The sequence below is a fragment of the Gopherus evgoodei genome, chromosome 4 (assembly GCF_007399415.2).
Source record: "Gopherus evgoodei ecotype Sinaloan lineage chromosome 4, rGopEvg1_v1.p, whole genome shotgun sequence".
NCBI lineage: Eukaryota > Metazoa > Chordata > Testudines > Testudinidae > Gopherus > Gopherus evgoodei.
The window spans coordinates 13,545,417-13,617,505 of NC_044325.1; the positions used below are offsets into that span (position 1 = coordinate 13,545,417).

The 72,089-nt window shown below is 44.7% G+C and overlaps 1 long non-coding RNA gene across 1 annotated transcript; it reads right to left on the minus strand.

Annotated features, from left to right (window-relative positions):
- Positions 1-5,934: 5,934 nt before the first annotated feature.
- On the minus strand, positions 5,935-24,866 carry LOC115651367. Its single transcript, XR_004000340.1, has 3 exons — positions 24,855-24,866; positions 6,714-6,718; positions 5,935-6,029 (listed from the first exon to the last, which is right to left on the minus strand). It is a non-coding gene; the product is annotated as an uncharacterized LOC115651367 (long non-coding RNA).
- Between the last annotated feature and the right edge of the window lie 47,223 nt (positions 24,867-72,089).

Below are 72,089 nucleotides of genomic sequence, written 5' to 3' on the forward strand. Positions count from 1 at the left end.
AAGCCTATCCACCTGCATGCCCCAGTCCTGTGGAAAAGTCTCTCCTTTTGCCTCATAGATATTATGAAGCACACAGAAGGAAGCAATAACCATATAACCTAGTAAGCAAACAGCGCCAGCGACCCTTTAAATGGCAAAGACACATTCAACCACCATTCTGCTCTTGCTGAGCCTGTTATTGAACTGATCCTTGCTGCTGTCCAGGTGTCCAGTGTATGTCTTCATGAGCCATGAGAGTAAGGGGTAGGTTGGGTCTCCCAGGATTACTGTTGACATTTCAATGTCACCAATAGTTGTTTGGTGTTCCAGAAAGAAAGTCCCTGCTTGCATCTTTCTGAATTGACCTGTGTTCTTAAAGATGCACGCGTCGTGAACCTTCCCTGACCATCCCAGGTTGATGTAGTAAAACGGCCTCGGTGATCCATCAGTGCTTGCAATGCCATTGAAAAGTATCCCTTTCTGTTTATGTACTCTTTAGCAAGGTGGTCTGATGCCAAGATAGGGCTATGCGTGTCATTTATCGCCCATTAGGGAACCCCATTGTGACAAAACCATCCAGTATTTCCTGCACATTGCCCAGAGTCACAACCCTTCTTAGCAAAAGACGATTAATGCCCTGCATACTTCGATCACAACAACCCACATAGCGGATTTACCAACTTCGAATTGATTCCCCACTGATCAGTAGCAGTCTGGAGTGTCGAGCTTTCACACAGCGATCACCACTCGCTTCTCCACTGTAAGAGCAGTGTTAGTGTTGCTGTGCTGCAGGGCTGGGGAGAGCTTTGCACACAGTTCCTGGAAAATGGCCTTGTGCATACAAAAGTTCTGCAGCCACTGATCACTGCATAACGATGCAATGCCACCAGTCGGTGCTTATTTCTTGGGACCAGAAATGGTGCCCCACCACGGTCAGCTGCTGCACGACGGCCAACAGCAATTGATAATTGTTTCATTCTTTGGCTTCCAGCAGGGCTACTTGAAGGACGTTGCCATTTTTCATTTGGCAGTTCCTCTCGCAGCTCTGGAAATACTGCATGATTAGACACATGGGGTTTGTAATGCTCACAACAATAGTGCGCAGTTGTGTGGGGTCCGTGCTTCTCGGGATATGGTGTACATGCGTCTATGCCAGCCTTTTGAAAAAAGGTGCAAAATATGATGGATTCCAATTGAAATCGGGGCGGGGGAGGGAGAAAACTGCATCATGGGACTTTGAAGCCATGTTCTCAGTCCCCTCCCGTGAGAATGTTTTGGTTCCATGAGGCATTTCTAGCCCTTCTCACAACCCCTTGTGGCAAGTTGCACTGTGGGATACCTACCCACATTGCACTGCTCTCTGCATCAGTGCAAGCACGGCTAGTGAGGACACGCTCCACCAACACAAGGAGTATGGTGTGGATACGCACTATCGACTTAATTACTGTGGCGGCTGGATGTCGACTTAACTGAAGTCGACTTACATTTGTAGTGTAGACAGGCCCATAGTGTTAGCAAACTGGGACACAAGTTTGTGGGATTATAAATTAAGATGTATCTTGAAAAAAACAGTCTTTTCAAAGCTACTAATGGATAAAGGTCAGCATTCCAGCCATCTATAGGTGGAGTAGCAAGGGACTGAAATTCCATTTGATTAAAGTAAACTTCCTTGCCCTAAGGAAAACAAGCAATAATTCTCTCTACTGGACCCAAAGTCTTTGTGATTAATACGTCTTTCCAGATGTATGAAAAATTGGTCCAGCAGGCACAAAACCCCCTTCAAAACACAGCCCCCCCCCACTTCCCTTTTGACACGCTATGTTTATTTGGCCTTCAAAGCATTTTTTCTCTTATTTCTCTAATTTTATTTTATTTAGATCATTCTCTGTCAGCACATTTTTCATTGCCTTCAACTGCTAATAAAACGGACGTCCTTAAAAATAAAAAAGTGATAAGCCAATAATAGCCATATATTACAGTATAAACGGAGCTGGTGTAGGATGCAAACACATATCTACAATGAGGTGGATGAATAGAATAGTAAATTGCTTGTCTGTTGTTAGTAATTGCTATTTTTACTAGCTTTTAATTTGTAGAGATGCTAAATCATTCAAGCACTTTCCCGGACCTGGTTCCTCTTTGTGTTGTTTCCTGGGCATCTACCATGGTTTATAGAAAGGTTTCTTCTCTGATGAATTCCTTTCTCTTCAGTCCAGTTAAATGCATTGGTACAGCTGCTTAAGGTCAACCAGATATTATGCATTTATCCTTAACAAAATGTAGTGGTAGCATAAGAATTGTTTTTAAGAATAAAGCTGCTGTTCTTCTGTCACCACTGAAATCAGAGTAAACTGTACATGCAAAACTACGTCAGCCTTGTTTTACTATGAAGTATATTATTATAAAGAAGCTCAACCTATTTTGTTTGCCAGTGAGTAGGTTAATGGGTAACTGCATCATGATCTACAAGTACCTACAGGGCAAGAGATTTCTGAGAGTTAGAAGGCTCTTTAATCTAGCAGAAAGTGTCATAACGAGACCCACTGGTTGGCAGCTGAAGCTAAACAAATTCAGTCGTTTTTAACAGTGTGGTTAATTAACCATTGGAACAACTGACCTAGGGAAGGGGTGGATGCGCCATCACTTGAAGTCTTTAAGTCAAAACAAGATGTCTTTCAAGAAGATAAACTCCAGCTGAACCAGAAGTTATGGGCTTGATGCAGAAATTACTGGGTGAAGTTCTATACGTCACACAGGAGGTTGCACTAGACGATCATAATGGTCTGTGAATCTATGACTATGGAATAAAGTTAGGGCAGATTAACTATAGCTTGATTAAAACTAGATTTGAATATTAGTTGCTATATAATGCACCTCTTTGGGCTGTATAAGTAAAAATAATACCACGGTTGTACCATACTATAAGTCAACTATCAATATGATCAATTTATATTATATTCTTTCACTCTTTGGAATATGGCGAATTATGATGGTCTTGTGATTAAAGCACTGGGCTGCATCTCAGGAGATATAGATGCGACCTCTGTGTGAGCTTGGACATGGTTCCTTTAAAACAGGGCTAATAATATTTCCCTACATTATAGGGCTGTTGGGAGAATAAATACCCTAATATATGTGAGGGGCTTGGATACCATGGTGATGGACCTCTTCCTGGGAAGACCCATAGGAAAAAATCCTGCTCCACCTTTCATGCACCAGAAGCTCCTGCAAGGCAACACGATCTCCTAAAAAATGTATTTTTCAGTGCATGTAACCTTGAGCAGTGCAGAAGTTGGACAGCCATTATTGAATCTGGCTCTAGTTTGTATAATCCCTAGAGAACAATTCAGTGATATTTCAGACCCTAACTAGGTGCTGTGAATGGCATGCGAAATGTACTTATTTCTTGCATTTAAAAATAACTCGTAGTCAGAACCATGTCCAAGAAAATCAGGATTTAAAAATAACTCTCCATTAATGAGAGCGGGTTTGTGCTTGCTGAGGTGTGGTAGATGAGATTTTTGTGCAGACCAGAACAAGCAAAGCTGGCATTCTGCAGTCAGTGGAGAAAGGGGGTTCCAAAGAGGATGGATCTAGACTGTACTCAGTGGTAGCAGATGACAGAACAGGGAGTAATGGTCTCAAATTGCAGTGAGGGAGGTTTAGGTTGGATATTAGGAAAAACTTTTTCACTAAGAGGGTGGTGAAGTACTGGAATGGGTTACCTAGGAAGGTGGTGGAATCTCCTTCCTTAGCGGTTTTTAAGGTCAGGCTTGACAAAGCCCTGGCTGGGATGATTTAGTTGCGGATTGGTCCTGCTTTGAGCAGGGGGCTGGACTAGATGACCTCCTGAGGTCTCTTCCAACCCCAATATTCTATGATTCTGTGATTAACATAATTTGGGGAGATATTATCCTCTCACTCTCTTTGGGGATTTGTGTGTGTAACTTCAGTTAACTCTATTGGAAATTACACCCACACCCACGCGATCAAATGGATAAGCAGAACACAAAAGGGATCTGTACAAAGTCCAGTTAAGCTTTCAGATCTTCCCATAGAACTGCTTACTGCCTAGGTGATCCATTCTTGCGTCATCAGAAGGGCTTTAACAAGGGATAATGAATCAAGGCATGGACACTGCAGATTAAAATAACTGTACTAGGCTGAGGAGCATAACTGTTCAATATTGAGCACAGATGACAGGCAGTAAAGTAGCAGCATGCATTGAGAGTCACTGTAATATATGGTGATATGCCCTGAATGACAGATGGCAGCACAAGGATGGTGGTCTATTAATTTTTCGACCGAATGTTCTTTCTCATCAACTTTTTTGGTGAGGCTGAAAACCAGCGAAGGCTTGAACTCTTCTGCCATGAGATTTATTGTTTATTGCTGCCTTGTAGTCTGTGGTGTTGTGATGAAAAGCTGCCAGTGCTGCATTCCTCCTGGTCTCCCTTTGTTTTTCTTTTGCTCGGTGGGAATTTATAACCATTTAAGAAAGAACAGCAGTAGTCTGCTCCTTCCATCTGAGATCATCATTCATCACCCTGCTTTCCCTCATCTTGTCCATGGAAGAATGGCCCCTCTCTAGTCTCAGGGCAAAGTTATTGACCTCATTTTACCTGTGGGGTTCGAGATTGCTGCTGTGCGAAGCAACCTGCAGGGAGTGCTCTAACTATTCTGTAGCTGGCTTTGCTAAGTGTTCATGGGTGAAATCCTGGCCCTATTGAAGTCAATGAGAGTTTCACCTCTGAAAATGCATGGGCCCGTTTCTGCTGAAGAGAACTCATTGGCAGCAGCAGCAGTAATATACCATTAACTATATTTTTATAATAAGGTTTCCTCATGATAAAACTTGTCACTGTCCACAATGGTTTTAAAACAGAAGCGAAGTCAAGGTGAGCGGGGCCAGGGTTCTTGGCTTTGCTCTGATTAGCTGCAAGCTGCCTTGGGAACAGGGCTTGGAAGAGGGGTTTTAGGCTGTAATGTTTATAACGAGAGCTGCCTGGGAATTTTTTGATTACTTGTTTTTTCATGAAAAATGCCGATTCATCAAAACCAAAACTATTCACAAAACAAGGTCGAGAGATCTCCCAACTCAAAAAAACGTCAAGAGAAAAACTTGTGTTTCCCACTGAGTCTGTCAGTATCACACAAGAACAAAATGCAGCCTGGTTCCATTTTAAACAAAAACCACAACTCATTTAGGCAGGGACTTTGTCTGCCTCTGTGTTTGTACAGCACCAAACACAAAGAGGCCTATCTGCTGAGAGGGTTGCCAACTTTCTAATTGCACAAAACTGAACACCCGTGCCCCACCCCCTGCCCCGCCCCTTCCCTGAGGACCCCCCCCTTCTGAGGTCCCACCCTCCACTCACTCAAGCCCCCCTCCCACTGTCACTCACTTTCACTGGGGCGGGGATTTTGAGTGTGGGAAGAGATGAGGGCTCTGGCTGAGTGCAGGGGATTGGAGTGCGGGAGGGGGTGCAGGCTCCTGGAGGGAGTTTGGGTGTGGGAGGGGGCTCAGGGCTGGGGTACGGGGTTGGGGTGCAGGAGGTGTGGGGTCTGGGAGGGGGTTCCAACCTGAGGCAGGGGACTCGGGATGCGGGCTCCAGCTGGGCGGCGCTTACCTCAGGCAGCTCTTGGTTGGTGTTGTGGAAGGGCTAAGGCAGGCTGCCTGCCAGCTCTGACTCCACGCTGCTCCTGGAAATGGCTGCCATGTTTGGCCCCTAGGCGGAGGCGCAGCCGGGTGGATCTGCATGGTGCATGCTGCCTGCGCCTGCAGGCACTGCCCGTACAGCTCTCATTGGCCAGGAACTGGAAGTAGGGGCAGCATGTGGAATTTCCTTGATCGCCCCTGCGCCTAGGGGCCTCAGGGACATGGCAGCTGCTTCCAGGAACTGCTTGGAGCCAGGGCAGGCCGGGAGTCTTAGCCCTGCTATGCCACTGACTGGACTTTTAATGGCCTGGTCAACGGTGCTGACCGGAGCCAACAAGGTCCCTTTTCGACTATGCATTCTGGTCTAAAACTGGATGCCTGGGAACCCTATCTGCTGACCAGGTGGTCTGAGTGCTACTAGAAAATAAATATTAATAACAATAATAAAAATGAGTGTGAAATTTGGCATGTGTAACCATTACCTGACACAGTTATCTCCTCAGGAATTCTTTAGATTTTTCTCATCAAAATATTGAATGTCAATAAGTCAGAGGGCTGGGGGATGGAGGGGGGGATTTCCACTTTATTCAGGAAGCAATTAGGATTTCAGGTTTTCAGCAATATCTTTGCTATGGAATTTCAAGCCCACAATGAAATCAGTCATGGGTCATAACATATGCTCTACTGCAAACCAAATATAATACAGGGCCTCATGAAATCCCAACCATAAAATTAATTCAAACTGGCTTGGATATGATCGCTCACATGAATTGAAAACTAGCTTAAAGGTCATAAATAAAAGGGAATATTCCAAATTGGTGAGTGGGAAGGATCTAGTGGGTTACTGCTGGTATCAGTGTTAGTCCTGGTCTCAGATACTATCTTCATAAAAGATCTAAAAGAGGGAGTAAGAAGCACATTAATTAAATTTACAGATGATTCTAAACTGGGAGGAATTGCAAATACCATTGGATACAGAAAAATGGTGTAGAAGGACCAAGAAAAATGGGCAGAAAATAACAATATGGCTCAATAAGGAAAAATGCAAACTAATTCCGCGGGGGGTGGAATTAACTGAGACTGAGAAACCTGGAAAGAAGTCATACTGCAAGAGACCTAGGGTAGAGCAAATTAGGTATACAGTTAATATGATATGGCAGCAAAATAGGTCAGTGCAGTGATGGGCTGTGTATGCAGATACCTAATGTCATGGAGTGTAGGAGTTACTATTCCACCTCTCTTCAGCTCTGGTATGATCACACCTGGATTGTGTTCCCTTCTGGGCATCTTCTCATTAGAAAGATATTGATAAGTGAGAAGAATGTTCAGAGAAGGGCACCTCTCACAAGGAGGTTGATGGGACTGGTTTATGTGGAAGGGTTAATAACCAAATAGATCTGTGTATAGCTTAGCTAAGCCACAGCTAAGGCAGAGGATGAAGAGAGGTAGGTTAAGAGCCAGCAGCTATTTGCAAGGTTTGGGGTGGGGAAATGGTACATCCAGAAATAAAATGTAAAAAAGAGAAACTTGGTGGAATAGCAGAAAAAAAAACAAAACTCAAAGCCTGATGACATCTGTGAAGAGTGTTGAATAGTTTCCCAGTGGAAGCACCATTGTTTGACATGTGGACTGGATGTAACACTAAAAAGTGTACCATTTGGAACTGCCTTGTGACGACTGTATTCATGCAGAGAAAAACCATATTGCCAATCCCAAACATTCAAAAATCATGGGATTATGTAAAGATAATGAGATTATGTAAAAATAATAGATTTGGTGTTCTTTTTATTTGCCTTCTGCTTTTTGAGCCTGTAGGGTGCACTGGGTTCATATTTTGAAGCTTTCTCCACAGCCAGAAGGGCTAGAAACTTATTTTTTCTTTAAGAAGCAAGGCTGAAAACATCACATTTTCACTTGACTCCAGGAGCTGGGGCTTTAAGGAAAACAATAATTATCATGAGACTCATGACAAAATCATGAGAGTTGGCAACAGGTAAGTTGGCAGCAGGTAATACCAGACACATCTGCTCTGAAGGGTGGTGCTGGACTGGTTCTCCTATCCTATCCATCTCTATCTAAGAAGCTAGTCCTGAGATTTTAGCATCATAATTACTGCTTTTCCACTGTGTTCCTCCAAAACACTCAATGGAGTTAAAAGGTGGGTCCCATATTGTTTAGGTAAATGTTAATATTTTCTTTCCCGCTGACCTTTTCCATATTCAGGTCTTAGTCAACAAGCCACTATGTTAAATTTCCACTCAAGGCATGATACCAGGATGAAATCAGCTCTCTATTCAAATTCCATTTGGAAACTTGACCATCTTCTCCATATTCAGATATCTGGCAGGTATTAAAATACAATCAATAAAAATGCTACCAACTGTGCAGTAGCTTTGCATTCCTTCTGATTCACCTAGTGATACAGATTTGTTGAGGCTATTGGAAACCAGTAAAATGAGCTGTGAATTGCAGGAAATATATCTGTGTTCTGGCTATGCTGCAGCTTAAGAAATCTCACTAAAACCTGATTATGGTTTTCCTATGTGTTTACTGTTGTCACATTTTAATTAACTTTTATGGCTCTGTCTGATGACTGCAGCTTTACCACCATTGCCTACTGAAATGTCACTCTACTAGCTTTGTTAGGAGTTGTCAATATTAATGGTGGTCTCACAGGGTTGTTAACATCTGAGAGAGTGATTGGAGTGAGATGGAGCTGTTTACAGGCAATGCTGATTGTCAAAGCCTATTGCACAAAACTACCTATTAGGGAAAAGTGAGAGCATGGTAGAAACAATTCCTCTGTTTGGAATGTGTCAACACAGGTCTCACACATTGGGAAATCCAACAGCTTTGGGAGCACATCTAACCCAGGAATGAACAGCGAGTCTAGTTCTTTTGTGACTTATTTTCAGAGGCAAATTAAAAATATATAAAATCTCTCTTTTGTCAAAGAGTTTGCAAAAAGTCCTTTTCAGCTGCTCAGTTGTTCAAGGTAATGGATGTCTCCTTATTGGGTATCTCTCAGAGCTTTCTGTTATCTAGCTACAAGCCAGAGTGCTTAATTGTGGAAGATTACATCTTTTCATCGCGGACACGAACCTGGAAGATTAATGAAATTCCTTTGGTAACGCATGATATCCCGTGTCATTAGGGAAGAAATGAAAAAGAAATATGAAACATTTAAGCATTTAAAAACTACCATTAGCACACAGACATAACTTGACCCAAAACAAAAACAGCTGCCCCAAAATAGTAAGTCAGAAATTCAGAAAATATCTGCATGGTCTTAGGTAGTAGGGTTGGCGCCGGCAAACTCTCCCCAAAGCATCTTTATGTTGGCTTGAAGCCATGTCACCTTGGGATGTGATCTCATCAGGTCTCCTAAGCTAAGCATACTCAGATGTACTCAGTATTTTGATAGGCAAAATGCAGGAAGGGTTGTCGATTTTCTTAGTGGGCATTTTTCTCCTAGTCAATAATTAAAAAATGCTGCTGCATGTTATTAAGGGGCCATGTTGTATTGGTGACTGCGTAAAACAAAGATCCATTGAACACTTGCTGTCATGAGGTCTTACGGAATTAGAGCCAATGGCTGGAAGTTGAAGCAAGACAAGGTTCGACTGGAAATAAGGGGTAAACTTTTAACTAAGGTTGTAGTGGATTCTCCATCATTGACCATTTTAAAATCAAGATGATTGTCTACTTTTTCAAGAGAGATGTTCTAGTTCAAAAGGAATTATTTTGGGGAAGCTCTCCGGCATGTTTCCTTCAGGGAGGCATGCTAAATGAGCACAATGGTCTCTGGGCCCTGGAATCTATGGTCTTGGCTACACTTTTTGTGCATTATAGCACAATAAATCCACCAAGATTGCTCTACCTCACTCCCCGTCCACACTGGCAAGGCATGTAGAGCGCTCTGACTCCGCGCCTGGAGTGCTCCTGGTACTCCACCTCCCCAAGAGGAATAACATTTATTGCGCTCTCGCTGGAGCATTGCAGCGCCAGTGTGGACACCTAATGTGCTCTGATTGGCCTCCGAAAGTGTCCCACAATGCCTGTTTCTAGCCACTCTGGTCATCACTTTTGAACTCTGCTGCCCTGTCCTCAGGTGACTAAGCATCAGACCCACACTTTAAATTCCCTGGGAATTTTGAAAATCCCCTTCCTGTTTGCTCAGCCAGACGTGGAGTGCTCTCAGCGCATCTTTCCACGTAGCCATGCCTCCATGCGGCAGGCAATCCCCGTATGGAGCAATGGCAAGGTGCTGGACCCCATCAGTGTTTGGGTGGAGGAAGCTGTGCAGTCCCAGCTGCGCTCCAGCTGTAGGAATTATGATACCTTTGGCACATATCAAGGGCTGTGATGGATGCGGTGCAGTGTCAGGTTAAAGTAAAGGAGTAGAATGCCTACCACAAAGCCACGAGGCAATCGGCCGCTCCGGTGCTGTCCCCGCGACATGCAAATTCTACAAAGAGCTGGATGCGATACTTGGAGGCGATCCCACCTCCACTGCAATGACCACCATGGACACTTTCGAGCCCAGCACAGCAAGGGGTGTGGGGGAAGAGAAGGAGGAGGAGGAGGAAAGTGCGAGCGATGGTGCTGAAGCAGGGGGAGTCATCCCAGAATCCCTAGATGCATGCAGCCAGGAGCTCTTCTTGAGCCAGGAGGAAGGCAGCCAGTCGTGGTGTGCAGTGCTTGGGGAAGGACAAACAACAGAGGAGGTTCCTGGTATGGGGTTTTCTTTGCGGGAAGGAAGTTTTTAGGTATGGGCTCTTTGGGCGAGGAGGAGGGACCATTGCTGCACACAGGCAAGCTGTGTATGGGCCAGGGCAGAAGCTGCATTGTAGAAGACTCTCCCTTGCTTCCCTGGTCACCCTCAGCAGCGAGATATCTTCTAGGACGAACTCCTGTGGAGAGCGTTGGGACAGTGTTCAGTGTAGGTGCCCCCCTGCAGCTGTTAGCTCTTCCCAAGGCACAGAAAACCAGAGGACAGTACAGCCATGAAACATTCAGTCCCCATGGACCCTGTGCTTAATCGCCATTTCTGGGGCTCCCGTGGGTTATGTGCGCTCGCTTTGGGAAAGGCAAAGTATGGTTTTTGTGATTGCCCTCCTTAAGAGCGGGGGAATCATTGCTCTGTCTGGTGTGTACAATGCTGCCTCTGTTAACTGTTGCATTTTGCCTGTTATCGGTGCAGCCTTGAGATCTCAGCCGTCATTCTTACCACCGGCCGACAGACTGAGAAGACTCAGGAAGAGGCCACGTAAAAGCAAAGAAGACATGCTGCATGAAGTCATGCAGCAGTCTGTAAACGAGAATAAAAAGGCACAGAAGTGGAGGGAGAGCGAAAGGAGGATCCGCCAGGAAAATGCAAAGCACCAGCAGCAAAGCACGGAACGGCTGATTAGCATAATGGAGCGCCAAGCGGACTCTATCCAGGCGCTCGTCGCCGTGCATGTGGAACAGTACTGCGCTCCCACCCCCGCAGCCCTTGTCCCAAAACTCTTCCCCTTGTGCCCCCATGTCCCCTCCAATCCACTTTCCCCAACATCCAGGTTTTTACCACCCCCAGCTGCCTCTACACCCGTAGCTTCACAACCCACCCATGAGAACTACGACCCTTATCCACTGCACTCAACCCCCCTCAGCATGCCTTACAGCTATCCTGAAGTGCAGCACTCAGTCCACAGCACTCCAGGCAGGATTCAAGAGTATGAAATCAGGACATACTCAAGCCTATGAGTGAACCCGTCCCCACCCTACCCCCTTGCCCTTTTGGTATTTCTGTGCTACTTTGTTGTTTTTTTCAATAAATGAATTTTCTTTTCAATAAATGGAGTTTTTTACTTTGAAAACATACTTTATTAGTGCATAAAACAAAATAGACCTTAGCCCAGGAAAGCAACAAGCACTGCAAGTCAGTGTACCAAACAGAGCCACTGCACTTAACTCCTGTGCAGAGCACCAGACATTACTGCTGGCTTTCAGCCTCAAATTGCTCCCTCAAGGCATCCCTAATCCTTGTAGCCCTGTGCTGGGCCTCTCTAGTAGCCCTGCTCTCTGACTGTGTAAATTCAGCCTCCAGGCGTTGAACCTCCGAGGCCTGAGTGAAGATTTCACCCTTCCCTTCACAAATATGGAGGGTACAGCACACGGATATAACCACAGGGATGCTGTCTTCGGCCAGGTCCAGCTTCCCATACAGAGAGTACCAGTGGCCCTTCAAATAGCCAAAAGCACACTCCACAGTCATTCCGCACCGGCTCAGCCTGTAGTTGAACCGTTCCTGGCTTCTTTCCAGGCTCCCTTTGTAGGGTTTTATGAGCCATGGTATTAAAAGGTAAGCAGGGTCTCCAAGGATTATAATGGGCATTTCAGCTTCCCCTATGGTGATCCTCTGGTCTGGGAAAAAAAGTCCCAGCTTGCAGCTTCTTGCACAGGCCAGTGTTCTGAAAGATGTCAGAGATGTCGACCGGTGCAGTGTTCTGAAAGATGCGTGCGTCATGCACTCTTCTGGGCCAGCCTGCGTTAATGTCAATGAAATGACCACGATGATCCACAAACGCCTGGAGAAATACCCCTTTCGCTTAAAGTACTCGGAGGCTAAGTGGGCTGGTGCCAGAATAGGAATATGCGTCCCATCTATTGCCCCTCTGCAGTTAGGGAAACCCATTTGTTCAAAGCCAGCCACAATGTCATGCACGTTACCCGGAGTCATGGTTCTTCTGAGCAGGATGTGATTAATGGCCCTGCAAACTTGTATCAACACAATTCCAACCGTTGACTTTCCCACTCCAAACTGGTTAGCAACCGATCGGTAGTTGTCTGGAGTTGCCAGCGTCCAGACTGCAATAGCCACCTGCTTCTCCACCGGCAGGGCAGCGCTCAATCTCGTGTCCTTGTGCTGCAGGGTAGGGGCGAGCTCAGCACACAGTCCCATGAAAGTGGCTTTTCTCATCCGAAAGTTCTGGAGCCGCTGCTCGTCATCCCAGACTTGCAGGATGATGTGATCCCACCACTCAGTGCCTGTTTCCAGAGCCCAAAAGCGGTGTTCCACGGTGGACAGCATGTCCATGAATGAGACAATTTCGTGTCATATCCGATACGTGACTCGATATCGTCAGATTCCTCACTGTCACTTTGGATCTTAAGCAGTAACTCGACTGCCAAATGAGACGCGCTGGCGAGACTCGTCAGCATGTTCCGCAGCAGTTCGGGCTCCGTTCCCGATGACTGAAAGGGAAGGCAAAGCGTGCACTGCACAGAAACCATGGAAAGATGGCACCAAATGTGGACGGAAACACAGGGATTGCTGGGATGCAAAGTGATGCATCACGGGGCGTTGGGACAGAAGCCAGAATGCCCCTCACGCCGCGCCCCCTTCCCAAAAGCCACAGCGCCAGAATGGGAAGAGGTGCTCTGTGGGATAGCTGCCCATAATGCACCGCTCCAAATGCCGCTTCTTGTGCTGTGAATGTGGCCACGCCAGTGCGCTTGCAGCTGTCAGTGTGGACAGACTGCAGCACTTTCCCTGGTGCACTCTCTGAAGGCTGGTTTAACCCAAAGTACTCTACATCTGCAAGCGTAGCCATGGCCTATGAATGGATGAACTACTTTTAAGAATGCGACTTTGGTAAATGCATTCTTGACTTCTTAAATTCCTCCTTCAGTTTCTTTTTCAAGATGCTGTTATTCTGCACTTTGTGTCTCAAATGTTATAAAGTGTTGCTGCGTGCTGATAAACAGTTGCCATGTTCCATGCCAGAGGTGGATGCACTACAGTGGAGGTGGAATTAGTGATGAGGTGGTCCCAGTTCATGCCACTAGGATCTCTGTACTTACACTACCATGTGCCCTTTTTGTATAGTATATGTACAGTATATATTTATAAATCTGACTTTATATTGCCCTCTCACAGGAAAAACACGGAAGGTGAAGACTTCTACAGAAAACGAAAACTGGAAAAATGCTACAAGGGAGGCAGTGTTACCTAGTAGACAGAGCACTTGACTGGGACTGAGGAGACCTGGGGTTCTATTCTTGGCTCTGCCATTGGGTGGCTTTGAGCAAATCATTGCCCCTCTCTGTGCCTCAGTTTTCCCATCTGCCAAATGGGAATAATGATGTTTACCTTCTTTGCTTTGAGCTCTACTGATAAAAAGTGTGATATACAAGCTAGGGTTTTATTATTATTATTACATGTGCCTGTTGTCATCAGGAGTGGCTGGGACCATGAGAGCAGAGGACTCTATTGGCATTCCTGCAGAGTCACAGCCTAGCCTAGGCCACAGCACTGCCCTCCTATACCCCATTACCTCTGGGTCAGCTTGGTCCTTTCCATCCTACCATTATTCACAAATAACCCAGGCTTGTGGCTTGCCCCATCCAGTGTATTTAGTAGCTGCTTCTGCGTTGCAAATTACGGTGACTCGCGACTTGTCTGAACGGTTATTCTCACCACTCTTTCATATGGCGCACTGCAGCACAGAGAAGCTAAGGTCACAAAGGAAGAGGCAGAAATTGAACCCCACTCTTCCAAGCCCTAATCCAGCACCTTAACCATAGGCCTATACTTCTACTTTGTGCTATATTTTAGGGAGACTATAAGGAACAAATGTCAGCAGCTGTGACTCCTTCCATTGTCCTAGTGACCACACTTTGTTTTCCAGGAGTTTATGGCTCTCTGGTGGCTATTCTATACCTCTGCTTTTAATGCTAGGCTGCAGTAGCGTCCCATCAGTGCATGTTTATGTGCAGGGGATTTCAGGGCTAATTCAGTGGTATTTTGTGATGTGCAAAATCTAGTAGAGGATGACCACACACTTTGTAAAGCACTTTGGGATGAGAAATGCAATGTATAAATGGAAGCTGATGCCTGTTACATAGAGAGGGGAAAAGAAAGAAATCTCTCTCTTCCTCTGGGGAGTTCTTCTCTGATTTATGATGATTATTTTACCCTCTGTGCTATTTTTGTAGCCAAAAGTGTAATCTCTAAAAGGCTAGGCAATGCTGAGACCCACTGAAAAATTCCTCATTAAAGTCGAAGACAAACACTAAGGAGGAAACATGGAACACTAACAGCTGCTGTTAAAGTCCAAATTCTACCAGCCCAACAGCTCCCGAGCTCAGAGACAGCTGGGCTGCTGCAAACTGCCCTACCAAAGAGGGCTGCCAGACAGTATGAAATTACTCTAACGTTGTCTCATTAGCCTTGTCTAATGTGCAACATTTGGGAGTTCAGTATTGATTACCGAGGCTTGGCATCCCATTGTGACAAACATGTAGATCAAAATTAATTCCTGACCTACCTTCTGGTAAGCAGTGGTGCCCGGCTGCTGAAGTAATATGTTGTTATAGTTGGCTGATTTAAAGATAGCTCAAGCTCGTTTGACCAATTTGCTTCCCTGCTTTCAGGCTTGGCCGTATGTACATGATTGTCATCTATTCCTCTGAAATGCTCGGCTGAGATGAATGAATAAAAAAAGCAGCCATCTTAGCAATCAAACGTTCCCATTTTCCTGTCTTGCTGCTCTCTCTAAATAGTGGAAGCTCAGTGCTAGGAAAAATAAACGTGGTGAGTGATCTGGTTCTCTGACTCCTGGATTACTGCTCTGCCTTAAAGCAGTCATAAAAATGGAAGAGAGTCGCAGTTTCATTTTTCAGACAGCAGTCGTTAATCATGTTTTGAAAGTCCTGCATGAGACTTTCAGAGGTGGGAAACCAAAGCGCCCTTCACTTCTTGACATACAACTACTGACATGGTACCCATCTGGTCCTACAGAAGGATGTCATGAGGCATGATCCGGTAATTAATGCTAACCTATGACGTTCTGGAGGCTGTGCCGTTTTTTGTTGAAGGTTTGTGCCTCCCCAGTTAGGGAGGCAGGGACCTGGCAGAGTTAAAATTGCATCCATTGCAAAAATGAATATGTATTTGTGCATATGAACGCCATGTCTATTTCTTTGTTAGCCAAAGAGAATTTGTGCACCACCAGTAGGAAAGGGGTTAATATACAATAGTATTACTATTAAGCCAGGAAAAGCTTGACCTCTGCTCATTCCTTGTGGCTAACTGAATGTTGGAGATTGTAAGAAGGATTGTGTGGGTGTGTTCCCAGTATTTAGTTTCCGAGAGATGGAAATATCATCTTCCTTGACTTTCAGAGGTTTTAGCAGAGCGATCCAGAGTACAGTATTCTTGGCATGGAGTCTCTCTGCACTCTGCAGCCTGAAAGCACTGAATGTTAACATACCTACATCAAAGCTGTGTGTGCCTCCGTCCATTGCTATGCTGCTGAGAGGGAGGCAGAGGTAGGCAGAAATTTGGGTATGAGGGCAGAAAGCCCGGTAGGACTGAAATTGCCCATCTCTCTCATCTCTTGATTAAAATGACCGTATTTGCAAACTTGAAAAAGGGGACACTTCTGTGGCATTTTAGGGTCAGACAAAAGATTAAAATGCTTCTTTAAAAATGAGTGCAGCTGTTGTTACTGTCAGCTTCTGAGTCTGTTATTTATGTATTAGTTATTACCCAGACCCCATTGCGCTAGGTGCCGTACAAATGCAGAACTAAAAGACAGTCCCTCCCCCTAAGAGTTTACAAACTGAGTATATGATGAGAGACCACGGATGGATACTGACAGACAGCTTGGGGTAGTACTAAAAAACAATAAGACAACATTGGCCAGCAAGATAAGCAGTGGTCTCAGCAAAAAAAAAGTTGTCCAGGTTTGTAGGCATCACTGCAAAGGAGGTTTTTAGGGAGGGATTTGAAGTAGGACAATGAGGTAGCTACGTGGATGTTTACAGGGTGCTCCTCCCAAGTGTGAGGGGTATCCCTGGATAAAGCACGAAGGGGGCTTTGGAGGCTAGCATCATTGGTAGAGAAGATGAAGGAGCTGACATCTTGTTAGTGAGTTATCTCTCTAGCTTGTCGCTCCAAAACCTTAGCCAAGACCTGGTGTGTCACTTATCTTGAACAGTTCCTGGTGGGTTGGGGTGTGGGAGACAGCACTGAATTAGGCAGTATTCTAGTGTTTGTCTAGGTTCTCCACATTAACATTTGGGAACTGTGATGGGGTGTCCACCCCACACAAGGCCCGAGCTTCTTAAAAAGGGCCAATTAACCTTATAGGAGGGCCAGGGCCTGATAAAGTCTCATTGAAGATGAAGCCTGGCAGGGCAGAGGCAGGCTGAGCTTGTATAAAGCCATCAGGGAGGCCTGGTCCACACTACACAGTTAAATCGATTTAAACAGCGTTAAATCGATTTAACTCTGTACCCGTCCACACTACAAGGCACTTTAAATCGATTTTAAGGGCTCTTAAAATCGATTTCTGTACTCCTCCCCAACGAGAGGAGTAACCCTAAAATCGATATTACTATATCGATTTAGGGTTAGTGTGGACGGAAATTGAAGTTATTGGTCTCATTCCTTTAATGTAGCTACCCAGAGGGCACCGCTCCGGAAATCGATGGTAGCCTAGGACCATGGACGCACACCACCGAATTAATGTGCCCTAGTGTGGACGCATAAAATCGATTTTATAATATCGGTTTTATAAAACCGGTTTTAGTAATTTCGATTTTATGCTGTAGTGTAGACGTAGCCGGAGAAAGCAGGAGGAGGCTGCAGCCAGGAACTCTCCCTGCAGTGATTCCCTAGAGAGAAAGGGAGTTGGCTAGGGACAAGGAGGAGTTCTAGGGGCACAGTAAGCCCTGGCATCCTGCCCTGAACTACAGAGTCTGGCAGGAAGCTGAGAAGTGGGATTAGCCACTAGGAGTGGAGGAAGTTCAGGTTGGTAAATCAGTGATGGGCTAGGAGACAGAGAAGAGAGATAGGAAGAAGCCCAGGGAAACAGCAACAAGGTCTGAGATTGAGTAGTCTGTGGTTACTAGGCATAGATTCCCTGGGCTGGAACCCAGAGTAGTGGATGGGCCTGGGTTCCCCTCCCAGCTATTGGGGAATTGGCCCTGGAACTGGACTTGGGCTGGAAGATTGTCTGACATGGCACATGGACAGCTTGTCCAGTGGGACTTTGACATCCTGAAAAGGAAGGACTGAATAGTGACCTGGCCGGAGGACCAAGTCACAAAGAGGAGCACCCCGAGTCCCAGAGAGAGAGGTCATGATGTGGGCAACTGACAGAACGGGGCACCGGATTGGGTGAGAGCTAATTCCCAGACCCAGCCACCAGGAGGCACTCCAGCAAATACGTCTACCCCCATTACAGGGGTCAATCTTCAGCTGTCATTTGGTCATATTGTCGCCAGTCTTTGCCACTCCAGCTTTCACTTGATTTAAAGTATATCAGTATTTCTGTTCAAGGTCGGCACTGAGTGAGTGGGGAGGGAATTCTGAAGGAGCCAGATTCTCTAGGATGATCTGTGTTTCTCTCCATTTTGCTACTCTCGTCTACCTAAAAATGCCACTGTGGAAATGGATTTTCAGTGTTTAGAGTTTCAGTAGAATGGCACATGGTTCCCGTTGCTTCAAGCAGCCAAATGATTAGGGGGCTGGGGCACATGACTTAGGAGGAAAGGCTGAGGGAACTGGGATTATTTAGTCTGCAGAAGAGAAGAATGAGGGGGATTTGATAGCTGCTTTCAACTACCTGAAAGGGGATTCCAAAGAGGATGGATCTAGACTGTTCTCAGTGGTAGCAGATGACAGAACAAGAAGTAATGGTCTCAAGTTGCAGTGGGGGAGGGCTAGGTTGGATATTAGGAAAAACTATTTCACTAGGATGGTGGTGAAGCCCTGGAATGGGTTACTTCAGGAGGTGGTGGAATCTCCTTCCTTAGAGGTTTGTAAGGCCCATCTTGACAAAGCCCTGGCTGGAATGATTTAGCTGGGGTTGGTTCTGCTTTGAGAAGAAGGTTGGACTAAAAGACCTCCTGATGTCCCTTCCAACCCTAATCTTCTATGATTCTATGAATGCAGCCCCTGTAATTTTTGCAGGTTTTGAGGCCATCTTCTATGTATTGAGTTAGGTTTGCAAATTGGCCACAGCATGAACATCCTGGGCATTGTCAGGAATTAAAGGCCCTGCAATTTATGGACAGCTGCCAAGCCTTGAGCCTGAGCCCCAAGTCCACCCTTTTTCCCTGTTCGTCTAACATTCACATTCATTATGGAAATGCAATATGTACTGCCGAGAGGAAAGTCTGGCTGACTTAAAGGACCAAAATCTGTTCTCAGTTACAGCTGTGCAAACTCTGACTGCACTGAGGTCAATGGGAGTGCAAGGCTAGAGTCTTGATATTTGGAGAGGAAGGATGGTCTGGTAATTAGGGCACTAGTCTAGGAAGACCTGATTTCAAGTCTCTGCTCTGCCACCGACTTCCTGAGTGACCTTGGGCAAGAAGCTTACGACAGGAGTTTGTTTTTAGTTTTGCTGACTCACAGTGGGAGTTGTTATAGACTCAACATTCATTGCCTCCAATGCTACATCTTGCTGGGCTTGGAGGGAGAGATACCAAGGTACCAGAATCACTATAGACTGTCAAATATATGAGCTGCTATTAGGCCAGGATCAGATTTTTTTTTTAAGATGTTGTCAGTGCTTAGTTTTATAGTCACTTTTGCTTCTTATTCAGGAAGGTGGCCTGAGAACCTAGAACAGATGAGATGTTTTGCAGTGAGATGTGCCTAGACCACATGCATTTCAAAAGAAGGCCGGGTTAAACACACCTAGATGCCGGGGACTTGGGTAAATAGCATACAGCTGAAAGATAGGTTTCAGAGTATCAGTCGTGTTAGTCTGTATCTGTAAAAAGAACAGGAGTCCTTGTGGCACCTTAGAGACTAACACATTTATTTGAGCATAAGCAGCAGAAAAACTTTTGTAGTGATAATCAAGATGGTCAATTACAGACAGTGGACAAGAGGTGTAAGGATAGTTATAAGGAAATAGATGCAATTAGTGATTCAAGCCAATGAACGGGAATGGCTGAGTCATTATACTACTTGAATCTATTTCCTTATAACTATCCTTACACCTCTTGTCCACTGTCTGTACTTGACCATCTTGATTATCACTGCAAAAGTTTTTCTCCTGCTGATAGGTCAACTTCATTAATTAGCCTCTTAGAGCTGGTATGGCATCTTCTCTCTTCTTATATGTTCCATTTTTCTTATATGTTCCATTCTATGCATCCGATGAAGTGGGCTGTAGCCCATGAAAGCTTATACTCAAATAAATTTGTTAGTCTCTAAGGTGCCACAAGTATTCCCCTTCTTTTTAGTTGAAAGATATGTATTCAGGGGTCTGGTCTGCCTCCCCTTGATGAGAATGTGCAGCTTCTATTAAAGAGACAATGTGGGTGAGGTAATGTCTTTTATTGGATCAACTTCTGTTGCTGGAAGGTACAAAGCTTTTGAGCTACACAGAGCTCTTCTTCAGGTCTGGGGGAAGGAAACAGACTGCCTGAGCTAAATACAAGTTGGCACAGATTGTTAAGCAGACGGGGTAACGCTTGTTGAAGGCAGTCACTTGAAGTGTGTAATTGGGAGTTAGATTGTTATGCATAAAGAGTTTGAAGTGGGCAATAAGGGGTAGCAGGCAATGTGGTGTTACAAATTGTTGTAATGAGCCATAAAACCAGCGTGCCTGTTAAGACCATAGTTTTTGGTGTTTGGCAGAGTTATGAATTGAATTTCCCAGGCTTGTCTTTTGAAGATGTTGGGCAGGTTTCCCTGGAGGACAAGTATTGAAAGATCAAATATGGAGTGATCACTTTGTGAAAAGTGTTTGCCCACAGGTGAGATGGTGTTTTTGTCTATTATCATTTTTTCAATGGGAGTTCATTTGAGAGTGTAGTGATGGTTTTGTTTCACCCACATAGTTGTTATTGGGGCATTTGATGGACTGAATGAGGTACACCGAAGGTTGTGATAGGCATGTGTAGGACCCATGAATCTTGAAAGGTATGTTGTGGAGGGTATTGATTATCATAGCAGTGGAGATATGTCTGCAAGTTTTGCATCTGTTGTTCTGGCAAGGTCTGGTGCTGCTTTGAATTTCATAGACTCATAGATTAATAGACTTACGGTCAGAAGGGACCATTATGGTCATCTAGTCTGACCTCCTGCACAACACAGGCCACAGAATCTCACCCACCCACTCCTGTAACAAACCCCTAACCTATGTCTGAGTTATTGAAGTTCTCAAATCTTGGTTTAAAGACCTCAAGGTGCAGAGAATCCTCCAGCAAATGACCCATGCACAATGCTGCAGAGGAAGGCAAAAAACCTCCAGGGCCTCTGCCAATCTTCCCTGGAGGAAAATTCCTTCCCGACCCCAAATATGGTGATCAGTTAAACCCTGAGCACATGGGCAAGACTCACTAGCCAGCACCCAGGAAAAAATTCTCTGTAACAACTCAGATCCCACCCCATCTAACATCCCATCACAGACCATTGGGCCTATTTACCTGCTAATAATCAAAGATCAATTAATTGCCATCATACCATCCCCTCCATAAACTTATCAAGCTTCGTCTTGAAGCCAGATATTTCTTTTGACCCCACTATTCCCTTTGGAAGGCTGTTCCAGAACTTTACTCCTCTAATGGTTAGAAACCTTCATCTAATTTCAAGTCTAAACTTCCTAGCGTCCAGTTTATATCCATTTGTTCTGAGTTGGTGGGTCCTGGTCTGTGGGGAGCTTGCTTCTGATGATGAGCTTAGCGAGGTTGGATGGTTGCTTGAAGGCCAGAAGAAGGGATTCAGAAAAGATTTATTTTAGGATGTGGTCATAATCAAATATGAGTTGTAATTGTTTACTGATACCCTGTATAGGCTCCAGTGTGGGATGGTAGATGACAACTAGGGGTGTGTGGTCACTGGGTTTCTTTGTCTGGTATTGAAGCAGATTCTCCTTTTCCACAATGGGATTTACTTCTCTGGTGGAGTGTCCTTGTTTAGCGAAGGCAGTTTTAAGCATGTTTAGGTGTGCATCCTGGACTTTCTCTTTGGAGCAAATTCTTTGTTATCTGAAGGCCTGGCTGTAGGTAACAGATTTTTTTGGTGTGTCTGAGATGGTTACTGGATCTGTGGAGGTAAGTGTGGTGATGTGTGGGGTTTCTTCTATGTAGTCATTTGTAGGGTTTCACTGCTGAAGCTGATCATTGTGTGATGTGTCCCCCCGGGGTGCAACTTGGAATTGGGGTACCACTGAGCCCTCCAACTCACCAACCTGGTTCCCCCTCACACTGTGCTGCTATGACAAGCTGCAGACCACTCCTGGTCCTACACTCCCACCAGCATTCACAGAGGCAGGAACACACCCAGCTGCAGTTACATGCAGGTTCTGGCCAGCCAGTGCATGAACCAACAATAGAGAGGCTACAGCCAAAATACCCCCAGCTTCCCAGCCTAGGACCCCAGAGCTGAATCATCCTGCCCTGGTCAAAAATCCAATCAGTATGAATTTATTACCCAGTTCGCCCCTCCCTCGATGTGGAGAGGACAATGCACACCAGCTCTTGTTGACTGAGCTGAGATTTTTCCAGACACTTCACTCAAAAACACACTGCTTAAGATAAAACATAAGACAAAGTTTATTAACTACAGAAAGATAGATTACAAGTGATATACAAATCAAAAGAGGTTACCCAGGAAATTAAACAAAAATGCAAACTAAACCTAATGTACTATATAGGATTTGAAGCAGCAATATCTCATACTGACTGATGGTGCAAGCAGTCCACCAAGTTTCCATACACAGGCTAGAAATCCCTTTAGTTGTTGTGTGTTTGGCAATGTGTTTTGAGTGAGTTTCTGAGTGATAAGTTGTTTTAGGATGATTTCTATGAGTCCTGATATTCCGTCAGTAAGAGAGCTGAGGCTAGATATGATGAGTCTGCCTGGGTTCCCTTGTTTGTGTACCTTGAGAAGTGTGCACAAGGTCCCTGAGGTGGGTTTGTGCGGGATGAGGTTGTAGAGTTTTTTTTGAAGCTGTTTTGGGAAGGATGTGATGGTACCTTTAAATTTCTGTGTGAATTGTGGTGTGGGGTCATCTATCAGTTTTGTATAGTTGGCGGTGTTAGCAACATGTCTGTTGGCCTCATTGACTTGGTCATCATGAATAAGGTCTATGATAGCGCCCACTTTGCCTGCAGGTTTGATCACTGTCTTGTGGTTGGATTTCAGGGACTATAGCCGTCCTCTCTGTGGTAGAGAGATTGTGGTGGATGTGTGTTTGTTGAGGATTTTATTGTCTCTTTTTTCCCCCTGAAGCAATCTGTGCAATGGTCCAGTGTGTGGTTTCATCTGCTCAGGTGGGGGGTGGGGTGTCCAGTCAGATGATTCATTTTTGTTATGACTGTTGGTGGGGATATGGTGACTGTGGGTGGTTTTGTCTTTGTTATGAAAGAATTCTTTCAGGAGGAGTCAGTCGAAGAATTCTTCTAGTTCTCCACATGTTAGTATGGTATCAGGTTCTGTGGCAGGGGCAGAAGTTCTGTCTCTTGGAGACCACAGATACTTCCTTTCTGGTTAGGGATAGTATTAATAGGTTGATGACATTGGGGTGTCATGTGGTGTCTGTGTGGTGGATCACGGGGTCTTGACTTATCTGAGAGGGGGTGTTCTGGTGGTTGTGGAGTTGTAGTTGGTCCACTTTTTGTTGTGTTGAATAGCTGTCATCAGGCTTTTTGATAATTGTTTTGGGTTTCCTGCATGAGCTCTAGGTAGATTTCCTGAATTTTTCTTTTATTCCAGTGTGCGGGAATATCATGTGATGATTTCCTGTTTGAGGTGGTCTCTTCTGGAGTATGTAAGTAGAGGAGATGGTTCCTCAGTTTTTCTGAGGTCCTTCTGCAGAGCAGTTCAGCATATTTGAAGCTGAATGTAGTGGTCAGATGGTTATAGATGGTAAGTCCTCTGGAGTGATGTTTTGTTTCTGGCATTTGCTCAGGAAGTACATGTCACTGTTTAGTCTGGCTTCCATATTTGATGAGGAACACATCCTGAAAGAAATCTTTCCCAACCCCCCTTTTCAAGCCTTCAAATAACTCACCAAGCTCCTCATCAGAAGCAAGCTCTCCACAGACCAGGCCACACCAACTCAAAACCGCATCAGATCTTGTCAGAACAATAGATGCAAAACCTGCAGACATATCTCCATTGCTCCAATGAGCAATACCTCCTCAACACACCTTTCAGGATTCAGGGGTCCAGTCTTATCGCAACATGTGGCGTACCTTGTACCTTCCACCAACAAAAATTGGTCCAATAAAAGATATTACCTCATCCAACTTGTGTCTTTAATAGAAGCTGCACATTTTCATCAAAGGAGGGAGACCAGACCCCTGAATAAATATCTTTCAACTGTGTGCTATTTCCCTTGGCATCTAGGTGTGTTGAACCTGTCCCTCTTTGAAGTGCATGTGCTCTAGGCACATCTCACAGCAAAACATCTCGGCTGTCCTAGGTTCTTTGGCCACCTTCCTGAAAAAGAGGCAAAAGTGACTGTAAAACTAAGCACTGGCAACATCTTTTTAAAACCATCTGACCCTGACCTAATAGCAGCTCTGCAGTGACTTTGGTACCATGCTATCTCTCCCTCCAAGCCCAGCAAGGTGTAGCATTGGAGGCAATGAATGTTGAGTCTATTTCCCATTGTGAGCCGGCAACACTAAACATGAACTCCGATGTTTTTATACTACTTCAGCTCAGGACAGCTCAACAACTCCTCCCTCGCCCCCCTCCCCTGCAAAAAAAAGTTATCCTTGCAAATAAAAGGAATTTTTAGGTCCTATGTTGCTATCCACCTTGAGAAATCCTGTTTCTGATAGAAACCATGACTGCTCCCCACCCTCTAACTCTGAAAATTGTAGCAGCCTTATTTTAAGAAACTTAATCATGTGTTTTTAATCCACTTAGTTCAACAGCCTCCAACGCTCCACCATGTTAGAGAACATACCACATGAATCATGCACATTCCTTTATCTGATGGTCTGTTTGTATTAAAGCCCTGCAAGAAGTACCGTTAAAGGAGGAACTTGCTGTCGTCATGTATTTGCATTTACAGAAATCTCTAAATGAAGCTACAAGGACTGCCGTTGAGTAGAGTATCCATCTATCTACTCATAAGGAGCCCATCATGACAGTATCTGGATACTTCATAAACATGAATGAATTTATCCTCTCCACCCCTCTCTGCAGTGGGGAAGTGTTGTTATCTCCAATTTAGAGATGGGAAACTGAGGCACAGAGTGACTAAGTGACTTGTCCAAGGTCAGATGGGAAATCTGAGGCAGAGCCAGGAATCGCACCCAGATCTCCTGCATCCCAGTACAATGCCTTAATCCAAAGGCCATCATTGCTCGTAGGAAGTGTGCCATACCCCCATTTCTCACTCACTGCTGCTTGTTGGAAAAGGAGGAAAAAGTTGAGGGGAAAGTCCTTACCCCTCATTTAGAGGATGGGTCCTGCTGCAGTGTTTTGAGGCAGCATGATATTTTGCCTGTTTTTCTCTAGAATGAATATATATTACACACAAAAACTACGTTAAAAGAACACTGTGGAGGTGCTAAGTCAAGCACGCAAAGTTCAGAAATGCCAAAATTCAGGATTTCTGTGTAGCCTTCATTGCCCACTTGTGCAGATGCTTTGTGACAGTTTTTAATAACATGACCACATACTATATTTTCCCTCTCAGTACCCTCCTCATCTACTGGCTTCCAGGTCTCCCCACTCCCCATGCCTCCCAGAGACCAGCTCTTGTCCCCTTTGCATTTGAATCAAGTAATTTCCTCATCTCTGGTGCCTGGGCCTACCAGGGGGTCATTGCTAGCACAGGAAAGACAGGCTCCCTGCTATCATTTCACATGTCTCTTCAGCACCTGGCACAACACACAGCACCACAGAGCTACAACTGCAGGGAAAGTCCTGCTCAGCCCCAGGCTGGAGCATGCTCAGTATAGACAGAATCTTCAGGGCATTTAAAATATAAGAAATCTCTACTGAGCATGTGCAAACTGGAATTTTTGAAGACTTAATGGGAGCATTAGGCAACCTTACTAACAGGCTGTGCTAATACTGTTGCTTTATACATCTCAAAGGATTAATTATAATAATATGCCTCTGTCTCTGTTCCATCCATAGCCCCCACACATATACGCCCTATCTCCCACTTCACTACAGATGCTTGGAGTAGTCTAGTTAAGCACAGCAATAAACCAAGCTGCTTGATTGTTCTCAAATCCCCAAAGAGTTCTTTGTATATCTAACCAATTAAATGTGGGAGGGACAGAACAAATGCTTTATGAACAGCACCAGGACACCTTAACATCCAGCAGAGACGTGGGTTTTTTTCCCTTCCCCGCTGAGAACTGATCATAGAATTACACCTTATGTAAGTAGAGACCTGATCAGAAAAAATGGTTTGAGACGGTTTAGCAGAAGAGATGATCATATATTATTGAGGTACTCAGTTGATGCTGTATTTTCATACAGATACCATTTTAAAATAAAGCACTTAGTTTTTATATTGATGTCTTCATAGCATTTAGGTATTTTAAGGCTATTTTTTCCAGCTCCATTTACATTTCTACTGTTTACGAGAATGAATGAAGCTGTGTTTATATAATATTTTACACAGATCTGGTGGAAACTTGGAGCTTCTGTTCCACAGGAAATTCTGACACTGGGAAATTTGTTTTCATTCCAATTTGGACTGAAAAACTAAACATTTCAAAATTTTCCACAAAGATCAAAACTTTTTTTGTTTTTGTTTGGAGTCATTTGAAATGTTCTGTTTGGATAAAATTGAAATGATTTGTTCTGATTTTAAGCTGTTCAAATTTGATATTATAATTTGACAAAATATAAACAACTTCAAAGCGAAAGCTGTTTTGAAATGAAAAATCGAATCCATTTTTTTCCAAATTAAACTTTGAAATTGACACGTTCCTGCAGCAAGTTTTAATTGTCAACAACACTGCATTTTCTGATGGAGAAACATTCCACCAGAATATTTTTACTCGCTGTAACGTTACATTGCATTTAGAGCAGTGATACTCAGACGTAGGCTCGCGAGCCGCAAGTGGCTCCTTCACGTGTCTCCTGCAGCTCTTTGCAGCACATGATATTAAATTATTAACCATTCAGGATGCTTTTACGATACATATATATATGGAAATGAAACAATGATTTCACATGACTGTGGCTGTTTGGGGAAGATTGATCACTATTTTGGCTCCTGAACCACTGAGGTCTGAGTATCGGTGATATAAAGCCTGATCCAAAGCCCCTTGAAATCAATGGGAGTCTCACCGTTCAGTGGGTTTGGACCAGGTGCTTATGGAACTCCTTCCATCTAAAGATCTCAAAACATGAATGAGTTAAACCTCATGACAGATTGGTTGGTGGGTGGAGGTTAGAGTTGTTATCCCTTTACAGATGGGGAAACAGACATCAAGTGACTTTTCCACAGTAACTCAGCAAATCCATGGCAAGGCTGGGAATGGAATTTAGATCTCCTAACTTGAAATCTCATCCTTTAGCCAGAGTGTCTTCTTCGTCAAGTGGTTCCTTCCTCAACAGTGACCACCAGTTCAATGACTCATTTTTACCAAGAAAGACAATAGCAGAAGAAAATACACTGCTATCTCGAAATAAAGCCACTCGATACAACATGAGTTTGGTTATAACGCGGTAAAGCAGTGCTCTGGAGTAGGGAGGGGGTTGCGCACTCCGGTGGATCAAAGGAAGTTCGATATAACGCGGTTTAACCTATAATGTGGTAAGATTTTTTGGCTCCTAAGGACAGTGTTTTATATCAAGGTAGAGGTGTATTGCTCCTTTAAGATCAGCACCCCTTGGAAGATGTTGCCTGAGTGGGTTGTGTGCTCTTTGGCCCATAAGACACACATTCATAAAGCCCTTTTGATGTAGCAACTTTGCTTCCTTCGTGTTTTTGTTCGTTTTTTTCATTTTGCAGCATTAATCCTTAGATTCTGCTGATAACTGTTTGGAATTGTGATGGTAGTTACAAATAATAGTATTTAGCACTTGTATAGCACTTGTCAGCAGTAGATCTCAAAGAGTTTTACAAAGGAGGTCAGTATCATTACCCCCATTTTACAGATGGGGAAACTGAGGCACATAACAGTGATGTTATTTGTCCAGGGTCATCCAGCAAGCTAGTGGAAGAGCTGGGAACAGGACCCAGGTCTCTTGAGTCCCAGGCCAGTGCTCTAGCCACTAGGCCACACTGTGTCAAAAATGGCCCACAAACAGGTCCCTGGCATACTTAACCCTCTGCGGGTGCGCCAAATACTTGCTCTGACCATAGGTAAGACTAACCATGAAGGAACACTGGCCTTCTAAATCCTTATGCTGGTCTTGATCCTGTCCTGAGCTCCAGGTGGGCAAACCCCGGTGAAGCCAAGTACAGGACAGAAGCCTCTGTTTGCAAAGAGCAGAGTCCATCTGGTGCTGTGCAAGTGATTTTTGAAAGAGAGGCTAACACCAAAGCACTCGTCAGTTAGCACTGCCCAGTGCTAGGACTCCCAGTCCAGGGAGTACTAAACTCAGCAACGTAGTTCAGGGCAGTAAAATCTTAAACATGATATGACTGCCGGGGAAGGGCATTCTTGTTGCGTGTCCAGCAGGTAGCCACGTTGCACTAGTGGGCTGCATTTATTATGATTTATCATGTGTATTACAGTAGGTCTAGTGGCCCCAGCTTTGATTAGGACCCCAGTGTGCAAGGTGCTATACATTCACCTCACAAGCAACAGGCCCAGTAGCCTTTGCCAAAGGCAAGGTTCCAGATTAGAAGGACCAATATTCTGATCTGATCTGGCTCAGGATGGCACTCACCAGTTTCTGTTTTCTTTCATTCATGCAGCATCAACATCACGTGCATTTAAGTCAGTTTTTAAAGGCTTTCCTTCCCATGACAATTTTGCTGTGTGTACACATGAAATCTCCCATGTGCATGTGCTCACAGATAAACACTCCAGGGCTTGTCACAGCGGGAAAAGATTCCTGCCAGACGCATCACACAGTGCTTGAAACCACAGCCTCTAGAAAAAGTGAATCTTGGCAGGGGAGCAGCAGGGACAGGAGAAGGCAGGGATGCTAGGAGTGCCTGATTTGTCTGAGCAAGACTTGGCCTGCAAGGACCATGAGAGAGCTTGTTTGCATGGAAGGCCCGAGAGAGAACAGGTCAGTGACTACATCACAGGCTGACTGCACAAAATATGATGTCTCTGAGGAAAGAAAGGGAACAACAAAGTGAAGGGGCTATGGCAAGGGTAGTCAATTATTCTTTGTCAAGGTCCAAATTTCTTGGTCAAGGTATAATCAGGTCCAGAGTAAATAATTAAAAAAACAACAATAAGGATAGTACAGTAAAAGTGGTTATCTGGCACTTTATCAACCAGAAAGCTCTATTAAGCAGCATTTCTAATATCTCCCAAAACAAATCTTCGATCTAGTAACCAAGACTAGTATAATGCCTGGGAGGTTACACAATGGCATATTCTGCACTCTATTTTTATGCAAAAGAGGCAGAAGACAAGTAAGGAAGCAAATATCAGGGATTTATTCAAAAAAGCAGCTTCCAGGGTGGTCATAGGGTCATTACAGATTCTGCCCAATCTCCTATACCTACATCTACAGTGATAACTGATGTTAGTAATGATGACCCTGAGGCACTGCAAGATCCTGAAGTGCCTTCTGAATCACCAAAGATTAAATCATGTTCAGTACAGTTTTAGTGTTAAGTGTATTTTTAGTGATCTGAGTGTATGCCATGCACTGCCCATAGTGATATGCAGCATCATAAGATAACTTACTTGTAGCAGTGTCTGCACAGGGCCCTCCTGGCTCCTGCCACCACAAGGCCGAGAAAAATCACAGAGACCTTTAAGTGCAGGGCTGTGCTCCTACCACCTTTCCACCATACAAGTACACCTTTACCCCTATATAACACTGTCCTCAGGAGCCAAAAAATCTCATCACGTTATAGGTGAAACTGCTTTATATCAAATTTGCTTTGATCTGTCGGAGCACGCGGCCCCACTCCACCCCAGAGCACTGCTTTACCGCATTATATCCAAATTCGTGTTATATCGAGTCACATTATGTTGGGGTAGAGGTGTAGTCCCCTTCTTGCAGTCCACCAGCAGGAGATAGAGGGAAACAATCTCTCTCTGCTTCCCCTCCCTGCCTTTTCCCTACTGCAGCTTTCCTCTTTCCAGCTCCCCCAGGCCTCCTTCCCCTGGGGCTCTTATCCAGCACCAGCCTGAAGAGGCAGCAGCTGTTCCAGCTTCCTCAGTCAGGGCCAGGTGGTCTGCCCAGCCCCAATTCACCTCCCTTAACTGGAGCTGGAGTGACAGAGGGCTGGCTAAGCAGTTTTCCACTCAGCACCCTGTCACACCACTGTACTGAAAACTTTACCTATCTATACCTAAGTGCTTCAGGAAACCAACCACTCTGCGGTGCAGCACGACTACTGGATTGGTGAGTACCTGTAAATTATTTTCTACTTTATTCGTTTTACTGTATTCTAGTTCTTTGAAAATTGGGATTCCATTGGGAAGTGTAACTCTTAGTTAACCAGGATTTTTGACTAACCTCCACCCCACATTCCCCTAACATGCCGGATAACAGATCTTGTCCTGTAATAAGTAAACAAAAAGATTTTGGGGTCTGTTCAAAAGCATCAGGTGGTCGGGATTTGACTTCTTCTGGGCTATGGGGTGAAATGAAATTGAATGGAAGGAGAGGGAGTGGGACTCATGAAGGGAAGGGGGATGGGGGCAGGGAGAAGTAATGAGAAAAGACGGAGAGGGAAGAGCAAATCCAAAGGAAAGGAGAAAGATGGACCAATGTTTTCACATGACCAGTGACTTTGGGGGCCTAGGTGCCCAGCTGGAAACCTTTCTGAGAAGATGCTGCTGGACTTTGGGCTTGTGCTTCTTTGCCTTCTGCAAAAATCTGGACAGGTTTTCTTTCAACTGCAGCTCATATTAAAGGAGTGTATTTCCTCCATTATAAAGCAGGTGGTTAATCTAAAAAACCAGGGCCAGTCTCCCTGAGGGTCCTCCTGACACACTGGGCATTCAGCAAGAATGTTGCCTTATCCAATCCCCTTGGGAGCAACCTCAGGAACAAAAAGAGTGTGTCCACCGTGTGAGAGTAATTAGGGGCAAGCATGTCCCCCAGTTGGGGGCTGCAGGCTATGGAAGGGGCTAAACATTCACTTGCAATATATTTGTGGCATGGTAAATGTTTGAGAAATAAATCCCCATTTGGGCAAGAGGCCTTACCAGCAGCTGGGAAGCTTAAATGGAATATCCTGCAAAAAAGCACAAACAAAACAAAAAAACTTCCCTTAACTACTAAAATGTACACACAGATTCCAGGAGTTATAGGCGATGGATTTCGTCCCTGCTCAGCAAGTTCCCTTTCCAGATGCTACATGTCATTAGGAGAGGAGTTTCATTGTTATAGGAATGACCGTAATGATGTTCTCTATATTTCTTTACATGCAACTTCACTGCGTTGGAAAACACTAGGGTTTGTGATCTCAGGGACGAATCATTTCATTTCGGTTGTGAGAGCAAGAACAGGCATTAAGGTTATAATTGCTGAAACAGCTGGACAGTAAATAACCCATGCAGAATTTATTCTAATTGTTCCCTGCACAGGATACTTCGGTGGATCTGACAGTTATTCATAGTGATCCCTGTTTCTGTATAAATATTTTCAGATACATTCAAATAATTGGCTCTTGCTCTTTTCGAAACCTGAGTCAGAAATTCAGGCTGGAAACTCAATGTTTATTTAGAACCTGAGTATGAAAGGCACATATTGAAAAGGAGAAATTAAAGTATGGTAAATGTCTCTAGGAATCTGAGTTTGAAGGCCACAGCTGGTATTTCTTGAAAATACTCTTGCAGCTGTAATGGCATTTACTCAACATGGGAAAGGTTTTCCAGGTGATGCTGCTTTTATTGGTATTAGAAGCAATACACATTAAGTGAAAAGGCTGGATCTAGCTTAAAGAAAACTTCCCTGATGTTAAATTATGAAACTTAATATTTCTACTGCAAGACAAACCCAAGAGAGAAACCAACAGGACTCCACTGGCCATAACATACAGCCCCCAGCTAAAACCCCTCCAACGCATCATCAAGGATCTACAACCCATCCTGGACAATGATCCCACACTTTCACAGGCCTTGGGTGGCAGGCCAATCCTTGCCCACAGACAACCTGCCAACCTGAAACATATTCTCACCAGTAACTGCACACTGCACCATAATAACTCTAACTCAGGAACCAATCCATGTAACATACCTCGATGCCAACTCTGCCCACATATCTACACCAGCGACACCATCACAGGACCTAACCAGATCAGCCACACCATCACTGGTTCATTCACCTGCACATCCACCAATGTAATATACGCCATCATATGCCAGCAATGCCCCTCTGCTATGTACATCGGCCAAACTGGACAGTCTCTACGGAAAAGGATAAATGGACACAAATCAGACATTAGGAATGGCAATATACAAAAACCTGTAGGAGAGCACTTCAACCTCCCTGGCCACACTATAGCAGACCTTAAGGTGGCCATCCTTCAGCAAAAAAACTTCAGGACCAGACTTCAAAGAGAAACTGCTGAGCTTCAGTTCATCTGCAAATTTGACACCATCAGCTCAGGATTGAACAAAGACTGTGAATGGCTTGCCAATTACAGAACCAGTTTCTCCTCTCTTGGTTTTCACACCTCAACTGCTAGAACAGGGCCTCATCCTCCCTGATTGAACTGACCTCGTTATCTCTAGATTGCTTGCTAGCACACATATATATACCTGCCCCTGGATATTTCCATTACATGCATCTGAGGAAGTGGGTATTCACCCACGAAAGCTCATGCTCCAAAACGTCTGTTAGTCAATAAGGTGCCACAGGATTCTTTGCTGCATTTCCATAGAAGGTTCTCAAGAAGGCCTCTGTCTGCGTGCAGTTACTCCCTATGTATGGATGGACAAACTGGCATAGAGAGAGGTCATATCTGCAGAGGTGTCCATCAGTTTTGGGTGCCCAATGTGAGAAGATTGAGTTGAGTGGGTAACACAGAAGCCTCTCTCTGCTGGACTACAGAGACCAAAAACCTTTTTGTTATGGGCAGAAACAAGCGTCCCAGTATGTGGAGAGAGCTTGAGGAAGGGATCATGTCTAAGGAGTCCTTTCTCCTTGCTTCTCCATACCGCTGGGGGCTACCAGAGTTGTAGATGAAGAGGTATCTAGTGCAGCTGCCGTCAGTGCTGGTAGCCCCAGAGTGAAATGGCTGAGAATATTTTGGCTTCGATAGGCAGAGTATTTTGCAGGAGGGGCTGGGAAGTCCCCCCATGACACACTGGTATAGAAAGTATAACCAGAACTGTCTCTGACACAGTTGTCCTCAACCCTGATTTTTTCAGTGGGGTTGAGCACCCACAGCTCCCATTGACTTCATTGGGAATTTGGCCTGGGATGGATTTGCTCCCCTTTTTCAGGCAGGGAGGGCTGAGAGAACTCATTTTAAAAAAGAGCTGAACACAACTGAGGCCTGAGTTCCCGGGGCTCTGGCAAGGCCTGAGTTCTGGACCACTGTTTGGGGCTCCTGTATTTCGTTTCTCCAGGCATCCTAGAAAGAGAGGCAAGAGAATGACTTTCAAGCAAGAGTCTCTCTAGCGTGCATAGCACTGTCTTCCATTTTGTTAAAAAATATATGATGAAATGTCCCTTTAATGTCAATGGTTTTGAATTCAGCTCATCAGGGGAAGCTTGAAAAAGCTTTGGGAAGCCCTAAACTTTTCTTTAAAAATAGGAAGGGTGGTTTCACAAACCACCCCCAAGGCTTTTCCAGCCCGAGCAAAAAGATCAAGAAGATATTTGTGTCATCCTCAAAGGCGAACACTCGGAGTTTCAAACTTGAAATACCAGCATGAACGTTAATGTGCCATTATAATTTAGATTTGCAAATATATTTAGTCTAGGGAAATAGTTAGCTAAGGGTGTGTTAATAATATTAATTATTATGTTAATATTAATTATTATGCTAATTATTATTATGCTATCCCTGGCCTGGAGTTTGTTACCATTCCTGTCTGCTTTGGTCTGTAGCGCTGCTCTTTCTGTGTGACAAAGACCCAGTGAGGTATGCTTGACATCTGCTTTGCTTTTATGAGTATCAACCCTTATGCAATCTTCATAGTCCCTACTTCCTGATGGGAAGGAAAGAGGAGGATGGCCTGGGACACACTTTGCATTGGGTTCACTTCCTCCTCATTTAATTAAAGAAAGAGTGGGGGTGAGGAAGATTTAAATAACTTGGAGAGACAGGTATGGACCAGTGCTAATTGTTAATAATGGAGATAATGTCATCGATTTACAGGGTGCTTTATTAATGCAAGTTCTGGTCCTGCTCTCAGTAAAGTCAATGGCCAAAATTACTTTGATTTGAGCTACAGCTTGCCAGCCTCCCTGTTTCTGAGATCTTGTCAGCTAAGGCCAGATCAATACTAGAAGTGACTTGCCAGTATAGATTTCCCTTGCAACGGAATGATGACTGTTCCCTTGTGGGGGGATCTCCCACTCTCTCTACCCTGAGATGTGGATTTCACCCTGACTGCTTAATTCTTGGCTATTTTATTACAATAATTCCTCACTCTTACAGAGCACTTTTCTCATCTGTCCATCTCAAAGTGCTTTACAAAGAAGGACAGCACCGTTAGCCTCATTTTACAGATGGGGAAACTGAGGCACAGAAAGTGAATGGGACTTGCCCAAGGTCACCTAGCAGGCAAGGGCAGAGCTGGGAATAGAACTCAGATCACCTGAATCCCCATCTAGTGCCACTAGGCCAATTGCTTCCCTAGGCTCACCAGGAAGAGAATTATACTCTGGGGGCCCAATACCCAGTAGTGGAAATGTCCCTCTGAGAACATACTCTGTGCAGGGGTCCTTCTGGCAAGTGAAGAACTAGTGTAGGGACCCTGCACCATGCCCTGCCATAGCCTTTGCATTCCAGCATTTCAGCCATTCTCTAATTCCTAGCGCCCATAGGTGCCCTGAAAGGCAAAACATAAGTTAGAGCAGCCCTGGGACTGCTCTTATTTACACGAGGACATAGTTAAGAGCCTAGCTGCCTCATAATATGGGGAATGCAAAAGCTTAATGCTACATTCTCTCCTTGCTTTCTTCCTCAGTCCTGCCTCAAGATCAGGGATAGGACAACTGAGAATTGGGGCATGTGTGTCTTAAACAGAATAGAGAACACAGCATATAAACCAGACTGGCATAGGTGAATTCACAGGCGAAGTGAAGAGAGCGCTAAATAATTCTTTCAGAAAGATGTGATATTTTTACACTCCAATATTTTATGTTAAAAACCAGCTAATCAAGTGCACGCAGAGGTTTTATATCCCACAGAGAAACTACCATGTTTGATTAGCACATTAAGCTCCTGCTGCAACTAAATAAGGAGCAGTTAGAAAATGACCCTGTCGGGAGGCGAGATGTAAGCATTCTGAATGGAAGTTTTCAGATTTTGTAAATGAGTTGGGACAGAAAAGGCTACATTTTCCTTCCTAGACTTTTTTTTCATTTATCTTTTGCTCATTCACTTTTGCGCTGGCAGCTGAGTGAAGCTAGAAATGTGGCCTGTTACACACTCAAATATCAAAATATCTATGCAAATATGATAGTTATACAATTACTGTATTTACTTGTGTATGTGTGAGTTTATGGTGCAGCAGAGTGGGCATCTGCCCGTTGTTGCATGTGCAAAATTGGAGGCTCACTACAAATTTGGTTCAAGGTGGCATTTGCTATACATGAAAGTTTTGGGAAAGGAGAGGAAATGCTAAGTGGCCAAGAATACAAGCTATCACAAAGAGAAGATTAAAAAATGAAATAGTACACTTTGTCAGTGCCCCTCAGGGTCCTGTCCACACCCCACTAATCTTGATTTTGCTGTATCCTTCCTCTCTTTTGGTGACCTTATGCGGGTTCAGTTGTCTGCCACTAGCTCTCCTGACATCTCAGCCAGTTCTCCATAGTTATTAATTGAATAATGATATGTGGCAAATGCTTTGCAGCAGGAGGGTCATGCTGTGAGAGCCTCTGAATGCCTGAATGTTGAAAAGAGTCAGACTTGAAATATCTTTTCAGACCACAGAGCAAAGTCCTTCCTCTGAGAGAAGGCAGGCCTTGAGGCCAGCCTTCAGCCTGAGCCCAGATCATAGAGATTTCTCTCCAGCTGTCTGAGATCTGGCAGGCCATCAGTGACCTGATTCTCTAACGTGTTGAGCCATTCAGTGAGGCTCCAGGGCACTCAGTGCCTCAAAAGATTGGGAGTGGGATTTTCAAAAGTGCTCAGTGTCATGGACTTCTGTACCAGATATGGACTGGCTAGAGCTTACTTATAACCCCAGATGTGTTCATTGTAAGAGTTCATAATGCTCAGCAAGTATGGCTGAACAGTGCAATACAGATTAGCATTCTCCCCTTTAAGTTCTACGTTCCTATCATTTACAGTATTTACACTATCATGCTGTCTTTGAAGTTCAGTATGTATCAGTCTGTTGTCTGTCTCATTCATACCGATTTTCTAATTATATGACCCAAACCCGTAACAACTTGGTCATTAGGCTGTCTATTAGTTGCAACGACTGGCTGTGGTTGGTTTGGTATCTTGGAGTCATCGTCGTCTTCTTGTTCTGCATCCATCATCTGTAGAGTTTGCTCTGTTGATTGCTCTTTTGGAGGAATAAACTGTAGATGTCAAAAGTTTCTGTTGAGCTCTCCACTGTTGGCCTCAATCACGTATGATCTGGGTGCTGAATTCTTTTTTTTATAATAGCTGGAGTTGTCCATCCTTTTTCTCCATCCAATTTGACATGAACATGGACACTAGGTTCTAGACCTGGCAGTTCGCTGAGCGATGTTTGTTGTAAAAGTGTCCATAAACTACTGTCTTCATATCTAGCCACTTTGAAGACAGATTCTTTTCTGAAGTTGGAACAGTAGTTCTGAGTTGTTTTCCCATCAGGAGTTGTGCTGGACTATATCCAGCACCTGCTATGGATATTGATCTGTAACTCAGAAGAGCAAGGAATGGATCTTCCTGCTGTAGGATTTTCTTGGCCGTGAACTCAGCTCACTCAGCCTCTCCATTCACTTGTGGGTACAGCTCACTCAGCCTCTCCATTCACTTGTGGGTAAAGTGAGCTGCAAGTAATAGGGTCAAAATCATATTTTGTTTGGAATGACTTACATTCTGCTGCAGTGAATTGTGGTTCATAGTCCATCATTAGTTGTTCTGGAATACTGAAATGAGCAAAAGTGCACTCCAGTTTCTCGATAACACCACATGTGATGTCTTTTAAAAACATTATCTCTATATACTTGGAAAAATAGTTCACAATGACCAGGTAATTGCCTCTGAAATTGCATAAATCTGAGATAGTATCTTTCAGGGTCTGTCTGGTAGAGGTGTTTGTACATTGTATAGTTCAGCATTGTCTTTTAAGTTGATTTGTACTTGATCTCCTTTTGAAAGACCATTATAATCAAATTCTCCACTGAGTTCTTCCACTTTTCTCATTAGGCCAATCATGGCTGCCACTCTGCAGCTGAGAAGGTTGTTGGTCTGTGGTCCTTTGATCACATACGTTGAATGCCTGGCTTTTGTCTTTGTAAGTTTTTTCTGGGAAGAATTGGCCCCAGAATACCTCCAGACTGGTCAGAGCTGTATCAGGTGACTTCAGCTCTGGAAGGGGTTGAAGGTTATTGTAAGTCCCTTCTGAGATGACTGTGATGTCAGCTATGGAGTCAGTTTTAAAGTCAATAGTTGTTCCATGAATATTCAGTTTCACTGTCCAGACAGGCTCTATATAAATAAACTTGATAGATCCTAGAAGCAATAGCTCTTGATTGTCCGTAATATAAGTCAGCTCCCTGACTGCTTCGGTATGACAAACAGCTGCAAAATGTCCATATTTCATGCAATTATTACACTATACACCTCTGATTGACATACATCATCTCTTAGGATATGATTTTTTCCACATCTTGTGCATGTCACCTGGAATTTGTCTCTCTTAGCCCTGGTCTACACTATAAACATATCGGTATAACTGTGGGTGGGTCTACACTACAGAAATACTTCAGTATAATTATGTCACTCAGAGATGTGAAAAATCCAAACCCCTACGTGATGTAGTTATACTGACCTACATTGGTGTAGACAGCACTGTGTTGATGGGAAAGCTTCTCCTGCTGACGTGGCTACTGCCTCTTGGGAAGGTGGATTAACTACACTGATGGGAGAGCTCTTTCCCGTCAGTGTAGAGTGTCTTCACTAAAGTGCTTACAGCCTTTTTAAGTGTAGACCTGCCCTATGTAGAAAATCCACTCCCCTGAGCAACGCAGTTATACCAACTGAACACCTGGTGTAGACAGTGCTATGTCAACAGGAGAATTTCTTCCATCAGCATAACTACCACCTCTCAGGGAGGTGGCGTACCTACGCCAAAGGGAGAAGCTCTCCTGTTGGTGTAGGTAATATCTTCACTAAGCACTACAGCAGCGCAGCTGCAGCGCTGTAAGTGTAGACAAGCCCTTAGACTGGGAGATCTTTCTCCTTGCCTCAGGGGTTTTGTGATAATGACTTTTAACACTTCTGTCTGTTCACAGCTTCTAAACTAGTTTCAGGTTTTTCAAGTTGCTCCTCTCTTTTGTTCTATTGTTTGACTAATTCTGACTGTTTTGCTGTCTATATAGCTGTGGCTTGGGTTAAATCTCTCTTCAGCTGTAGCTGCTGTGAAAGGTCTTTATCTATTAATCCAATAATTAGCCTGTCTGTGATATGTTCATGTTTTGCATTCCCAAAATCACATTTTTCAGCCAACGTATGCAGAGCTCTTATAAAACATATAACACTTTCCCCTTCATTCTTGAATTCTCTGGTGAAAACATTTTCTTTGATAAAGCACGTCTCTGAGGTATAGCGTATGCATCATAGATAGTCAGAACCGTTTCATAGTCATCTTGTGACTGTCTCCAGTAAAGTCAAAGGATTTCAAGATATGCTCTGCCTCCTTCCTCACAGTGTAAATGAAAGAAGATACCTGTAGATCTCCAGTTTCTTTGTGGCATTTGTTTGCCATTTGAAATATTGCTCCCAGGCTCTCCATTGTGAAGGTTGGTCAAAGCCGAAGTTCTCTGGGGCATAGAAGAGTGGCATGCTGAAACCTTTGTTGCTTTGTTCCTTCTGTCTGCAACCTTAGTTCCTTCTGTTTCTGTTCTTAGTTTACGTCTGGCACAATGTCATGAACTTCTGTACCACATATGAACTGGTCACAGAGCTTGCTTATACATATCACATTTATTCATCATATGATCCTTTACTGCTCTGCCAGGTAGGGCTGAGGTTTGTTTAAATGAGAACAACGAGGAGTGCAGTGACACCTTGAAGACTAACAGATTTATTTGGGCATAAGCTTTCGTGGGTAAAAAACCACTTCTTCAGATGCATTGATTAAATGGGGTATTTTATACACAGTATCACCTAGTGGCTGAACAGTATAATACAGTTTAACATTCAGGGTTGTCCTAATTCTGCTTCTATTGAAGACAGAGATTCATAGATTTCAAGGCCAGAAAGGACCATTTATGGCTGACCTGCATCACACAGGCCATAAAATTCCACCTAGTAATTCCTGCAGTTAAGCCTATAACTTTTGGTTGAGTTTGGCTGCCTTTCTAAAAGAGATGCACTTTCTTGATTTAAAGAGATTAACAGAGAATCCATCACATGTTTAGCTTGGTTGTTCCCATGATTAATTACACTCCCTGTTAAAAATTTGTACCTTATGTCCCAGTTGAATTTGTCTAATTTAAACTTCCAGACAATGGAACGCATTATGCCTTTGTCTGGTGGTAGATTGAAGAGCCCTCTGCTATTAGAAATGTTTTTCTTGTGTAGGCATTTATAGACCATGATCAAGTCACCTCTTAACCTTCTCTTGGAAGGCTAGACAGACAAAGCTTCTTTCGTCCATCACTATAAGGAATGCTTTCCAGGCCTTGAATCATGTAGCTTTTACAAGCTTTTATAATATTTCAACATCCTTTTTGAAACATGGACAGCAGAACACAATACCGGAGTCCAGTAATGGTCTCGTCAATGCCATACACCACCCTGTTCCTTCTCAGCATCCTCCTGTTTGTACATTCAAGGATCTCATTCACTCTCTTAGCCTTCACATGGCACTGGGACCTCACGTTCAGTTTGATTTCACCCATGACCCCCCCAAAGCCTTTTCAGAGTCACTGCTTTCCAGGATGCAATCTGTAAGTGTGACCTATGCCCCAGACCTTCAAAGGTATTTAGGTGCCTAACTTCCATTGAAAATACTGTGAGCGAAGCCCCTAAATACCTTTTGAAGATCTGGACTGAAGTTCTTTGTTCTTAGGTGTATGCTTTGCACTTGGCTGCATTAGAAGCAAAACTCCCATTGACCTCAACACAGCAGCAAAGTTAGGCCAGTGCTTTGTGCTTCTGAAAATCCCAGCCTGGCTTCATAGGGCCGCTTTACACTGGCAACCCTAAAGGGGCGCTCTCAGCTGATCAGCAATGATGGCAACTGAGCTTACTCTGGAACTTGATTAATGAGAACATCCGCTAAAGGCAAAGTCCTCCGCTGTTTGTCCTTTTGTGAGAAGTCAGACAGCCCCTGGCAATCAGTAGTGTCTATTGCTCTGACAGCTGGGAGCAGGGCAGCTTTTTAATCTCGGTAGGATGAATGCATTCAGAAAATAGAAAAAATGAAATGGAAGAAAAAAGCACACCTCCGGGGTGGAGTGGGAGAAATGAACTCTATCAGCAAGATTTCTCTCTGTGACCAACTGGTGACTTCCTAGCAGTTGATGTTAACAGCATGTTTTTAATTCTCTAACACTTTCCTTCTTTACATATTGATTAAAATATTCTAATTTTACTTTCTCTGGTCCCCGTTCAGGACAGCGCTCAGGAATGTTCTTACGCCCATGATTATTCAGGACAGCGCTTAAGCATGTGCTTAAACCTCAGCAACTTTAATGGGATTGACGCATATGCCTAAAACAGGGCTGTCACGCTCATTGAAAAGAGAGGACAAATTCTCTGTGGGCCAGCTAGGATATAAATTCAGGACAGCAGAGTGATGTCAGTAAGAGGTTTGCACAGAGATCCAGGGACGAATACGACCTTTATGCAGTAATTAAATGTTTCATTATTTATTACTTGTTCGATGCTTTTTTGTTGCATTCAGGGCTCAGTAAAAAAATCTGTTCCCCTTTAGGTCACTGCTGTCTGAGCTCTTATTTATCTTCCTTCCCCATCCTCCCTTCTGTTTCTTTCCTTTCCCTCTCTTTGTGAATTTCCTCTGTAATTTCCCCTGCATTCCCTTCCCTACAGTAGCTCCCCATTCCCGACCCAGTGGGCTTTAATTCTATTCAATTCTGTTCTAGTCTATTCAGGTGTTTGTACCACATTCATTGCCATAATATCTGAGCACCTTCCAGTAGCGCATTAAATCATCTGTTGTTCGTTCATTCTCTCATCCTCTCCCAGGAGGACAAGAGTCTTGTTTTAGTAACGTCTTTTTTTTTTAAAATCTAAATATAATTGATGCTCTGTAATTGTTTGTAACAGGATGGCTGGCCCCTTTAAGGGTGAGAGACCTGGGCTGTTAGTGACTAGTACAAGTTAGTAACTAGGCAAGCCTGAGCAGGAATCAGCTGATTCCCCTCTAGTGAGCCACCCAGCCTGGGTAGACAGGCTTGTGGTCGCTTGGCTTGAGCTGCCTGGCTAACTGTAGCAGTGTGGATGTTGCATCTCCAGTGGAGACTCAGGCTAGCCAGCCCAGCTCACACCCAGGAGGTTGGGTGGGCTTGAGAGCCTGATCTGTCTTCCAAGCCGTCACATCCATGCTGCTATTTTTAGTGCACCAGCTTGAGCTAAACTAGCATGAAAATTGAAAATCATTGAAAATCAACAGTAATGGTCCAGTGAGCTCATCAGCCAGCTCTTTTAAAACTCTTGTGCGTAAGTTATCTGGACTTGCAGATGTAAAAATGTCTAACTTTAGTAGCTGCTGTTTAAAATCCTCTTGAGATACTGCTGGAATGGAAGAGTGTTATATGATATGATGGTAACATATGTTTTCCCCCATATGCAGAACAGAAATATTTGTTGAATAATGATGCCTTTTTTGCATTATTATTGCTAATTCTACCATTTCCATCTTGTAAGGACCAATACCATTGCTAGGATTCTTTTTGTTCCAAATATATTTAAAAAACCCTCTTTCTTATTGTCCTTAACTCTGCTGACCATAGATTTTTCCTTGTGTTTCTTTGCTTCCTTTATCTATTTTTTTTATAATTCTTAGCTTCTGATTTATATTCATTACTATCAACTCCCCCTTTCTTCCATATATATATATTTTGATACCTGACTTAAGGTTGAACACATGCTTAAGTGATATCCAGAGCATTCTGAATTGGGACTGTAAATGTACCTTTATGAAAGACAATATTAATCCAACAAATAAAACTATTGCAGACTCATGTGAATATTTCCTGGGTCTCCTTCTATGCCATTTTTCACAGATCTCTGTATAACTTTCAGGCACGACACTCCCAGCTCTCTCCAAACAAGTCAGCATCAGAAATTTCACTTAAGGGGGGTAGAAATGTTGGTCAGAATTGAACGGGTGTATGGAACATTGAAATATCCATAATACAAACTGTAGTTTAACTAACTCAAGCAACACTAAAGCTACTCAGAGATGATTCAAATTAATTTCTTTCTGATGAAAGGGTGGGATTCTTTGGTGAAAAGGTGTGTTTCTTATAGCGCATATGCCAAAAGGCCGTGTGTCACAGCGAATTAACTTAATGATACTGCAGAAAAATTCTTGCATGTGGTTATGTGTCCAAATTATACCAGCCAAAAAAATGGGAAAGAAGCTTATTTATACCATTTACCAGTAATGTGTAAAGGCTAGTGCGATGAATAATTGACCGTCCCCGTCTGTGTTTATTATATATAATTATACGTATTGTATATACGGTTATTCCTATAGGTCTTTGATCTATGGATCCTCAGCTGGTGCACGTTATTCTAGCTCCATTGAAGTCAAGAGAGCTGTGACAATTCACACCAGCTGAGGATCTGCCCCTAGATGTCTTGTTGTCGTCACACCATTTATCAAGGCTAGATAGCCAGGTACTGTGAGCCAAAGGGATCTCCTGATGAAGATGATAGTTACTCAGACCGAAGACTTCCCAAAGAACTCAGTGACACAGAAACAGCTTCTCACAAGGCAGAAGAATCGGCAAAGGGGCTGCTGCACATTGCAGAAATAATCCCAGCGGAGCTGGCTCATGCTGGTGGCCTCTACACTCTGCCACCTCTGCTTCCTGAGAAGCCGTTCACGCTGCATGTGGGGAAGTCATGGTGCAAGGGAACTGCCTGGGCCTTTGAATATCAAGCAGAGAAATATTTCCCATAGTATGGGAGCAGGGATCCAGTCCCTAGGGACCTACCACATCCTCCACCAAATATGGCTGGCTAGCATGCAACTGTACACCAGAGTGCTAGGCACGGTACAGCTCTGCTGGGTTATCTGTCAAATGTATTTGTGGTGATTTGCTGCACTCGGGAATAGGCTCAGAGTGAGGAGAAAGCCTCATGGTGGGGCCAATTGAGGCTAAAGCCTGAGCTGCAACTTAAGCTTTTCCTGCTGCCTTGATTTCCCCCCCTTATTTTAAAATTTCTATTTTACTTCATTTCAGCATTCCATAAAGCCAGGATATGGGCACATGCTTGCTGGACAGACTTAGTTTTCTTACAGCCCCGCTCAGATTCTTCTCAGAAGTTCTTTAGGTATTTAATAATATTTAATAGTATCATGTTTCCTGCAGTTGCAGCTGCCTATTTCACTGGCAAAAGCCAAAGTCATTTAAAGATTAATATTTTTTCCACTCTGGGAGTCAGACTGTGCTGCTTTATATGTATATGTATGACTGCTTGCAGGCTGGCAAGGTGAAAAAGGAAGATAAGGCTGAAAGAAATTCTGCATTTCATGACCCATTGGCTTATATTTTATGTTTCATACAGACACTTAACAATCATGACAGAGTGTCTTACATTTCCCTCAAAATAGCCACCATATTAAGCCACATATTCAATGTAAATGAATCTGAACTGTTATATTCTGGGTCACGGGACTCCTGAGTCACACTATACAACAATGGTTACATTGTGTGCAAGGATAAAAAGAGAGAGTTTGAGTCTAAACCATGACACTTACTTAGTGCTTCATATTTAGGAGGCCTTTAGCAAGAAGAATGGGTTTTATTTCTTACACTGGCATAAAATCATTAAAAAAAATTGTTCTAGAGGAAAAGTGGAGAGATTGGTTTGAGAACCACTGCTATAAAGCACTGGGCTGGGAATCAGGAGACCTAATTCCCAGCTCTGCCACGACCAGCAGTGTGACTTTGGACATGTCACTTCACCTCTCTGTGCCTCTGTTTCACCTCCCACCCATTGTCTGTCTTGGCTATTTAGACTGTAAGCTTTTTGAGGCAGAGACTGTATCTCACTTGGTGTTTGTGCAATGCCTAGCACAATGAAGTCCTAATCTCAGCTGGGGCCTCTTATCACTGTTGGATATTTAAATAGTAATTATACTAGGAAATTGGGTCCCTCAAGTGAACCATGTTGGTGGAAATGCTTGAGATCAGTGTAACTTGCTAAAGAAAGACAGGGCAAAGTTTCTCAGCTGTCCTTCATTTACAGACCAAAAGCTACTTCCATCCCAAGGCAACGTGGGGTTAAGTTCATAGTTCACTGGATAGAGATGGGAAAGATATGTTACACCTGATGAGCTATACTTGATGTTGTATCTCCATCTCATGGTCAGGCTATAATCCTCTGACTGAGAACATGTCAGACATCAAACCACTTGATTTTATTGGGAAGTATTTACATTAGAATGCTGAAGTCAGAAACTGGCACTGTAGATCGAGATCCCAAAGTGCCTCCTGTGGAACATAAAACCTGCCCTGAAGCCGCCTTCTTCCTATAACTGCAAGGTAAGCACAACTGCTGGCCCTTAATGGTGATGAACCAGCTCCTGTTCATCTGGCGAGAAGGTTACGGTTAAGGGCAGTTTGACTGTGCCCGTTTATCTAACCTAATAAATATATATTAAAAGTGGTTTGGGTCAGGAGCATTTCTGAATAATTTCTACTGTACCTAGCACAATGCGGCCCAGCCTCTTTGATGCCATTAGGTGTTACCACAATCTAATAATAAATATCTAATAAAAAATTTGGTTTGGCCACGTTGCTAGAATGACCCGATAGCAACTGCCCAAAATTGTGCTCTAAAAGGATGCGTGGAGAGAGAGGCCAGGGACATCCAAGGAGATGGTGTCCCAACAGGCTCAAATGGTGGCTCAAAATGGATGTGGATGGAATCTGCTCATAACCTCGGCCCTACCCACCACTAGCATTGGAGAAAGGAGATGATGATGATGAAGTAATTAGGAGCAGCCGTCTGACAAATGGCTGGGCAACCCTTGTGATATGTGGGTGCCCCGCCACAAGCAAAGTTATTTATGCCTAAAACTTGTACCCCACCTGGGGTCCCTCCTCTCTTCTTCTTGTGTTCCAGTTTGGATGTCGCCTCTCTAACTTAGGCCTCTGTAGTGTGGGGTGTGGATTGGCTCAGAAGAGGGGCCAAGTTCTTTTGTCCGGGCTTGTGCTTTGGCGCAGCTGCAGTCTGAGCTTTACAAGCGAAAGGTTTCAGCGAACAATGGGAGAGGCAGAGTCAGTCTGGAAGAGACCCGCGCTTGTCTTTCTTTGCAGGATGGGTCACTTGCATTTCACAAAGCAACCTTGGCTGGATCTGTATTGAGGAGCGTGGCAGGGCCAATTGCCTGGAACATCCGGGAGCTGGCTCCTTACAACAACAGTAGGCACCAGACGAGAAGACATGCTAATGGTCCTGTTGAGCTGAGTGTGAATTGCCATTATGTCCTCCGTGGCCAGCGTGCTATCAGCGTGTGCGGCTGAGAAATGAGAATACTGATGAGTCAGTGGCATTAGTATTCAATGCGAAGCGCTAAAGCTGTTAGTCTTGGAATAATGGTGTGAAGGGGATAGCTGATAAATGATTAAGCTGTATTATAATACTGGCATGTCTGGCCCTGGCTTCCTTGTGTGGACAATTTAGTAAGTAGAAATTTTGGTCCTTAACATCATAATGAAGCAATTGGAATATGCACATGTCAGGTGCTATGGGTCAGCTGCTTTGTTGTTAGTGTATTTCCAGAAAGGGAAACATCCCATTTACAAGATGTACAAAAAATAATAAAATCAGATCATGTGGCCTTGTACCAACTTACCAGAGGCTTAGTCTGCATAAGGACCTGATTCAGCAATGCCAATGTCCATCCCTATGCAGGAAAGCACTTAAGCATATAAGTATATTAAAATTAAGCATGTGTTTTGGTATTTTGCTGCACAGGAACCAGGTGCATGTTGGCTTGTAGTTCTGTGGAGTCTATCCTGAGTAGAGTCAGATTGCTGGCAGTTTGGGACCTACTGTACCAGATTTCTAAAACTAAGGATGAAATTGCCCCTTCACCCTGCAGAATTGGGTTAAATCCCCAGGTGGCTACATAGATGATTTAACATTGAATCAAGTGCACTGTACCTGCTGAAGATTACCATGCAGGAGAGTCTTCTTCAGTTGTGGAGAGCTGCAAGCAGGATTTAAAGCAAAATTGATTGAAACAAGTGGAACAATTGTTGTGTTTTTTTTTTTATCCTCAAACATCGTCACTGATTTTATCCAGGCTTCTCTCTACACGCACAAAAAAGCATTGTGACAGACCCAGGCCAGTGGGGTGCAGGAGTCTGGTAGAGGGCAAATATACTGGTCACTGGATGAGTAGTTTTCTGTTCCCTGAGTGACCAGAGCAGGGTCTGCACTAGAGTAGTCAGGAACTTGCTAGAACCAATTAAGGCAGACAGGCTGATTAGAACACCTGCAGCCAATCAAGGCAGGCTAATCAGGGCACCTGGGTTTTAAAAGGAGCTCACTCCAGTCAGATCAGGAGGAGCCAGAGGAGAGGAAGTGCGTGTGAGGAGCTCGGAGCAAGAGGCACAAGGAGCTGAGAGTGAGAGGCTGTGCTGCTGGAGGACTAAGGAGTACAAGCGTTATCAGACACCAGGAGGAAGGTCCTGTGGTGAAGATGAAGAAGGTGTTTGGAGGAGGCCTTGGGGAAGTAGCCCAGGGAGGTGTAGCTGTTACACAGCTGTTACAGGAGGCACTATAGACAGCTGCAAATCCATAGGGCCTTGGGCTGGAACTCGGAGTAGAGGGCAGGCCCGGGCTCCCCCCAAACCTCCCAACTCCTGATCAGACGCAGGAGGAGTTGATCCAGACTGTGGGGGAGATCACTGAGGTGAGCAAATCTGCCAATAAGCGCAGGACCCACCAAGGTAGAGGAGGAACTTTGTTACAGCATGTAGGTGAAACAGAACAAAGGTTTTGTTATATCTGGTTTTCAGGCAGAGCTTGTTATAAAATGGGGTGAAGGAAAATATTAATGAATAAATTATTTAGGTTTAAAAAAACAAAAGCCACCAAAGTTTGCAATGAATAGTGTTCACAGTGCATTATCCAGCCAGCTGTTTCTGAGCAACTTTGATAATAATTATACATGAGAAAAGTCCCTAATTTTCATGATTAGCAAAAACCAGTAGTGAACACTTCCCACACCACGAGGCTTTGCTGAGGCTAAATTAGTTAATATTGGGCACTTTTAGATCTTGCTTGGAAGAATCTGTGTGAGGTCAAAGTCTTAGTATTTATAATAATGAAAAGAACTGCTAAGCCTTACTTTGATTGCAAAGCTAAAGATATGTAGACGTCTGGGAGCTGGTTTGTATAAACTAGGTGCTGTAGGTATAATGGGGACCAGGTGGGCTTAGAAACAGCTGATCTAGGCACTGTTGAAGGAGTAAGAGAGGTAATCAAACGGGAATACAAAAAACAGTCCGACGTCCTTTCCTAGCCAGTGTAATCTGCACTGCAGCAGCTTTCTTTTAGCCAGACATTTATTGATCGTTCAGGTCGTCTGATACCTGAAGGACTCTGGTTATCAGTTACTTAAGAACATTATTCCCAATATTGATTATTTTTATTATTTCCCTGGTGCATTCTTGTATTGACTATCTGAGCTTGTCAGGGGAACACTTGGTGGGTGGCAGCAAATCATGGAAAATGTGAGTTCATCTATCATTTCCTTTCAGAAAGTGGGAGGTTTTCCTCGGATTGTCTTCTGCAGCGCACGTGGTTCGGAGCAACCCCCCGAAGTCATAATTAATTCTCGCTGGTGTCATCTGGCTCTAATTTCAGACTCAAAGAAGTGCAAGCGCAGAGTGGGAGGGGCAAGACATGGCCGTCCCATGCTGAGCTTGTCAGAGCCCTGAACAGATGGCTCCGCAGATCTGTGCTATGGGATGTGATGACAAACACAAGTTTCCATTGTTTTCTTCTGTACTTTGGTAGTCACTTAATCTCCAAGAGAGATGTCTAAAGCCCTCAATGGCTGGAGACAGTTTTAATCGAAGGAGGCCAGCTATTGAGCTGCTCAAGGTCCCAGCAAAGTAGATGGGTGATATTTAAGTGACTAGAGGAAGTAGTCTCTGGATCATGTTTGTTCAACAGCTTTTGCTTAAATGATGGGAACATTTGCAAAGGAAACTGTTGAGCTGCAGAGAAAACATTATGAAAGCAATAGTTTATGTTGTGCAATAGGCTTTCCATGCTAGCAGTGTTTAGGGAATTGGGGGTGCTCACCGCCTTCCTGGATCGGGCCACAGATGCCTGGCAGTTTTTGCAGATGAGTCCACATTCTTGAGGTCTGAACAGGAGGGGTTCTCAGAGGAGAGTCCCTGAATGTGAAACTGCTCCTACTGTTAGCCCAGCTGAGCTCTTAGCTTTCCAAGCATGGAAGCTGCATTGATCTATGTTGACTGAGGCCTTGGCTACACTGGCGCTTTACTTTCTCTCTCAGGGGTGTGAAAAAACACCCCCCTGAGCGCAGCAAGTTACAGCGTTGCAAAGCGCCAGTGTAAACAGTGCCCCAGCGCTGGGAGCGTGGCTCCCAGCCCTATAAGCTAATCCCCATGGGGAGGTGGAGTACCTGCAGTGCTGATGCTGCGACCACACTCGCACTTCAAAGCACTGCCGTGGAACGCTCCCGCTGCAGCGCTGTATGGCTGCAAGTGTAGCCATACCCTGAGTTTTTGATGCATGGGTTTAAACTAGGGACCGGCATGAATCAGAACTCAGATTCTAAATTTTGCAGTTGGTCTATGTCTTTATGATGGGTTGAACCCCAGATCCGAACACTTCTGGGTGTTCGAAATCCATCAGTGAGTCCTGTGGTTGGGCCCATCTCCAGTTTGAACAAACCATTGTCTTTGTCCACATTTCTGTTTTTATGGATGATGCATTCAGGTGTCACAGCTGCAAGCATGAAATGAATGACTGAAACAAACAGATATGAGCAGCTGACTGTTTTAGGGAACGTATTGTGCGTTAAAGTTCATTGATAAAAAAGGACACAGCTGAGACTTGACGGTGGAATGTATAAAATATTCCCCAGATATGCAAATTCCTTTCCCCAAGTACATTGAAATGGCAAGCTTGCTTCCCTTCATCCCTAAATCTGGCTCACAGAGGGTTGTTTTTCAGCTATACATCTATAACTTCAAATTTGGGATGGGCAAACTCACTTTCCTAATTACACAATCATTACTATTAGAATGGATTCTATTCTGGTATCACCCAGGGACCTCTGTCAGGATTGGGGCTGCATTGTACTAAGCATGTAGTTGAGAGACTGTCCCGGACCCGAAGAGCTGATGCTGTTGTTTTTGTGCTGGAAAGTTAAAATACAACTTAAACTTTATAACATTTCCATTCCCCAGGGCAGCAAGAAAAAGATCCAGTAGGAGTAAAAAAACCACCATGGGTTGGAAATGGAGCAGAGAGTGGGCGGTGTTAAATGCCAATACATGGTTGTCCTAAAAGCTCTGCTCTAGGAATTATTTTGGGGAAGTTCCATGCCTTACATTCTACAAGAGATTAGACTAGACGATCACAATGATCCCTTCTGGCCTTGAAATGTATGCAGCTATGAATCAAATCCAAGGAGACTGTTGAGAAAAGGAGCAGAGCTGGGAGGAGAGCGAGGAATGTTAATGAATAGTACTTTACACACAGCTCTGAACACTCTGAACAGGGTCCTTGCCCACGACTGGGCTCCTACATACTAGGACAATACAAATAATAAATTACAATAACCCATCAATGTGGGCAGTATACAGGGCCATCCATCCGTCCCAGCCAGGGGGATCAGACAGTTCATTGGGTTAAATTACAGCAGAAAAGCTTTGCAAACCCCAACAACAACATCATCAACAATAGTTGGAAAGGTTTGAAACACTCTTGATTTCCCGGAGGTTTGCCCAGCCCTGTTTCAAGCACAAATTGCATTGGTGGGGGTTCATTTAGTCCAGTGATTCTCAAACATTTGTACTGGTGACCCCTTTCAGACAGGAAGCCTCTGAGTGCAACCCCTCCCCACCCTTATATAAATTAAAAACACTTTTGAAATATATTAAACACTTTATAAATGCTGGAGGCAAAGCAGGATTGGGGGTGGAGGCTGACAGCTCATGATTCCCCATGTAATAACCTCGCAACCCCCTGAGGGGGTCATGGCCCCCAGTTTGAGACCCCCTGCGCTATTCAGTGTTGATCTTCTTGCAGTTTTTCACTGCTCTTGTTTGGACAGGAGAGGTTATTTAACATGAACAAACCTTGGAGAAGACCTTTAAACAACGGCATCCTAGCTTCGTCCTGTGCTTGGTATTTTGGGGGGGTTTGTGTGTTCTTTTTCTCATTTTAGCCTGGTGCCTTTACATTGAGGTTTATTTTATTTAGTAATAATGCATGGCCAGTGATTCCTGCAGGATGCAGGAGATGGGGAGTTAGGACATTGCAGCTCAGAGGCTCTCAGAACAGGTTGAGATCAGATGCTAGCAGCCTGGTTGAAACACAAAGGCAGGGTGGCCGAAGCGAGACAGTCTCTGTGGGCAGTGAAAGCGTGGGGGCTTGTGTGCTGGCACAAGACCATCACATGGAAAGGATTCAGCTCCTTCGGCCCCTCTTCATTTTGCAGACGACGGACTAAACAGTGTACAGCAAAGCAATGATCTCAATAAAGATAATTCTAGCTCTGCTGGGGCGCTTTAAAAGAGTGCACAGAAACGCAATCATTTAGCACTAACTCATTTTTGTAATTTGTTTCTGGAGATAGTTATTAACTTGCTAAGCATTGGGATTGGAGTTTGCAAAATGGAAGGGTCTAGTGAGACATAACTAGCAAATCAGAAGGAATAAGCAAACATCCTTCCCCTTTGAATCACAGCTTATTATCTAGCTTGTTGCTTTGCTTGCTATTTTTTTTGAATTTGCTGACTGAGTCACCACTGGCAGACCACCTTGAATCTCTGGACAGCCACGCGGGGCTCTGAAGCAATAATACAGATGGAGTGGGTATGTTCAATGGGGAATTAAACAGACCGGACGAGTTTATTTGGCAAAATTCAAGCTCTAATGAGACACTTCCAGAATAATCCAAGAACTAAAGAAACACAGATGATTTGCTCCAAAAAGGGCAATGTCTGAAACTGACAAGATTGGGGAATTGACACTGTTCTATGGTATGAGTAGGGCCCTACCCAATTCATGGTCCATTTTGGTCAATTTCATGGTCACACTATCTTAAAAATCTTAATTTTCCTGATTTCAGTCAATTTCACAGTCATAGGATTTAAAAAATCATAATTTTCCTGATTTTAGATATTTAAATCTGAAATGTCACGGAGTTGTAACTGTAGGGGTCCTGACCCTAAAGGTGGCTGTGGGAGGTTACAAGGTTAGTGTGGGGGTAGGGTCACAGGATGGCTACCCTTACATCTGCTGTTGCATTCAGAGACACACCCTCAGCTAGGAGCCACTTCTCTCTGGCTGCTCAGCTCTGAAAACAGCCCCGAAGTAAGGGTGGTCATGCTGTGACCCCTCTACAATAACCTTGCAACCCCCCCTGCGCTGTCCTTTTGGGTCGAGACCCCCAGTTTGAGAATGCTGGTCTCCCCCCATGAAATCTGTATAGTATAGAGTAAAAGCACACAAAAGACCAGATTTCACGGGGATGGGGTGAGGGAGCAGATTTCACGATGGGGGGCCAGATTCATGGTGCATGATGCATTTTTCAAGGTTGTGAATTTGGTAGAGCCCTAGATATGAGGAACCTGTCCGCCTATGACCCTGTTTATTGCATTAACCTCATTATCCTTGTTAACCTTTAGGGAGTATTGCTCAGGACATTTCATTGTGAACTTTATATTTGCTTTTCAGAGTATATTTAAAAGGACGTATTGATTGAAATGGGAGTTTAGACAGCACAGTGGCTCCCAGGATTGAGCCCTTTATTTGCCACTCATGGGTTGGTTCTTATTATTTATTATCTGTATTGTGGGAGTGTCCAAAGGGCAAGTCGGAAGCTGAACCCCATTATATTACAAGTTGCCTAAACACATAAGACACAGTCTTTGCTCCCATAGAGTTTATATTCTGCCCGGCCCCCTTTTGTTCTTTCTGAGTGCTTGCTGGTTTACGCGAGTCTTTAGATCTAGCTCAGCAGGGCAGGGATCATGTCTGATGGTAACATTTTCCAGGAGCAACTAAGTGACTTAAAAGCTCCACTTATAAGGTAACTCCCTTCTCTTCACATGTCATTATAGAACGCCTGCACCTGTAACTTTCATTCCATGCATCTGAAGAGGTGGATTTTTTACCCACGAAAGCTTATGCCCAAATAAATCTGTTCGTCTTTAAGGTGCCACCAGACTCCTTGTTGTTTTTACGTTCCATTGACTTTCACTGAGACTTAGGATCCTTAGTTTCAATGGGAGTTCTTGAAAATCCTGCTGCATGTCTTTCTGCAACTTTAAGCACCTAAAGACCTTTAAAAATCAAGCCCAAAGTGCCCAAATTACTTTTGAAAATGGCATGTAGGCTCCTAAGCCACTCAGGCACTTTTGAAAATTTTACTCCAAACATAAGAACATAAGAATGGCCATACTGGGTCAGATCAAAGGTCCATCCAGCCCAGTATCCTGTCCGCCAACAGCGGCCAATGCCAGGTGTCCCAGAGTGAGTGAACCTAACAGGCAATGATCAAGTGATCTCTCTCTTGCCATCCATCTCCATCCTCTGACAACAGAGGCTAGGGACACCATTCCTTACTCTGCATCTTGAAACAGTACTGTATACATACTGATGATGCTAATACATCCCAGGCTTACAAGGCATTAGCATTCTTCCTCATGCAGTGTATTTCATGGCTAATATTACTGGCACTCGTCAAGGAGTCAAGCCAAACTCTCTGATCAAAGCATCCTGGAGTTTTGGAAAAGTTTGGATCTGGATCAGGATCTGCACTTTGCAGTAGGCCTCTGTCTTTATAATGGACCAAACCAAAACCCGTGTTCAAGACTCTTGACATTTTGAATAGTTGGGATTCTAATCCAAATGTTGCAGCTCAAGCCCAGCTGTACTCTGCGCTAGCTGTTGATGTTTGTTCTTCTGAACTGCTCTACTAACCTACAGTGCAACACAGCTTCTCCCTGCATAGTCTTCTTAGACTTTATATTCTGTGGGCCTCCCTGAGCCTGGGTGAATAAAGCGGGCCTTTGAGGGGTGCCAGTTATTGAGGAAAGATCTTGCCCATTTAGTGTTACGTTTTCACAGGGTCTGGCCTCTCAATTTGTGTCCAAAAATGCAAACTTGCAGCATTGTTCTAACAATGTTAGTGGCTGCTCTTAGAAATGTGCCCCTGAGAATATGCAAGAGCTCTGCCTCTGTTATCCCCTTCCTGTGTTAGTTTGTGATGTTAGCTCCATTAAACTCTAAGGATCACATTTGCTTTGGGAGTCCTTAGCACTCTTCCGCATGCAGTGTATTGCCTGGCGAATATTACTGACTCCAGTCAAGGGGTCCAGCCAAACCCTCTGATCAAAGCATCCTTGAGTTCTGGAAAAGTTTGGGGCATGTTTACATCTGCTTCCATTAAATGCACCTGCCGTGTTTATGTGTTTGCATGCAAAGCTGGTAACAGTGCTGTCAGGCCAGTTTGTACGTGCAGTCCCGCAGGTAAGAGCACAGTCTGCCATCTTTGACATGCAACTGTAGATTCTGGGTTTGCAGGGTCAACGTGCTCATAAATTTTATGGGTTCAATTTAGGAAGCCCCTGAAAAATCCACACACCCACCCCAGCACAACGTTGTTGCTTTATCTGGTTTGCAGTCATTGCCTGAGCTGTAATAATATTTGGCCTGTCAAGAGACTTGCCCCGTGCGCACAGTACAAGCGCACAGTACAAGCATTGCATGTTGTTCTTGACCGTGTAGTGAGGCTGCAGTGCAACAGTAACTGAGTCGTTGTATTTCATATTTGTATTGGTAAATCATGTTAGAGGAATTTGTATCCTTTCCAAGCGCTACAGGCTGGCAGGAGAGCCATGTCCTGTAAGGGGAGGGCTATCTTAATGGTCTGAGCATTGGCCTGCTAAACCCAGGGTTGTGAGTTTAATCCTTGAGGGAGCCACTTAGGGATCTGGGGCAAAATCAGTACTTGGTTCTGCTAGTGAAGGCAGGGGGCTGGACTCAATGACCTTTCAGGGTCCCTTCCAGTTCTATGAGATAGAGATAGCTCCATTTATTTAACTGAGAGGTCCCAGAGGAGAATAGCACTTGAGTTTCCCCCCTGCACCCGCTGGCCTGCGAGGACAGCAGGCGTGTGTGCTGCAGTGCCTTTGCCACTCAGCTCAACCATTGGAGATCCTGGGTTAGCAATCAGTGTGCAATGCCCTTATCCGTGGAAAGTCCTGCCGGCCTTCTGGACTGGGTGGGGAAGCGAGAGAGTACTCAGCCTGAACCTGCTAATGCCGAAGAGAGCGGGTATACACAGGGCCGGCACTACCATGTAGGCGACCTAGGCAATGGTCTAGGGCACCAGAATTTTTTGGGGGCGCTATTTTGCTGCGGGGGCAGCACGCGGGTCCGGTGGACCTACCGCAGTCATGCCGGCGGACGGTCCGCTGCTGGAAAGGCTCCGGTGGAGCTGCCGCAGTCATTTCGGCGGACGGTGCGCTGGTCTAAAGGCTCCGGCGGACCTACCACAGTCACGCCTGCAGCAGGTCCACTGGAGCCTTTAGACCAGCGGACCGTCTGCCGGCATCACTGTGGCAGCTCCACCGGAGCCTTTCCAGCAGCGGACCCTCTGCCGGCATGACTGCGGTAGGTCCACCGGAGCCGCGGGGGGCGGCGAAATGGCCATCCTCTTAGGGCGTCAGAAACCCTGGCGCCGCTCCTGGGTATACACCACCGAGGCCCTATCATGGGCAGCACATTCTGGGCTTCTGCGTTGCCATAGCGAGAGACATGTCAGTTCTGGTCAGTGGTAACTAATGTGGAATGAACTTTCACAGGAGCTCAGGAGCACCACAGACCTGCCCACCTTTTGCTCTACGGGTAAGGTGCACTTCTTTAACCTGCCTTCTCCGTCCATCCCCCTGGGCATTTACAAAAAAACCCTACCAAAACAAAACGCTCCACTGTACACACAATTCTCCCCCAAGGGAGACGATAAGAGGGAACGAAGCACATGTGACAGATGTTAGTCATGTGGCTTAATGCATGACTGGAAAATACTAGCGATGAGGACTGGAGAAGAATCTATGTGGAATAGATTGATACAGCATTTACCATCAATTTACAGAGTTTAAAAAATTGCCATAAATGCATCTATTACTTTTGAATCCTGAATAAATCTGAGGAAGTTACAATGTGCAGGTGGATTTTCCATGGAAAGAAAAAGATAGCAAATTATTTGCCTCAAATGATTAAATCTGCTCCGGTTGATAATGCTGAACTGGACTGTGACCAGTATTTGAGGTTTTACCGGTCGTGCAATGCTAGAGGGCACGAATCCTTAGAAAAAGATATAGTCATGATACTATCTTGGGAAATCATAGAGAAGAGGATTCCCGAGTGTCTTTATTTTGCCTCTTGTTTACTATATCGTAATTGTTAATTTTGTAAAATGCTGAAATGCTCTTTTCATTGATAAAAACAGTGTTATGCCAAAATCCTGGGAATTATATTCCAGCTGTGGGACTCTGGGGACCATGCCTGTGTAGTTCTTTTTCCAGTGTAGTTAAAATGGATCCATCATCTTTTATTTCCCCCAAAGAAAAATGTAACCTTTGTTTACGTATTATTATGGGTTTAATGGGTGAGACACAAAATATTCGCATTTGCTGCCTGCAGCATCACTCTCTGGCTCGAACTGCTCTGAATGTCTCTGCTGAGTCTGGTGCCAATGGGTTATGGATCGGGAAGTTCTATGTGGAAACCACCTGTCAGGAATATTTTGTTGTGAGGCAGGCAGTGTGGTCTACTGGTCAGAGCAGGAGACTGCGAGACAGACCTGTGTTCTGTTCCTGACTGCCACTGTCTCACCTGGGAAAGGACATAATTTCTGTTCACTTATTTGCTCACCTGTAAAACAGGGATCCATCTTTGTAAATTGCTTTGAGAGCCTCAGACGAAATGCATTACAGAAGGGCAAAGATTCAGTCTCCTGCATTCTCCGCTCTCCTTTTGATCACTTTGTTACTGATTTATTCTTCTCTTCCTTTACTATCCCCACCTTCTTTCATTTCTTTGGCCCCTCATCTTTGTCCTCCTCTGTTCCCCCCACCTGTGTCATGTATTCCTGTCCAGGTGTCTCCCTCTCTATTTCGTTCATCTTCTTTTCCTCCTGTTTTTACAGGTGTTATTGCAATCACATCTGACACTCTGCTGCCCCTTCATTCTCCCCTGCCTGATTTCGCTGCCAGGCAAACTGTTTGCTCAGGGACCGCAAGAGAAAGAGAGCCAAGTTTCAATTGTGCTCATATATTTACAGTGCCGGCTTTCCTTTGGACCTCTCATGCACACATGGAGCTGAATGAAATTTTTCAGCCAAAGCTTTTTTTTCCAGTGAAAAATGCAGATTCAGGAAGATGGAAATATTTCATGAGTTTGTGCTGAATCCCCCATGTTGACACATTTTTTGGTCTGACTTTTGAAATGAAACATTTTTATTTTTCGATTCAAAACATGGTTTTCTTTAGAACTTTAGTTCAATTTTATTTTTAAAGAAGGGAAAAAGAAAATAGCCCTGAAAACTAAAAGAAACATTTAATTTTGGGTTGCATTTCATTCCACCCAAAACCAATTTTATTTTTCACTTTTTTGGTTCACAGATTTTTTTTTTTAAAGTTTCATTTTGGGTCAACCCAAAACAATTGTTTTTTTGGTTTGGCTAGTGAATTGAAAAATCAGTTATTTGTACAGCTGTAGCTACACATGTGGGCTTTCTCTCATGTTGGTGCCGATAGTCATTGCCATATCTTAAATAGATGACCAGAACATTAAAAAACAGCTATTCCTTGCTGGCCTGATTCCCCATTACCCTCCACCATGTGTTGCTAGTTACACGAGTCTGATTTGAAAACATTTTCCACTCATAGCATTGCCAAACCCAAGCGTTCAAATATCATTAGTCATTCCCCCCAAAATCATGAGACTGGCTTGAAGATCAAGACTTTTGTTTCTAAAGTTGGGTTTTTTAATTCATCTTTAGGTTTCTGAGCCTGTAGGGTATGTTTGGATCACATTTTCCAGCTTCTTCTCTGCAGCCATGAAGGTGAGACACTATATTTTTTTAATGAATGCTGAAATTCTCACATAATCACATGACTCCAGGAGCTGAGGCTTTAACAAAAAACACAGAATCTCTTTTCCTACTGACACTAATGCAGCCCTGTGAATCAGAGCTCCCCAATCCTACAGTTTCTGCAAGGGCTAATGCATTTTGCAGCTAGTGAGGGAGGTGGAGAGAGTGTGTTTGCCCAGCAGGCTGCCTCCTTTCTTCGGTATCAAAGAGGCTACCATCAGCCAAACATTTGCAGAGGTTTCCAGGGACTAATCATAATTATTCTTAATCCCTTTAGCTCCATGGTGAGCATGGCATGAACCACTGCTAGGGATGGGATGCATGAGGTAGGGAAGTCCCGGCCAGAAGCTTATTTAAAAGAGCCCCCGGGAAGAAAGCAGTTTTCTGATAGGACAGTGAGGGGCTTAGAGCCAATCTGTTGGAATCCTGCCATTTTCTTCTCAGAGACACCCCAAACCCCTGCTGCCTGTTCTCTGCTACTTCCCTCTGCTCTCAGGATGTGCTCTGCTCTCACGCCCTTCCCCTCCTGCCTGCCTGGCATTTCCGACATCCCCTTTCTAGCTCATCTGGTGGCCCCTACGCTTCTTGCTGAATCACCGTCTAGGCTCTCCTCCTCCCAGGTTTCTTTTGCAGCCTCTTCCTTTCCCACCTGCCTGCCGGGTACTGTAATACCTGGTACACAAATGGTAATACAGGCTTCAGTCCTGCCTGTGCATGGGTGGAACCCCGGGAGTTATAATGCACCAGCAACTTGAGAGGACTAGACCATCTGCAAAGGCGAAGGCCATGGCTACACGTTCAGCGCTGCAGCGGCAAAGTGGTACTGAGACTGGTGAAGACGCTCCATGCTGATGGGAGAAAAAAACAACCCCCACGAATGGCATAAGTTACGTTGGCAGGAGAAGCTCTCCTGCCGACATAGCGCTGCGCACCCTAGCGCTTCTCTCACTGTCACTTACGTGGCTCAGGGGGTGGAATAGTCACATCCCTGAGTGACAAAAGTGGTAGTGGAGACATAGCTTAAAAGAGGAGGAGAAAGAAAGAAACTTTCCAGAGGGCAGTTGCTTTGAATTGCCTTCAGGACAGAATGAGCCTGGCATTGCCAAATGCAACTGTCTGAGATTCACGGGGTCCTCCCAGGTGCACGAGTTTGCGGGATCAGGGCAATAGACTGTTATACAATTCTGCATTCAGTTTGGAGGTGGGTAGTTAACATTTTATTGAGCAATCTAGGGCAATCTTGGATCACGCAAGCGATTGTGACACAATGGGTGTCTGAGTGCCAGTCACTTGTTGTGTATGTTGCTGCATAATAGATGATCCTAGTTTTAAAGGCAAAAAGGAGCCCACACATACGTGTTTGGTTGACCAGATGGTACCATGTGAAAAGCATGTTTTCAGAAACTTAGCAATCATGGCAGTATGTGGGAGTTTCTCTGAAGGGTAGATTGGGGAGCATAGCAGCTGCACTGTTAGGAGTAGAGCTGATTAAAAGATACTAATTTTTTGCAAAATAATTTTGGTGCTGCAGAAAAGGACCGCATAAGGTTGGTCTTTGTTTTTTTTAATTTGTGAAAAAGAATTAACCAAAAAAGTTCAAAATGAAATTTTTTCAGGCCTCGTCTGCACTAAAAACGTAGGTCAACATAACTACATTGTCGGGGGTGTGAATAATCCACGCCCTGATATGACAAGCTAACCTCTGAGGTAGAGGCAGTGGGGTGGACAGAACACATCTGTCAGCCCGGCTAACGTCATTTGGGGAGGTGATCTGATGCTGACAAAAAAGCCTCTTCTGTGGCTGTGGGCTGCGTTTCCCCTGTGCGGCTGTGCTGGCACAGCTCTGGCACTGTAGTGTAGTGTATATGACCTCAGTATTTTCTCCCCCCTCCCCTTTTTTCCCTTCCTCCTTTTTATTTTGCCGCTAAAAAAAAAGGGAGGGGAAGGGGTCAGAAATCCCCTAAACCATAAAATCAAAATTGAAAACTGAACCCCACCCAAAGCTTTAGTCTTATTGGAAAGGGGGGAGAATTTTAAAACTTCAAGTTTCTCGTGAAAAAAATTGAAAAAAGGCCATTTTTCATTTACAAAAAAATTTCAGGCAAAATAAATGAGAACCGGCTCCAGTCAGGAGGGACCATTCCGCCTTCCCCACATTTCCCCAGCAGCGAGGTTCATTGGTTACTGGTTGTTTCTGGGTTTTGGGGGGCCCTCATGACTGAGCAGGATTATGCCCGTAAACTGGACATATGTAATGATCTATGATCCTGATCCTGCAACTGCATGTGCAGGCTGGACCTCGAGGATCTCAGAAGGTGACATCTGGTGTTGCTCTGCTGAGCCTGTCTTGACTCCAGAGACGCATGAAAGCCAATGGGAGTTTTGCCACTGATTTCTGTGGGCACAGGAGAAGGGCCCATGTTACTTATAAATGAGATGGTATCCGATGGAGATAACAGGAGCAAAGGCAAAGCTTAGGGGCTGCCTGATCCAGGTTGTGATGGCTTCCTTTTTTTTTTTTACTTTGTGCATCATTCTTTAGCTGTGCCATAACACCAGGTTTTGGCTTATCTTGCAAACCCAGTTAACACAGCTCTAAAGTTACTTAAAGCCTTTGATTTCCCAGATAGAGTTCAGCAGTCTTCTCAATCTGCTATCCTGTTTTATTTTCTCTTTGAATTTGATGAAACTCCTAGCTGTGATAAGACAACAAAGAATGAAATCAGTAACCCCTGGAATATTCAAATCCGCTTGTTTGTTTGTTTTTGGGCCAAATTTGGAGTGAGAAAATCAGAGCTTAGAGGTGCTAGTGGGAATGGGATCACCTGGGAAAATATAGTTGCCTTTCATCTTGGCTCTGTCCCCTGTGGCTATGAGATCTTTCTGCTCCCAGCTGGTCTAACAGCCCTCCTCCCTTTTAGCAGTGGCTGTTTCATCACTGTGTCTGGGGAGGAACATTTAGCAGGGACCATATGACATGGAGCAAAAGTCGAGGGAACAGATGTTTCTCTCTCAGGGTGTGTGTGAGACAGGGGGAGGGAGGTTCTTTGCCAAGTGTTGAAAAGGGTATAAAATGCCTTTCAAGAGTTTAAAATCAAAGCCTGGAACAGCTTTTTTTTTTTAGTTGTTGACCACAATGTGAACCTGCTGACAACTACACACACACACACACACACATTCATGAGTGCCAGCAGAGCTGCTTCTGGCTATTTGTGGGCGGTTTCATACAACTTTCATAACCGTAGACATTTGATTTTTGGCCCTGGAGTGATTCTGGGCCAAATTGGAGGTGTAAACTCCATGTTAAGTGGTGGTGGAACCTCCACTGACTTTGACTGAGTTTCGCCCGTTTACATTAGCAAAGAATTTACCCTCAATTTCACTTCTTTCCTAACCCACGGCCCCTCCCTAGAACACAGCAGGAATGATTATTGGTATGAAACCTTGGTGGCTTCCATTAGCGAGTTGCCCTGTTAACTAATGGTGATACTCTCCCATCCCTGAGCCTTTCACTGATTTCCCTTCTCCTGATTCCTTTTATTTATGGGGTGTGTTTCTAGTGATAAGCATTTTGTTTCACACAAACTCCCTCTCCAAACCCTTACTTCTCCCCGATCGCTTAGTTTCTTTTATAAAACTTTGTTTTCTTCTCTTTTTCTGCCTTCTTTTCATTCACAGCTCTTTCAAAAGAGCACTTTTGGTTTGTTTAGTGCAGTATTTTAGAATGCAGATCTGCTATAGACTGGCGTTGGACTCTCTCCTGCAGATGTACGTTATTCTTAGCTAGTGGCTCACATAAGCTTAGCCCAGTGGCCTCAGGTTTTCATCCGTTTTTTGTGTTTTTCCTCAAGATACAGGCCAAATTCCTCAGTTGACTTTTCTTGCAGTCACTGCTGAATTAGTTTCAGATCATGCACAAACTGGTCCCCGAGAAGAGGACACTGACTGTTCTTTAAAATCTCATTCTCCAGCTGCAAATTCAGCCATTCCACTCTCAGATTCCATCTCACCCTTATTAAGGGTTTGATCCTGCATGATGCCGAGCAACTTCTGGAGGTGCTGAATGCTCTCATTTCCCAGTGAAGTCAGTTGATTCTAAGTTTCCATCTCAATATAGTCATTCAAAACTTAAAGTTGTTCTCGTTTTAGCTACTAATAAACTCTTTCTCCTGTGGTCCCCTTTTTGTCTTCCATCTCTAAGAGGCTGTCCACGTGTCTGGAATGTGCTTTAACAAGGTTAGTCTAAACCACACTGACCAGTCAAACTGTGTTAGCTGAACCAGGGATCTCTTTGTCTAGTCTGAGTGTGGCTGGGGATCAGACTGCTTAATCTGAATGTGGAAGGTGCTCTAGACTCAGCCTGTGTTTATACTGGACTTCTGTTTTCTTACTGTTTTTCCTGCCACCTTAGCTCTGGTGGGAAACAAGAGAAAAGCCTAGTAGGGCACAGTCTGTAGAGCACAATTTCCAAAGTTTGTTTAAACTAGATATGGGGCCCAAGCCAAAACCCCAGATCTAGATGCCACAGACTTTAATATCATTCAGAAACTAAACTGGGTTTCAGGTCTGAATCCATGTCTAAAACCTTTCTATTTCTGCAGAGTTCAAAATCAGCTCTGGAGCCAGACCTAGATTTTGCAGCTTCCACCCATCTCTACTTTAAACATTTTTACTCCCTGCCTGTATCATGCCAAAAGTATTCTCGATGCTTCTTGCACAGTTTTGAAGACAATTGTCCCAGCCCAAAGAGTTGACAATTTAGACCGACAATATAAACAGACAAACCCAGAGTGGCTGGTTGACACGGCAGGTATGTGGGTAGAGAGAGCACTGTGATTCAACGGTGACTTTTATCATATGCCCTACTAGTTTTGCAGCTTGCTGTTGGTTGGAATTTTTCTGAAGGAGTAAAGAATTCCATCTGGTATCTAGATCCATGCCTGAGGACAAGGGCTAAGGAGGACATGTCTTTTGGAAGAAGTGGTTTGAAAAAGGGACTTGGAGGAGGAGAGGCTGAGATGCACACATACACTCTTTCCTGATGGTGTTTAATAAAGTTAGCTTGAAATGGTTTAAAACTTTTAACATTGGGCCAAATCCTCGTCTGGTATAAATCAGTGCAAACTCCATTGATTGATCTAAGCCAGTTTACATCAGCAGAGGATCTGGCCCAGGGTCCTTGCCCCAGAGAAGTCTGTGCCTTAATCTAGCTCCTATTCTTTTAACTTTTCTCTCTCTCTCTGTCTCTAGACTATGGTTCCTGTAGACATCTGTTTTCCTTCATTCCTTGCAAACCTTCCTTTCTGCTTCCTCAGAGCTATGCTGCTGTTTCATATGCATATTGAGACCAGACTGTATTTGTATACTTCCACTATATAAAGCAGCACTAACTCTCTGAGCTTGAGTAATTTTATTTGAATCAATTTTGGGGTGAAATTTTTCTTTCTGGGGCACAGGGGTGCTGGAACATGACCCCCCACTTTTTAACATCCTTATGAGTGAGCAATGGGAAGAGGAGGAAGGATTGAATAGGGGGGCAGGGTCTTGTGAGGAAGAGGTGGCGCAGGAGTGATGCCTTGGTGTGGGGGCAGGGTCTTGAGGGAAGGGGTAGTGCAAGGCAGGGGGCTTGGAGAGAGGGGGTGGTGCGGTGGGCGGGCAGGGCCATGATTCAGGCACCTGTGCCCCCCCTCACTTTCAGGGCACTGCTGGTGCTCCTGATGGGGCCCCTTTCATGAATGTGGGTTATAAACTGGCCAATTTCTTAGCAAGCAGCAAATGGCAAGCTATGCTAGGCTCCTTATTACTCATATTACAACAGCAGTGAGCGATCCCAGCTGAGATCAGGTGTTGTACAACTGCAGAGTAAAAGACTGTCTCTGTCCTGAAGAGCTTCCAGTCTAAGGAGACAGAACAGGCAAGGGGGGAGAAGAAATGAAACATTATCTCCTTTCTATAGATGGAGAAACAGACAGATTAAGACCCAGATCTTCCAAGGGGGTTAGGTGCATAAGTCCCCTTGACCTCAATGATAATTAGGCACCTAAACACCTTTGAGGATCTTGTTTAAGGTCACAGAGGAAGTATATGATAGAATCAGAGCCTTAAATCCTTTATCGCATGAGTCCCACAAGGCCATCCTCCCTGGGCCTCAGCCAGCCCGCTAGCGTTGGAATATTCCAGATGATCTCAGATAATCTGCAGTGCTCTTGCTTGGATTTACTCCTAGTCACTGGAGACAATGAACTTCACTAGTTAGAGTCAAGCACAGGCGGGCCAAGGACAGTGTTCGGCTGAGCCTATAGGCCAGGTGGTTTTATGCTCCACCTCCTGAACTTTTTCAAACATCACAAAAACTTTAGTGGTGTACGGTGTTGCAACGAAGAGAGCTAGTACTCTGGAGAAGGAGGTCAGTTAATAGCACTGATAGTTCATATATATATTTAACGTGAATTCATTTTGTTTTGAAGCACCAGGTTAGAAACTGTAAAGGTTTCTACTGTGGGAAAAACTGTGTTGCAATGCCAGTCTTTGGCTAGTCAGCTAACCAGCTTTAAGTACACGCTGAAGAGTTTCACTAAAGTTAGGACATTCTTGGCACTTTCTTTTTCAGTATTTTTAGGAAATCCGATCTGCACAGCAGTTTGTCTTTGTTCCTGGTGTCTCGGACACGAATGTCAATTTCATTCCTTGCTCCTTTCTATGCTGCTGGCAGAGGCGGTATTATGGCAGAGGCAGGCACAGGTGTGGAAACCTTTGTTGATGCATAGGAGCTCTGCTCCTTCCCCTCCAGCACCTGAAGAGACAGACAGTGAGAATCTCAGAACTCTCCCTAGGGCAGTAGAAAGCAGGCAAGAGTGACAGTGAGAAGTGGAGCTTAACTATCAAGCATAGGCACTGACTCCGTGGGTGCCCTGGGACTGGAGCACCCATGGAAAAAAAGTGGGTGCTCAGCACCCACCAGCAGCCCCGCTGATCAGTGCCTCCCCCTCCCTCCCAGTGCCTCCCACCCGCCACAATCAGCTGTTCAGCAGCATTCAGGAGGTGCTGGGGGGATGGAGGAAGAGTGGGGGCAGGAAGAGGTGGGGAAGGGGTGGATCGGGGCATGAAGAGGTGGGTGGGGGCAGGAAGAGGTGGGGTGGGAACTTGAGGGAAGGTTTGGAGTTGGGGCAGGGCCTGGGGCAGAGCGGGGGTCGAACAACCCCTGAGAACTGGGGAAGTTGGCACCTCTGCTATCAAGTGTTGCATGTGGGTTTCCCCTCAATCAGCTTTGAGGATCACCCTTGTCTCTTGCTTTCACTCAGCACCCCTCTTACTAGGCACTGCCCCTGCCTTTCAGGTTGAGGGGCACTGGCTGGAATTCTCTCGGGGATTTAGCAGGCCACAGACTCTAGTTGGGTGGAGCTGCCAAACCTATTCTGAAATTTGAGGCGCTCCCTGCCCAGCCTGCCTTTGAAGTGCTTTTGGGGAAAGCACAGGACATAAAACGCAAGGGTGATTCGCTGCAGCTGCACGGAAGGTCATGAAAAGGGAGCTGAAACCCTTCCTGCAGCTGCAGCAGCACACGTTCCCATTTCATACGCTCCTCGAAAAGCTCTCTGAGGAGGCAACTGCCTTCCTGGTAATGTACACACCACTTCTCAGGAGTACTGGCAAAAGCAGGAACTGAGACCTGGTCTACACTTCGCGTTTAAACCGAATTTAGCAGCGTTAAACTGATTTAACCCTGCATCTCATAGACTCATAGACTCTAGGACTGGAAGGGACCTCGAGAAGTCATCGAGTCCAGTCCCCTGCCCTCATGGCAGGACCAAATACTGTCTAGACCATCCCTAATAGACATTTATCTACCCTACTCTTAAATATCTCCAGAGATGGAGATTCCACAACTTCCCTAGGCAATCTATTCCAGTGTTTAACTACCCTGACAGTTAGGAACTTTTTCCTAATGTCCAACCTAAATCTCCCTTGCTGCAGTTTAAGCCCATTGCTTCTTGTTCTATTATTGGAGGCTAAGGTGAACAAGATTTCTCCCTCCTCCTGATGACACCCTTTTAGATACCTGAAAACTGCTATCATGTCCTCTCTCAGTCTTCTCTTTTCCAAACTAAACAAACCCAATTCCTTCAGCCTTCCTTCATAAGTCATGTTCTCAAGACCTTTAATCATTCTCATTGCTCTTCTCTGGACCCTCTCCAATTTCTCCACATCTTTCTTGAAATGCGGTGCCCAGAACTGGACACAATACTCCAGTTGAGGCCTAACCAGCGCAGAGTAAAGCGGAAGAATGACTTCTCGTGTCTTGTTTACAACACACCTGTTAATGAATCCCAGAATCACGTTTGCTTTTTTTGCAACAGTATCACACTGTTGACTCATATTAAGCTTGTGGTCCACTATGACCCCTAGATCTCTTTCTGCCATACACCTTCCTAGACAGTCTCTTCCCCTTTCTGTATGTGTGAAACTGATTGTTCCTTCCTAAGTGGAGCACTTTGCATTTATCTTTTTTGAACTTCATCCTGTTTACCTCAGACCATTTCTCCAATTTGTCCAGATCATTTTGAATTTTGACCCTGTTCCCCAAAGCAGTTGCAATCCCTCCCAGTTTGGTATCGTCCAAAAACTTAATAAGCGTACTTTCTATGCCAACATCTAAATCGTTGATGAAGATATTGAACAGAGCCGGTCCCAAAACAGACCCCTGCGGAACCCACTTGTTATACCTTTCCAGTAGGATTGGGAGCCATTAATAACTACTCTCTGAGTACGGTTATCCAGCCAGTTATGCACCCACCTTATAGTAGCCCCATCTAAACTGTACTTTCCTAGTTTATCTATAAGAATATCATGCGAGATCGTATCAAAGGCCTTACTAAAGTCTAGGTATATCACATCCACCGCTTCTCCCTTATCCACAAGGCTCGTTATCCTATCAAATTAGTTTGACACAATTTGTTCTTTACAAATCCATGCTGGCTATTCCCTATCACCTTACCACCTTCCAAGTGTTTGCAGATGATTTCTTTAATTACCTGCTCCATTATCTTCCCTGGCACAGAAGTTAAACTAACTGGTCTGTAGTTTCCTGGGTTGTTTTTATTTCCCTTTTTATAGATGGGCACTATATTTGCCCCCTTCCAGTCTTCTGGAATCTCCCCCGTCTCCCATGATTTCCCAAAGATAATAGCTAGAGGCTCAGATACCTCCTCCATTAACTCCTTGAGTATTCTAGGATGCATTTCATCAGGCCCTGGTGACTTGCAGGCATCTAACTTTTCTAAGTGATTTTTTACTTGCTCTTTCCTTATTTTCTCTTCTAAACCTACCCTCTTCCAGTAAGCATTCACTATACTAGACATTCCTTCAGACTTCTCAGTAAAGACCGAAACAAAGAAGTCATTAAGCATCTCTGCCATTTCCAAGTCTCCCGTTACTGTTTCCCCCTCCTCATTGAGCAGTGGGCCTACCCTGTCCTTGGTCTTCCTCTTGCTTCTAATGTATTGATAAAAAGTCTTCTTGTTTTCCTTTATTCCCATAGCTAGTTTGAGCTCATTTTGTGCCTTTGCTTTTCTAATCTTGCCTCTGCATTCTTGTGTTATTTGCCTATATTCGTCCTTTGTAATCTGACCTAGTTTCCATTTTTTATATGACGCCTTTTTATTTTGTAGGTCACGCAAGATCTCATGGTTAAGCCAAGGTGGTCTTTTGCCACATTTTCTATCTTTCCTAACCATCGGAATAGCTTGCTTTTGGGCCCTTAATAGCGTCCCTTTGAAAAACTGCCAACTCTCCTCAGTTGTTTTTCCCCTCAGTCTTGATTCCCATGGGACCTTACCTATCAGCTCTCTGAGCTTACCAAAATCCGCCTTCCTGAAATCCATTATCTCTATTCTGCTGTACTCCCTTATACCCTTCCTTAGAATTGCAAATTCTATGATTTCATGATCACTTTCACCCAAGCTTCCTTCTACTTTCAAATTCTCAACAAGTTCCTCCCTATTTGTTAAAATCAAGTCTAGAACAGCTTCCCCCCAATAGCTTTTTCAACTTTCTGAAATAAAAAGTTGTCTGCAATGCAGTCCAGGAACTTATTGGATAGTCTGTGCCCCGCGGTGTTATTTTCCCAACATATATCTGGATAGTTGAAGTCCCCCATCACCACCAAATCTTGGGCTTTGGATGATTTTGTTAGTTGTTTGAAAAAAGCCTCATCCACCTCTTCCGCCTGATTAGGTGGCCTGTAGTAGACTCCCAGCACGACATCACCTGTGTTTTTTACCCCTTTTAGCCTAAACCAGAGACTCTCCACACTTCCGTCTCCTATGTCCATCTCCACCTCAGTCCAAGTGTGTACATTTTTAATATATAAGGCAACACCTCCTCCCTTTTTCCCCTGTCTATCCTTCCTGAGCAAACTATACCCATCCACACCAACATTCCAGTCGTGTGTATTATCCCACCAAGTTTCAGTAATGCCAATAATGTCATAGTTGTATTTATTTATCAGCACTTCCAGTTCTTCCTGCTTATTACCCATACTTCTTGCATTTGTATATAGGCATCTAAGATACTGGTTTGATCTTGCCTCCCAGCTTTGCCGTGACCCTCCTTTCTCTCTGCCATTATAGCCCATGCTCCCTCCTGTTTCCAACCCATCTCCCAGGTCTTGTTCCCCACTTACCTGTGGGGTTTGCTCACCTGTCCCCGCCGAACCTAGTTGAAAGCCCTCCTTACTAGGTTAGCCAGTCTGTGAGCAAATAAGGCCTTTCCCCTCCTCGAAAGGTGAACGCCATCTGTGCCTAGCAGTCCTTCCTCAAATAGCATCCCGTGGTCGAGGAAGCCAAAGCCCTCCTGGTGACACCATCTTCGCAGCCAGGCATTCACCTCCACGATGCATCTATCTCTGCCCGGGCCCCTACCTTTGACAGGAAGAATCAAAGAGAATACCACCTGTGCTCCAAACTCCTTAACCCGTACTCCCAGAGCCCTGTATTCACTCTTGATCTGCTCAGTGTCACCCCTCACAGTATCATTTGTGCCCACATGGATGAGTAGCATGGGGTAGTAGTCAGAAGGCCGGATAATCCTCGACAATGCCTCTGTAACATCTCGGAGACAGGCCCCTGGCAGGCAGCATACCTCCCGGGATGAACGGTCAGGGCGACAGATGGGTGTCTCCGTCCCCCTCAGCAGAGAGTCTCCAACCACCACTACCCTACGTTTCTTATTATCAGTGGTGGCAGCAGACCTCCCAGCCTTAGGGGTACTAGGCTTCCCCTCCTTAACTGTTGGGGGTGATTCCTTCTCTCCTGTATCAAGAAGAGCATAACAGTTATCTATTGCCACAGCAGGAGGGTTCGCAGCAGGGGTGGAGCACTGCCTGCTGCCAGAAGTAACCAGCTGCCAGTGTCCATCCGGAGCTATCTCCTCCTCCACTGCTGTGTCAGTAGTCCTGTGAACTGGGACAGCTACGTCAGCTGTCTCCACATAGATACTGTCCAGGAATTACTCATGGATACGGATGGTCCTCAGCCTAGCCACCTCCTCCTGTAGCTCTACCACCTGCTGCCTGAGAGATTCCACCAGTAGGCACCTTTCACATTGGAGGCCACCCCCAGCCTGGATATCAGTAAGTGGAAATTGCAAGTTACAGTCTTTGCAAGCCCACACCAGAATCTGGGTAAAAGCATCCATGCTTTGGTGCTCTGTCTGGCTACAGGCGCAGGTGGAGGAGACAAGCAGTGCTGCCACAGGTGTTGTGGGTCCTCCTCACCATCGTAAGCCTCCCTCTGTCAAACTCTCTCAAATTTCCTGTCTGCAGTTCCCTGTCAGCTCTGCTCTGCTTTAAACAGAAAGGTTTTGGATGTGGCTTGGTTTATAGGTTCAGGGGACCAATGGGTCACAGATGAGACTGACAAGGGACCCCCACTCCCTTCCTACTCCGCTTCCAAAATCCCTTGCAAAACTCCCTTTTAGCAGCTCCTGTTCGCTAAGCTCCCTGGTCGCTTGTGCGCAGCTTTATAAAGCCCTGGCCTGAGTGAATGCCCCGCCCACTGGTTAAGGCTCAGCCAATTACCAGAGGCTTCTAGCTTTCAAACCTTCCTTGGTAGCTCTGCCTCCAACTGCCAGCTACAGCACATGGTCCTTCAAACAAACAAACCAACCACCACAACAGACTGACAAACACAAGCTCAGCACACAGCAAGTAACCCCCAAACACAACACACACACTGCAGACAGTCACTTACCCCACAGATGCTGTATGTGCTCCTCCTTCACCTGGAGAACTCCCTTGCGAAACTCCGTGTTAGCAGCTCCTGTTCGCACAACAAGGCCCTTAATATCAATATAAAGGGCTCTTTAAACCGGTTTCTGTACTCCTCCCCGACGAGAGGAGTAGCGCTGAAATCGGTATTGCCATGTCGGATTAGGGTTAGTGTGGCCGCAAATTGACGGTATTGGCCTCCGGGCGGTATCCCACACTGCACCATTGTGACCACTCTGGAAAGCAATCTGAACTCGGATACACTGGCCAGGTAGACAGGAAAAGCCCCGCGAACTTTTGAATTGCATTTCCTGTTTGCCCAGCGTGGAGCTCTGATCAGCACGGGTGGCGATGCAGTCCCAAATCCAAAAAGGGCTCCAACATGGACCGTATGGGAGATACTGGATCTGATCGCTGTATGGGGAGACAAATCTGTTCTATCTGAGTTCCGTTACAGAAGACGAAATACCAAAGCATTTGAAAAAAATCTCCAGGCTATGATACAGAGTCCACAGCACAGTGCTGTGTGACAAGTGTAACGGAAAGCCAAAGAATCAAATGGACTTTCATGGAGGAAGGGAGGGGGTACTGAGGACTCCAGCTATCCCACAGTCCCTGCAGTCTCCGAAAAGTATTAGCATTCTTGGCTGAGCTCCCAATGCCTGTAGGGTCAAACACATTGTCCGGGGTGGTTCAGGGTATATTTCATCAATTCAACCCCCTCTCCCCCCGTGAAAGAAAAGGGAAAAAAATCATGTCTTGACTTTTTTCAATGTCACCCTATGTCTACTGCATGCTGCTGGTAAATGGGGTGCTGCGGCACTGAACAGCAGCATCCTCTCCCCTCCCCGGTGGCAGACGGTACAGTACAAAAGGACTGATAGCTGTCCTCATCATCATCCTGTGAGTGCTCCTGGCTGGCGTCAGGTGAGGGTGAACCTCTCAGGGAAAAAATTAATAGTGGAACAGATCACAATGCAGTGTTTCTTTGCAAAACTCTGACTTCACGGAAAAATGGGCAACTCTCACCTGACTAAACTCTGAGTCAATGACATTATGAAAACTGATTTAGCTGGAGGCACCTGGGTAAAAATAGGAATGACACTCGGTTATTCCCGGCAGATGGTACAGAATGGCTGGTAACCATCCTCATCATAGCAACTGGGGGCTGAGCTCCATCAGCCCCCCCTTTCATGTCTAAAGAAGAGATTCTGTACTGCCTGGACTATCCTAGCAGCGGGATGCTGGAGTCCTCTCCCCCCCACCGTTTAATGTCCTGCCTGGACTATCATAGCAGCGGGAGGCTGCCTCCCCCTCATTTTATCTCACTAAAAACTCAGTGTTTCTTGTTCCTGCATTCTTTATTACTTCATCACACAAATGGGGGACACTGCCATGGTAGCCCAGGAGGGTTGGGGGAGAAGAGAAGCAACGGGTGGGGTTGTTGCAGGGTCACCCCCTAGAATGGCATGTAGCTCATCATTTCTGCGGGATCTGACAGGGAACGGCTGTGCTCTCTGGTTCTCTGACGCACTGGTTCTCTAGTACACTTGCCCCATATTCTAGGCAGGACTGACTCTATTTTTAGATAAAACATAAAGGAGGGAATGATCCGGGGAGTCATTTCCATTTTTGTCTTTGCGTCCCCGGCTGACCTCAGCGAGGCCAGCCAGGAGCACCCATGACAGCAGCAGATGGTACAGAGCGACTGATAACCATCATCTCATTGCCAATTTACAATGGCACAGCAGACGGTACAGACGACTGGTAACTGTCTCTGCTACCTTGCAAAGGCAAACGAATGCTGCTGTGTAGCGCTGCAGTACCGCCTCTGTCAGCGGCATACAGTACACATGTGGTGACAGTGACAAAAGGCAAAACAGGCTCCATGGTTGCCATGCTATGGTGTCTGCCAGGGCAATCCAGGGGAAAAGGGCGCGAAATGATTGTCTGCCATTGCTTTCATGGAGGAAGGAATGACTGACGACATTTACCCAGAATCACCCGCGACACTGTTTTTGCACCAATCATGCATTGGGATCTCAACCCAGAATTCCAACGGGCAGGGGAGACTGCTGGAACTATGGGATAGCTATGGGATAGCTACCCACAGTGCAATGCTCCAGAAATCGACGCTAGCCTCGGTACATGGACACACACCGCCGA